The 66,255-nt window shown below is 46.2% G+C and overlaps 1 protein-coding gene across 1 annotated transcript; it reads right to left on the reverse strand.

Annotated features, from left to right (window-relative positions):
• Positions 1-3,099: 3,099 nt before the first annotated feature.
• On the reverse strand, positions 3,100-49,360 carry LOC141088121 (uncharacterized). Its single transcript, XM_073574065.1, has 16 exons — positions 49,304-49,360; positions 49,044-49,119; positions 48,758-48,907; positions 47,456-47,595; positions 46,941-47,017; positions 45,389-45,503; positions 12,282-12,313; positions 10,829-10,882; positions 10,604-10,642; positions 9,681-9,731; positions 6,650-6,848; positions 5,250-5,485; positions 4,349-4,414; positions 4,014-4,055; positions 3,792-3,850; positions 3,100-3,240 (listed from the first exon to the last, which is right to left on the reverse strand). Exons 1-15 carry the CDS (start codon positions 49,358-49,360, stop codon positions 3,799-3,801), a joined length of 1,386 nt encoding a protein of 461 aa, XP_073430166.1. The 3' UTR covers positions 3,100-3,240; positions 3,792-3,798.
• Positions 49,361-66,255: the final 16,895 nt, after the last annotated feature.

Below are 66,255 nucleotides of genomic sequence, written 5' to 3' on the forward strand. Positions count from 1 at the left end.
TACATACATACTACATGCATGCTACATACATACTACATGCTACATGCATGCTACATACATACTACATACATACTACATGCTACATACATACCACATATATACTACATACATACAATACATTCATACAATACATACATAGACATACAGTACATATAACATAGAGTAACATACTTACCAATACTTGTCACATTGTTCCCCGAAGCCATTGTCTTTTCCGGAATAAATATTAACATAACAAACCACAAAAATACTCACCCACGATCCGAAGCAGTCCACGAGTGTGTCCCACGACGATCTTGGGTAGAGAACTGCAGCATCAGATGATACTGCCGTTCTCTACGGGCTGCAGGAATCCAATGACGGAAGGTAGGTATCCTTCCGCACTGTATTCCTCCGCCACTTAAAAAAAAAAAAGTCCCTAGTCTCACTTTATGCCATTGCTGTGTGGGAATTTCCCACACAGCAATGGCATAAAGTGAGACTAGGGACTTTTTTTTTTTTTAAGTGGTGGAGGAATACAGTGCGGAAGGATACCTACCTTCCGTCATTGGATTCCTGCAGCCCGTAGAGAACGGCAGCAACAGCTGATGCTGCAGTTCTCTACCCAAGATCGTCGTGGGACACACTCGTGGACTGCTTCGGATCGTGGGTGAGTATTTTTGTGGTTTGTTATGTTAATATTTATTCCGGAAAAGACAATGGCTTCGGGGAACAATGTGACAAGTATTGGTAAGTATGTTACTCTATGTTATATGTACTGTATGTCTATGTATGTATTGTATGAATGTATTGTATGTATGTAGTATATATGTGGTATGTATGTAGCATGTAGTATGTATGTAGCATGCATGTAGCATGTAGTATGTATGTAGCATGCATGTAGTATATATGTAGTATGTATGTAGCATGCATGTAGTATATATGTAGCATGTATGTAGTATGTATGTGGTATGTATGTAGCATGTAGTATGTATGTAGCATGTATGTAGTATATATGTAGTATGTATGTAGCATGTAGTATGTATGTAGTATGTATGTAGTATGTATGTGGTATGTATGTAGCATGTAGTATGTATGTAGCATGCATGTAGTATATATGTAGTATGTATGTAGCATGTAGTATGTATGTAGTATGTATGTGGTATGTATGTGGTATGTATGTAGCATGTAGTATGTATGTAGCATGCATGTAGTATATATGTAGCATGTAGTATGTATGTAGTATGTATGTGGTATGTATGTAGCATGTAGTATGTATGTAGCATGCATGTAGCATGCATGTAGTATGTATGTAGCATGCATGTAGTATGTATGTAGCATGCATGTAGTATGTATGTAGTATGTATGTAGTATGCAGTATGTATGTAGCATGTATGTAGTATGTATGTAGTATATATGTAGTATGTATGTAGCATGTAGTATGTATGTAGCATGCATGTAGTATATATGTAGTATGTATGTAGCATGCATGTAGTATGTATGTAGTATGTATGTAGTATGTATGTAGCATGCAGTATGTATGTAGCATGTATGTAGTATATATGTAGTATGTATGTAGCATGTAGTATGTATGTAGCATGCATGTAGTATGTATGTAGTATTTTTTTTTTTTTTTTTTAACATTTAACACATTAGCCGGATGATGGGACTACTACTGTCCCATCATTGGCTAATGTGTCAATCACTGTCATGGTAGCAGGCATCGCCCGATGGGACTTGTAGTCCCATCGGACGATGCCTGCACAGACCCCCGGAGCCTGCACAGCCCCCCGGCAGGCCGGCACAGCCCCCCGGCAGGCCGGCACAGCCCCCCGGAGCCTGCACAGCCCCCCGGCAGGCCGGAACAGCCCCCCGGCAGGCCGGCACAGCCCCCCGGAGCCTGCACAGACCACCGGCAGGCCGGCACAGACCACCGGAGCCTGCACAGACCCCCTGGCAGGCCGGCACAGCCCCCCGAAAGGCCCGTACAGACCCCAGAGAGGCTGTACAAGGGCAGGAAAGGGTTTTTCTTATTCCGATACCGGAAGTCCCATAGACTTGAATGGGACTTCCGGTATCGGAATCGGCGATACCGATACTTTTTTTAAAGATCGGCCGATACCATCCGATACGATACTTTGAAGTATCGGACGGTATCGCTCAACTCTAGTCCTGGCTTTCTTCTTCGGCGTTCAAATGGATATATTCCCTCTGACGCCTATTTTTTGAACTGACAATCTCCTCATCCCCTTTAAAAGGTCATTTTTACCCCAAAAAACTGATCCTTTCTATAATAATCTACAATATCCTCTTTTAAAATATTCCCCTCTATTACAAATGGCTGAATGGTATAATTTATGTTTTCATATTCCCTTTCTATATATCAAAATTATCTCTGCCGAAATTCTCAGTTATAATATTGAATTATCCTTCTCTTCTCTAAAATTTGCTTTTTGAATGTAACCTTAGATATAGATTCCTTTCCATACGGATATTTTTTTTGTCTTCTAATTACTAATAGTCCTTTACTATGACACAATATATATTTTTTTTATTGTTTTTAAAGAATAAGTTTTCTCTTTAGAAATGCTTTCACAATTATAAATATCTGCATGTCAGTATGTCGACAGCGATGTCTTTTCTCTCTGACAAATCCATCTTTGTATACTCACACGCATATTATTTATACTTTTTAATTATGACGTTTTTTTCAACAATAAGTGATGATGGGTTTCTCCTTGGATATGATCTCGGCATAATATCGGCCCCAGTCTGGGAGTTTGCGATGTCTTGCGACTTTCCCTCACTCTAGAGCAGGGTTCCCCAACTCCAGTCCTCAAGGCCCACCGACAGATCATGTTTTCAGGATTTCCTTAGTATTGCCCAGGTCATAATTGCTTCACCTGTGCAATACAAAGGAAATCCTGAAAACATGATCTGTCGGTGGGCCTTGAGGACTGGAGTTGGGGAACCCTGCTCTAGAGCTTCGAACAGAAAAAATCCCCCTCCCCTTTTATATTGTCTTCCTCTTTTTTATATTGTTTGTACTGGGAAATTGATTTATTTTACATGGTAAAAACGATCACTTTATATTCATAATTATTAATGAACACAGTTCACTTAGATTTTTTAAATATTTATTAATTTTTTAATGTGTTTCTGCTCCGCAGGTTCTCGTCCATATCTTCTCTTTTGGAGAAAGCTGGGATCCACTCATTCATTTTTTTTCTTTAAATAATTTTTCAGTTGTTACCCGTTAATCTGTGAATAGAAATGAATTGATGATTAAGAATGGGATCCTTAATGTATATGTTTAATTCTATACCGATAAAGACGTGTTAACCTTTTGTCAACCATGAACTCTGACATCATGCGTCATTTGATCGTTAGGCGCCATTTTTTGAATTTAGCATGTGCTTAAACCTTGCAAGCACCTTGTCTCTTCATATTGTATGTGGTTTTTCCTGACGAAGGGGTCATTGGAACACCGAAATGCGTTGAATAAGCAACTGGAATATTTCAATAATTTCTGTAATTAATCTATTGCGGCAGCGCGGAGATAATCCACACTTCCTACTAAGCATATCTCTTCATAAGGTCGTGGATCGACCTGTGGATCTGCGGCAGCCGCCATCTTTACATGCCTGTAGTCACCTGCACCAGGTGAGCAGTTTTCTTGGTGTCTCATCTTTGTGATACGTGGGATAAGACCCTATTGCGCTTTGTGTCTCCCCTCTTTCTTTTTCTATATATAGCAAACTGATGATACCGCTTAGAGTTTGTAAATCTTTCAATAAAAAAATTATACTTACGTTTTATTTATTGTGTTCCCGCTCTGCTGAAGCAGCAGGTAAAAGCTCTGAGGAGCCAGCTGTATAGAATGGAGAAGAAAGGAAGGGAAGGTGTTGGTATCTTCCATTAAAAATATACTGAACAATATAGTATAAAGGGAAGAAACAAAGTATATCTACCCATATTATGGGCCTTAGTGTAACAACATGTCACATGCTACAATGGGGGAAGCTTTTCCTTACTTTGTTGGACGTCTCTCTGTTTCTTTTTTATCAGTTTTGCTGCTGGAGAAAAAGAAAAAGTGATCACAAATAAATATATAAATATAATAATCAGGAACAAATCCTAGTATCATAGGGATACAGACAATAAATATAATGTATGCCCTGTCTCATATACTTCACCACATCATATAGATTGCTAATTATTAGCTCATTGAATACATTTCACATGCACTTGCAAGCGGACTGATCTGCCTGTGTAACTACCAGGACAAATCATTGTATAATTTTGCATCTAGAAGACAGCGTTTAGGACATAAGGGCACATCCATTTGTGGGAAGGGTTAAATACTTACATGTTTTTGATAGTAGTCTGGTTCTTTCTTCTAAAGCATTTTGGCATCCACCATTTATGTTTGTGTCTTAAAAAATCCAAACAAACAAATTGAGACTCAGACAATTCACATCATCATTCTGATCAGTCTATGAGAATTTATACAGTGATATTGTCCTATGTAATGTCCTATGATAATGTCACAATTAGTGATGGGTGAACCTCTGGATGTTTGGGTCCTGCGTGTTATGCCAAACGGTTAAGAAAAAAGCTCGGTTTGGGTACCAGAACAGTACCCGAAACCGAACCTAGACCCCATTCAGATGCATGGTATGCCCGAACACCCATTGTTTGCCATGCTGTCATTTGCAGCACAGCACAGCAAACACTGTCTGTGATCAGTCACAGAGCTGCGGTTTCCAACACCAGCTATGAAAGTTTACCTCTGTTCATAGAGGCGTCGGCTGATTAGAGAGTACTATTCCCAGCAGCCTACGCCTGCTGCCGCTAATAACAGCGAGATCAGGTGTCGTTGATGGGAGTATTCATCAGTCAGTGCCTGCACAATAAATAAATACAATTTTTTTAAAAAAATTACGTGAAGTCTTTCTATTTTTGATTACCAGTATGGTAAAACTGACAGCTGCGAGCTGCAACATTTAGCTGTCAGCTTTAGCAAAGCTGGTTATCAACAATAGAGCGGTCCCAACGGCATTTAAAAAAATAATTAAAAAATATGGAATGGGATCCCCCCATTTTTAACAACCTGCCAAGAATTAATGCTTAGGAAGCCTATGGATAAAGTTATCTGACTGGATATAACTGCTATCCATGTCTTCTTGAGTACATTTTTTTCCAGGAGACTCGGAGATGTTCTAGGAGTCTTGGCGAATACATTATAATCTCACTATCTGTCTACTTACAAGCTGATATCCTCATTGCTGCCTTCTGATGTGGCATTAAACTTATCCACCTCTTCTTCCTCCTTTTCCTCCTCCTTCTCCTCCTCCTCGTCATCCTCCTTCTCCTCCTCGTCATTCTCCTTCTCCTCCTCGTCATCCTCCTTCTCCTCCTCCTCCTCGTCATCCTCCTTCTCCTCCTCCTCCTCTTCCTCGTCATCCTCCTTCTCCTCCTCCTCGTCATCCTCCTTCTCCTCCTCCTTCTCTTCCTCCTCCTCCTCCTCCTCGTCATCCTCCTCCTCGTCATCCTCCTCCTCCTCGTCGTCATCCTCCTTCTCCTCCTCCTCCTTCTCCTCCTCCTCATCATCCTCCTTCTCCTCCTCCTCATCCTCCTCCTCGTCATCCTCCTTCTTCTCTTCATCCTCCTCCTCGTCATCCTCCTTCTCCTCCTCCTTCTCCTCCTCCTCGTCATCCTCCTTCTCCTTCTCCTCATCATCCTCCTCCTTCTCCTCATCATCCTCCTTCTCCTCCTCCTCGTCATCCTCCTTCTCCTCGTCATCCTCCTTCTCCTCGTCATCCTTATCCTCCTTCTCCTCCTCCTCCTCATCCTCCTTCTCCTCCTCCTCCTTCTCGTCATCCTCCTTCTCCTCCTCCTCCTCGTCCTCCTCCTCGTCATCCTCCTCCTCCTCGTCATCCTCCTTCTCCTCCTCGTCATCCTCCTCCTCCTCGTCATCCTCCTTCTCCTCCTCCTCCTTCTCCTCGTCATCCTCCTTGTCCTCCTCCTCCTTCTCCTCTTCATCCTCCTTCTCCTCCTCATCATCCTCCTCCTCCTCCTCCTCGTCACCCTCCTTCTCCTCCTCGTCATCCTCCTTCTCCTCGTCATCCTCCTTCTCCTCGTCATCCTCCTTCTCCTCCTCCTCCTCGTCATCCTCCTTCTCCTCGTCATCCTCCATCTCCTCGTCCTCGTCATCCTCCTTCTCCTCTTCATCCTCCTTCTCCTCCTCCTCGTCATCCTCCTTCTCCTCCACCTCCTCATCATCCTCGTCATCCTCCTCCTCCTCCTCGTCATCCTCCTTCTTCTCCTCATCATCCTCCTTCTCCTCCTCCTGGTCATCCTCCTTCTCCTCGTCATCCTCCTTCTCCTCCTCCTCCTCCTCCTCCTCGTCATCTTCCTTCTCCTCCTCCTCCTCATCCTCCTCCTCGTCATCCTCCTTCTCCTCCTCCTTCTCCTCCTCCTTCTCCTCCTCCTCCTTTTCCTCCTCATCATCCTCGTCATCCTCCTCCTCCTTCTCCTCCTCGCCATCCTCCTTCTCCTCGTCATCCTCCTCCTCCTCATCTTCCTTCTGCTCCTCCTCCTCGTCATCCTCCTTCTCCTCCTCCTCGTCATCCTCCTTCTCCTCCTCCTCCTCGTCATCCTCCTTCTCCTCCTCCTTCTCCTCCTCATCATCCTCCTTCTCCTCCTCGTCATCCTCCTTCTCCTCCTCGTCATCCTCCTTCTTCTGCTCGTCATCCTCCTTCTTCTCCTCCTCCTCCTTCTCCTCGTCATCCTCCTTCTCCTCCTCCTCCTTCTCCTCCTCCTCCTCCTCGTCATCCTCCTTCTCTTCTTCCTCCTCCTCTTCCTCACTATTGGATATATAACATAGACATTATTTAGCAATTCTCGTAAACTGCCATTGTTTTTACAATTACTCATTTTATATGAGAAATTTCTCTAAAAACTTCTGAATTTCTATCCATCGTCACTGTTATCCTCCAGTTGCCAACTATTAGCAGAATGAAGGCTGCAATTTATAGTAGACTGTGTATGGAGGACATAAATGGTTTCATAAAACTCCCAGGCATGATCCGTAAAAATCTCTCTAAGAAAAAGTGTCCGTGTTACTGTCCGCCATGTCTGTCATGCCGCAAGATGCCTGGAGCAATGTGCACGCGCGCCTTACCTCATGGCTGTTGCTGGGTAACCATCCATCTCTGTCTGGTTCTGCAATCCGCTGTATTCCTGGAACACCTAATCATGTGACTTCTATGTTCCAGCCCTGCTCTGACTCTGCAATCCGCTGTATTCCTGGAAACCCCTGATCATGTGACCTTTCCTATGTTCCAGCCCTGCTCTGATTCTGCAATCCGCTGTATTCCTGGAAACCTCTGATCATGTGACCTCCTCTATGGTTCTACCCAGGCTGTTCTAGCGATGCTCTCTATGATCCTGGAGGATCTGAACACAAAGTTCCTCCAGGTCCTGACCCGGAAGTACTGGTGCTATGGTGCTATATCAGACCGCCCCTCCCTATGGTCAGGGCCTGAGTATCGTGTTGCTTCCCTGCATGGCTGCTTGGCCTGCTGGGTCGCTCCTGTATTCTGTGCCCCTACACTTTGCTCTGTTGTGCGTCTCTGCACACGCTCTGTGCTTGTACTCTGACTCCTGTCTCGTGCCATGTCTTGTGTTGTCTCTCGTGCCATGTTTGTCCTTGCCTTGCCTTGTGGTACCTCCGCTGTTCTCTGCTTTAGCCTGTTTTGCCATGTCTGGTCTTTGCTATTCTGAGCCTTGTAGTACTTCTCATGTTTCTTGTCTCTGCCTGGTTTTCCGTACTCTGCCCTTTGGTGCTCTCTTGCACATTTCCACGCTAATCCCAAGGCTCTGCCTTGGCCCGGCTCTGGGCTTCGGCCTACGCTCCGCTGCTAGCTCTGTTCTTGCTCTGACCTGGCTCTGTTTCTGCCTATGTTCCGCACCCTGTCTTGCCTTGTTTCTCGCCTAGCCTTGTCTTGTTTCTTGCTTTGTTGCTTCATGTGCCCTTTGCATGCACCTGGCCTTCCTAGCCTCCTGCTTGTGCCTCAGCCGTGCCCGCCCTAGTCGTGCCCGCCTGCTTGTGCCTCAGCCGTGCTCGTCGGTCAGTGACAGCTGTGTCGCCTGCTATGCCTCAGCCGGGTTCGCTGGAGTCTGGCCCGCCTGTTAGTGCTGCAGACCAATCAGCTAGCCAGTGCCCCAGCTGTGCTCTCTGTGCTTCCTTGCACTTCACGCTGTTTCTGCACTGTGCTCTACGTGCTCTCTATAGCACGCGCAGGTCCTCGCCTGCCCTTGGCATACCTCCCCGTGCTTCTCTAAAACTACGCGCAGGTTTTGCCATGTACCCTGTCGTGCCCTCTAGCACGCACAGGTCCTAGTCTGTATCATGTCTTGAATCCTGACCCTGGCGTGCCTCTCTGCATGCGCAGGACTCTGCTTTTAAACTCTGTCCCTGGCATGCCCCTCGGCATGCGCAGGCCTCCGTCCGTGAACCTGACCCTGGCGTGTTCCTTCGCAAGCGCAGGACTCTGCTCTGTACCTTTCTCTGGCGTGTCCCTCTACACGCGCAGACCTCCGTCCTTAAATCTGTCCCTGGCGTGCCCTTTGCATGCGCAGGCCTCCGTCCTTGAATGAACCCTGGTGTGTCTCCAAGCACGCACCCTGCCTTGATCCCTGGATTGCCTGCCGGATTCCCGAAACCTGCCGACCGCTGCCAGAGGTCCAGAACCAGATGACTGCGGCCTGATGTCCGGACCTGATTTCCGTAGCCTGATGCCTGGATCCTGTCGGTCGTTGCCAGTAGTCCGGAGTCCGATGCCATCGCACCCTGTCTTGGATCCTGGCGTGTCTCCTTGCACGCACCCTGCCTTGGACTCTGGCGTGTCTCTCGGCGTGCACCTTGTCTTGGACTCTGGCGTGTCCTAGCATGCATCCCTCCTAGGAACACGTGTGATCCCTAACACGTACCCTGCCCTGGACTCCAGTATGTTTTCTGCACGTGTTATGTCTGAACTTTAGGCGTGCCCTTGCACGCACCTTGCCGTGTTTCACCGTTGGTGCCCTGCATCTGATTCTCTGTTTTTGCCTTGTATCTGATTAAAATGTGTAACCACGTTTGCTGATGAAATCCTGTGACTTCGCTTTATGTTTCGTTTCCTGTTCGCCCTGTTGCTAGACACTCAATAGTGTTTCCCTGAGCCGGCCGTCTGGTCCAGCTGCCGTGGTGGCTCACCCCTTGGTCTTGCCCCTGACACTCCCTGTACAGGGGGTGGGTTCTCACTAGGTTCACTTGCCATAGGTGGGTGGGTGCCACGGCCCAGAGGGTCCACTCTAAAAGGAAAAATGACTCAGCGTAAGCTGACGCTCGTCACACTCACAGCAACCAACCAGATCACTGCTCTTCATTTTAAAGGAAATTGAGATGTTGAAATCTGGATTCTGATTGGCTGTGAAGGGTCACACTGATACTTTGTCTTAGAAGAGTATTTATACATGAGCGTGCCTGTGTCTGCTGATGGTGGCACAGTGACAATGAGGGGATGTGAAATCTTCATGAATTTCCAACTCTTTCTTACATCATTTCCCCTTGTAGATACAGTACATTGATTATGGCAATAGTATATCTGTGGGAACAGCTCAGAAATATGACTCTGTTTATAATGCCAACTTACAAGATGGTCTCCAGGGTAGGCGCGCGGGATGCTCCTCCAAATTTGTTTTTCCTATAATAGAACATACAGCTCTGGTTAGAATCATAACACACTGGCTCATCATCTGCGGCTTTTTATAAGTCACTTTCCTTATATGTCTAGTGGTATTTGTTGCTGTTTTAGCACAGAATTCATCAAAATAATGTGCGTGATTCATGAATTTGTCGCAAAGTAAAAAATAGGCTTTTTTCGTCTTTTGAACTGCGTTTGTGATGTTTGGTCTCATATTTTGGAGTACTGAAAAACACACCAGAGGGAGGAAGAAGGAGACTAGAGACAATATGTGCCAAATCAGGAGAAAATATCTGGAATTGTTAAAAAACAGCCACAAAGCAGCAAAAATTAGAAAAAAGGCAAGCACATGTAAAATTGACTTAAAAAAGGTGCAAATAATGAAAAGGGTAAAAAACAACAAAAAAAGGTGCCAACACACAAAAGTAGACATAAAGTGGACACAAAGGTGGTGATGAATCTGGGCCACGATCTATATAACCTGTCCGTCAGATAACAGCATGGACATAACCTCCAGAATCTCTCCAGCTCTGCCATCACATAGATTGTGCTACACAGAAGGATGATCCTTTAATCTCAGGCTCCAAGACAACATTTGGTTGGTCAAGAGTCCGGATAAATTTGGGGCATTACTGTAATTGGCTCCTGACCGTATTGTTATTCTACGAATAAAAGGGATGAGGAACAGTATGAAGAATTAATTTGGGTCTAAGTTCTTTATTATTGAAAGCAATGTCATCCTTCTTATGGAAACAGTGTAAATGCCCCTGAGTGGGAACAGTAACGCCATGATATCACCACCATGGCGTCCTCCCCTTATTGGGACACATACTACTCCTATATGAATGTGGAAGATATAATAAGATACATACTCGAATTCTACCTCCCATAGCTCTATGCTGACTCTCCATCTATTAAAGAAAAAGAAAACAGAATGAATAATATTACACATACACAGTCACCATGATGGTAGGAAGAGGAATGATACTATTGAGCCTTAATATAACCAATGCAGACTCATAGCGAACATCTCTGTGGTGGATCATTACAGGGAGAGTCCAGGAGGATCAATAATCCCAGTTATATGATATACATACAGCTCAAGCAGGAACTCCTTGTACTCCTTGTACTCCTCTTCTAACGTCATCCTACTGAAGAGAAGGAAGACAATTAGGAATTATTGTATCTGCTCCATAGCTGATAACAGATCATCGATAGTCACTAAAATGTACAACTGTTGTATGTCACAAACTTGGCGTAGTGTAAGGCCCTGTTCACATGTACGTGTCTCCAGGGCGTCTGGCAGCCGTTTTCACCCGTACTGGAGACATATATCCACGCGTACCCATTACAACCTATAGGGCTGCTCATATGTCCGCGTTTTACCAGCAGCACAGATGACAGAGGCCAATAGCAGTCTATGGGTCCATGTACAACACATATAGCACACGAATGGCATCCATGTGTCATCCATGTGCCGTCCGTGTATATTTAACACTGCAAAGTATAGAAGCTTTGGAATTGATTTTTATAAAGCCATACTGGAAAAAAACGGATGTCACATGGATGGCACACGGGTGACCCACTGACGAATCATTGATGATACACTGATAGCACTTGGGTGACACTGGGGACACACTAATGACACCAAGTCATCGCCAACTGTGGTACTTTACAAATCATTAAAATGTAATCTTTAATGCAATACTAGAAAAAATATTTATACAAAAAAACACTAATTAGAGTAATATGGGAGTAATTACTCCTTTTTTATACTATTTAATTAAAGTTTATATTTTAACAATTTGTAAAATATCACAATTGGTGGAGAATTGGTTTCTAAATAGTGTGTACTCTAATAACACAATAACGCTTTGAGCTTTCTCAAGGATGACACACTGATGGCTCACTGATACTACACTGACAGTACACTGATGGCACACTGATACTACACTGACAGTACACTGATGGCACACTGATACTACACTGACAGTACACTGATGGCACACTGATACTACACTGATAGTACACTGATGGCTCACTGATACTACACTGACAGTACACTGATGGCACACTGATACTACACTGACAGTACACTGATACTACACTGATAGTACACTGATGGCTCACTGATTCCACACTGACAGTACACTGATGACACACTGACAGTACACTGATGACACACTGACAGTACACTGATGGCACACTGATGACACACTGATGGCACACTGATGCAAAACACTGATGACACCGATACTATTTTTTCCGGTATTGGTATTATATGGACGTGTGAAGGGGCCCACAATTTCCTCCCACCATGAATGAATTTCCCAAAATTTGGACACTGTAAATCTGCCACATCTGAACTTGCCCTTCGGCTAATGCTCGGCAGTAATAGAGTCACCCGGTCATTCTGACATGGAGCTGCAATGTTTCCCTGTGGGAAGCAGAATTGCAGGAGATTACGGGTGACATGGAAGGTGACTCTCCGCCATCCAGTGGCCCCAGTCTATCAGAGAAATTGCAGATTTAGGGTAAGTAAGCATTTACCTCATTCTCCTCACTAGATTCTCGCTCATAAACTATAAAATAATAGAAAAAGAAGAATTATAGCAGACATTGTATTTCATTCCTGTTTTGATATTTGTAAAGAATTGCAGGGATTAACTACATAACGATTCCATTATTAAAGGGAAGTGATGTCCTGACATTACAGGGTTAACACCTATAGATAAAGGAGAACCTATCAGAACATAATAAAGGACACAAAAAAGAGGCTAATACGTTTCCTTCCACTTTACTCCCGACTGCAGCCCTCTAGTGAGTGTCCCCTCGGCAGGCACCATGATGTCACTGTGTGATGTCATCCCATTTCATGGATTACTAATCCCCAGTAACAGCAGTAACTGTCAGGAGTGACAAAAACCTACAACCAATCCCATATTCATGAAATAGGGTTTTAAGGGATTGTGCAGGACTGGAAAAACATAACTGCTTCCTTCTAAAAACAGCGCCGCACCTGTCCACGGCTTGTGTTTGGCATTGTAACTCGGCTTCATAGAGATGAATAGAGCTGAACTGTAATACCGGATACAACCAACAGACAGGTGTGGCGCTGTTTTTTGAAGAAAAGAGACAGAATTTTTCAAATCTTGTACAACCCTCTTAGATTCTTTACCTTAAATCAAAACTTTATCAATGTAATCACCTAAATATAAAGCACATAGCCTCTTCACAGAGGAAGAGGACAGGAGTTCTAGAGCCACCCATTAGAGGAGGCAATCCTAAAAGTCAATATCGGCCCTTTCATGAGCCTTGGCACATGACTTTGGATAGGAAACCAAACCAGAAGCTGCATTTACAATCAAGTACTTTGGATTTTTTACTCCTTATTAGCACAAAGCTATCGCCAATAGGTGGCGCTAGAGCTCTTGTCCTCCTCCTCTGAACAGGCACCCTGCATATTAAAATTCCCAGAGGAGCATTACTTGGCCTATAAGTCTCCCCACACCAACTTGGCACCTCCACAAGGGACAACGTTACCCCTTAGACCCTCTAAATGTTATGTAACTGTTACAAAATGGTAAAAATTAAATATTTATGGCAGTTATTTCTATATTCCTAATTATACCTAATCTATACATTGCACTGTATTGTTCACATGGATGGTGGAGGATACAAAGAGAGAAGGCCGGTTAGATAGATGACACAGTTTAAACATTAGCAAAAAATAAAGTTGAGATATTAGAGAATGAGGGAAATGAGGAGCAAGAGTCACAGACACATGAGATATAATAGGACATAAATCAGGAGCGAGAGTCACAGACACATGGGATATAATAGGACATAAATCAGGAGCGAGAGTCACAGACACATGGGATATAATAGGACATAAATCAGGAGCGAGAGTCACAGACACATGGGATATAATAGGACATAAATCAGGAGCGAGAGTCACAGACACATGGGATATAATAGGACATAAATCAGGAGCGAGAGTCACAGACACATGGGATATAATAGGACATAAATCAGGAGCGAGAGTCACAGACACATGGGATATAATAGGACATATATCAGGAGCTAATATAAATGATGTTACTCACACTCCACTAACTGAAACCCTCAGAGAAGTTCCGTTCGGCAGTTGATTCTATGTCATCGTGATGTCACAACATTCCGTGACCTCATAACCGGCAGCCACCTCCAGCCGATGCTATATACATGAAATAGGCTTCTCACGACTTATGGGCACAACTGGTTTTGGCCTTAAAGGGGTTCTCCGAGAAATTTAATAAAATAAATAAATAAATACACAAATAATAAACAGTTCTCTAAATACTTTTATTTAGCAAAAAGCTATGCTTTATGGACTGCGCCCTGTCAGGATTTTTGCATGAAAGAGTGGTCCAAAATTCAAGTTGAGAGGTGTAAGAAGCTCTTGATGGTTATGGGAAGCCACGGATTGCAGTTATTGTTTCCAAAGGGTGTGCAACCAAGTATTAAGATGAGGGTGCCAACAATTTTGTCAAAACTTCAGTTTCTGGAACAATTTCAAGGGTTCCAACACTTTAGGCCATTATTGTGTGTGTAATATGTATACACATCAGTCTCGGCATCTCCTATGTGATGTAGCCGTATATACACCATTCTAGGTGTATCCTGTCCTGTGTCATGTATATAGCTATAGTGCGGTGTTAATATAGTGGGTAATATTTATATATTGAGCTTTTTTTCTCATACCGAGTCAGTATGGGAAAAAAATATTGTACTTCCTCATTCAATAGTATCTGATAAAAGAAAAAATCTGATAAAAATAAAATATCGGATAGCACACGCCCAATTTATACGTTTGTGTGCATGAGCCCTTATTCCATGTATATATACACTGCACAGTACGGGTTCTCCTGTCCTGTATACTGGGTATAAGGGCTCATTCACACTCGTGTATAAAATATTGATCTGATGTTGCTTCAGAAAATTTGGACAAGTGGAATCCGTATGGCTGAACTTATGCCATGCGAGTGTGCAATTTGTTTTCTCCCCCAGTCTCCATATGACATCTGTGCGACATGCATATGCAATGTGTTCTTAACATCATCTTTTACATACTATAATTCACTATGTAATTTAAGACAAGTTTACAAACTAATGAAGCAATCTTATATACAGATATAGATGGAATAGATATAATAAACTCTAAAGTTGGCTCTGAAGGATCTTTAGCCTTGTTTAACCCCTTTCTGACATCGGATGTAATATTCCGTCCACGTGCCCTGGGCCAATTTGACCATGGACAGATCATTACTTCATCGAGATCGGCCGCGCTAACGGGAAGTACGCGGCCGATCGCAGCCGGGTGTCAGCTGATTCTAACAGCAGAAACCCGGCATTAGCTGGAAAGGTCCATGGTTATTTGGCCCTTCCCAGCCTAAAAATACCAACCCGCAGCTGCCCCAAAATTGGCTCATCACATTAGATACGCCAATTCTGGAGCTTTCCTGATTGCCCTAGTGTGGGGGTATAACTGGTATTTCCTGCTAGGCCACAAGTCCAACTAACAAAGTCAAGTAATGCTCTATGGGCTTCCCTCACACTAGCTGTCCCTCGTTCCATTTACTGCACAGACCCGGACTGAACCCTAACAGGTAATCTCTGCATGTGTTGTGGCTGTCGAACAGTCGCAAGACCTGCAGGCGTGAAAACTAGAACATAGTATTTGAGCACGCAGAAGTCACTAGGTTAGTACCCAAGCATGCTCGGATAACACCTTATCTGACCACGTTTGCTCATCACTAGTAGTAATGTTACTTACTGCTATTCACATTCACAGTCACCGGATTGGGGGGAATGCTGGACAACCTCAGGGCTGCATGGGGAACAATTTTTAAAATAAATTGGTGAACAAGTGACATTGTGTTGTTTTTTTTTTCTGTTTGTGTTTTTCCATTAGTGGACTACGGCGGATTTGGTGGACTGTGGCAGATTCCCTTGATGACAGCGGACCTGTGTGGCTTTTTTTTTTTTTTTCAAAAAGAAATTGGTGAACCAGGAAAAGTGTCGGAGTGTTTTTTAAATAAAATTTATTTTTCTGTCTGTGTATTTTTTTCCATAACTTTGTTAGTAATGGGGGTGTCTGATATACACCTCTCCATTACTAACCTCAGGGCTTGATGCCAGCTGTGATTTTTGACATGCGCAGCTCATTGTCTCTGCTGAATATCCGGTTGGACGCTCGCATCATGCCTACATTCAGCATTACACCATGGTGCAGGGCCGCCATCAGGGCATTACTGCTTGACTGACGTATGGGGCCCCCAGTATCGGGCCCCCTCTCTTCTGCTCACCGGATCCCAGCGGCAGGATTCTGCTGATGCAGTAACTCAACCTGCCCTCCGAGACTCAGGTTCAGTTAATAGAATGTTCATTTCATACAGTTCCTAGTTAACAATTAATTTCTGGTTATTGATTACTCATATCTTCTTTATCATTTCTTGCAAAGCTGTATAAGAACATTTCGAGTGAGATTGTAAAATGCAGAACCCAGCCTTCCTCCTCAAAACCAACTTCTCCACCATTATAGAAGATTGACTCTCCACTTCACTCTCAAGATCACGTCTCACCACCTGTGCACTTGACCCGATCCCATCCCTCTTCATCCCAAACCTCACCACAGTCTTCATCCCATCCCTAACCCATCTCTACAACCTATCACTAACAACTGGTGTTTTCCCCTCAAGCTTTACACATGCCTCAATCACATCTATCCTCAAAAAGCCCTCTCTTGACCCATCCTCTGTATATAGCTATCACCCTATATCACTTCTCCTGTTGTGAACTCATTTTCTGGTTTACCTCTGGCTTCTGGTGAGGGTGGTGGAGCTGGCTGTGTTGACAGAGGAGTCGTGACTTCTCCATCCGGGCTCCCTCTGTTGGTGACAGCAGGTAATGAAGCTGATCTAAATGGCAGAGACCTGCCACCTGAGGAAGAGGACTGTGATTGGACATCAGGAGTCTCTGACTGGATTTAAGACAGCCGACTCCCTAATTTTTTGCTGGTAATTTTTTCCTGCCCTGAGGTTCTGGTTTCCAGTTCTGTTCCTGCCTCAAGCTAAGTGTGCTCTGCTATTTTTTCACATGAGATTTGGTCTGGTTTACTCAGTTTTTGTGGTCAGCCAGCCCCTGCTGGGGCTGTGCTGAATTTCCATTCTTATGTCTCTGTTTATGCCAGTTTGCTTTTTGTCCCTGATCAGATTGGTCTCTTTTTGCTCTGTCTTCAGAATATACCAGAGTGCTGATATAGGGAATTGAAGTCTAGCGACTTCAGGGCTTTTGTTATCAGAACGTGTTGGACATTTTTTGGCAGGGTTTTGTGCTTGATTGCAGACAGCATCTTTCCTTTCCTGTCCTTTCTAGTTAGTGTGGGCCCCATCGTTTGCTCAGCCTATTTTTCTATCTGTGTTTTCATCTTGTCTCACCGACAATACATGTTTGGGGGCTGTCTATTGCTTTGGGGTCTGCTCTTGGGCAGTTTAGATTTCCCCTTTTCTTGCTTTAGGCTTATTTAGTTCTCCGGCTTTGACGAGGCATCTAGGATCATCGTAGGTACGCTCCACGGCTACTACTAGTTGTGTGGATAGGATTAGGGGTCTGCAATCCACTTAGATACCAACCTCTCCAGTTTTCTGGGGCTTAGCTTGTTTTTGTTTTTCCTCCTCGGTGACTCAATCATAACATCTCCCCTATGCCTCAAAACTACTGCTACAACACGTCCATCTTGAACTGTCCTCCCACCGCTCTTCTTGCATCCTCTTTGACCGCTTACAATCTGGCTTCTGGCCACACCACTCCACTGAAACTGCCCTGAGGTCACCAATGACTTATTAACCACCAAGGCCAAGCGACACTACTCTGTCCTCCTCCTCCTGGACCTGTCCTCTGCCTTTGACACAGTGGACTGTTATGATGAGTCACCGAAGAAGGAACAAACAAAATACCAGCTAAGTCCAGAAAAACCAGAGAGGTTGGCAGCTATCGAATTGCAGACCCCTGAACCTAGCCACAACAACTAGCAGTAGCCGTGGGGGGTTCCTACGGTGCCCTAGACCCCTCGATCACAGACGGAGAACTATATAGCCTAAAGACAGAAAGGGGAAAAACTAAACTGCCCCAGAGCAGACCCCAAAGCAATAGGCAGCCCCAACATATAATGACGGTGAAGCAAGATGAAAACACTAACACAGATAGAAAGATAGGTTGAGCAAATGATGGGGCCCAAGCTAACTACATAGGACAGGATAGGAAAGCTGCTGTCTACCATTTGCAAAAACCCTATCAAAATGAGCCAACCGACTGATAGGAAAAACAGGCCCTGAAGTCGCTAGGCTTCAAAAGACTATATCAGCACTCAGGTATATTCTGAAGACAGAGCAAAATATCAACAGATCAGAGACAAAAATGGAGTTCAGCTCACCCCCGGCCGGGGATGGCAGAACTCCCAAAAAACAAGGCAAAACAAAAACAAAACTGAAGAGTACAAAGAAGAGCAGAAAAACTTAGCTTTGAGATGCAGGAATCAGACTGGTCTCCAAGAATCCAGCAGGAAAATCACTAGCCAGGAAGAAGGGCGTCAGCAGCCTTATATCCAGTCCTCAGTTCCAGCCACCCAGTCATCATCTAGCTGCCCAGGTGTTTGGTAATCAGCCTCACTACCTTCCTTCACCAGAGGAGGGAGTTCTTCAGACCTCAATGGTGAAGGGAAAAATGAACTCACGACAGTACCTCCCCCTTGAGGAGGGGTGACCGACCCCTCATCCATGCCACCAGGGCGATCCGGGTGAGCCCGATGAAAGGCACGCACCAATCTTTCGGCATGAATATCAGAGGCAGAGACCCAGGAATTGTCCTCCTGACCATAACCCTTCCACTTAACCAAATACTGGAGTCTCCGTCTAGCCAGACGGGAATCCAGTATCTTCTCTACCTCATATTCCATGTTACCTTCAACCAATATAGGGTCAGGAGGTGCCACCACAGGAACTACTGGTTCAACAAACCTCTTCAACAAGGACTTATGAAACACATTATGAATTTTAAATGTGACAGGAAGAGCCAACCGAAGAGAGACCGGATTAATAATCTCCAAAATCTTGTAAGGTCCAATAAATCTAGCCACCTTCATAGCGATATTTTTTGATGACAACCAAACCATATCACCCACCTTAAACTGGGGACCAACGGTCCTACGCCGGTTGGAAAATCGCTGGGCCTTTTCCTGGGAGAGAGACAACTTATACACTACTTGGTCCCAGATCTGGTGCATTCCCTCCACCACAGTGTCAACACCTGGGCAGGCAGAAGGCTCCACCTGCCCTGAAGAAAATCGAGGGTGAAAACCAAAGTTACAAAAAAAAGGTGACATCAAAGTGGCAGAACTAGCTCTATTATTTAAAGCAAATTCGGCCAAGGGCAAAAATGAAACCCAATCATCCTGATCGGCAGAAATAAAACATCTCAAATACGACTCCAAAGTCTGGTTTGTTCTCTCCGTCTGCCCATTGGTCTGAGGGTGAAACGCAGAGGAGAAGGACAACTGAATTCCCAGCTTGGAACAGAAAGTCCTCCAAAATCTAGACACAAACTGAACTCCTCTGTCAGATACAATGTTCTCAGGAATCCCGTGCAAGCGAACCACCTGTTGCAAAAACAAGGGCACCAACTCAGAGGAAGATGGCAACTTAGGGAGTGGTACAAGATGGACCATCTTAGAGAATCTATCACAAATCACCCAAATAACAGTCATTCTCTGAGAGACAGGCATATCAGAGATAAAATCCATTGAAATATGGGTCCATGGCCTCTTGGGCACCGGCAAAGGCATCAACAAGCCACTAGAGCGAGAACAAGGTTTAGAACGGGAGCAAGTCCCACAGGACTGCACAAAATTCCTGACATCATGAGACAAGGCGGGCCACCAAAAAGACCGACTCACCAGATCTCTAGTACCAAAAATACCTGGATGACCAGCCAATGCAGAGCAATGAACTTCAGACATCACTCTCTTCCTCCACTGGTCAGGAACATACAACTTTCCACTGGGACAACGCTCAGGTTTGTCCTCCTGAAACTCTTCCAGAGCACGTCTCAAATCGGGCGAGATGGCAGAAAGAACTACCCCCTTGCCTAAGATGGTAGCAGGCTTAGTCACAACAGGAGAATCAGCAAGGAAACTCCTAGAGAGGGCGTCTGCCTTGACATTCTTAGTGCCCGGAAGAAAAGAGACCACAAAATCAAAACATGTGAAAAACAAGGCCCACCTAGCCTGTCTAGGATTCAAGCGCTTGGCCGACTCCAGGTAAATCAAATTCTTGTGGTCAGTAAGGACCACGACTTGGTGTTTGGCTCCCTCCAACCAATGTCTCCACTCCTCAAATGCCCATTTCATGGCCAACAGTTCCCGATTCCCCACATCATAGTTACGTTTGGATGGGGATAACTTTCGGGAAAAGAAAGCACAAGGATTAATTTTAGATGTCACAGGATCTTTTTGGGACAACACCGCTCCTGCACCAATCTCAGAAGCGTCCACCTCCACCTGAAACGGGAGTGAGAAATCAGGTTGCCGCAAAACCGGAGCAGAAGTGAATCTTCGCTTCAGCTCCTGAAAGGAAGAAACAGCCTCCGGAGACCAATTCAGCACATCAGCACCCTTCCTAGTCAAATCCGTCAATGGCTTGGCAATACCAGAAAAATTAGCTATAAATTTCCGATAAAAATTAGCAAAACCCAAAAACTTCTGGAGGGCCTTCAAAGAAGTGGGCTGAACCCAATCGTAAATGGCCTGTACCTTGGCCGGGTCCATTTCAATAGTTGACGGAGACAAAATAAATCCCAAAAATGAAATCCTCTGTACCCCAAAAAGGCATTTCAATCCCTTGACATACAGGGAATTCTCCCTCAAAATCCGGAACACAGTCCGAACATGTTCCACATGAGAGTCCCAATTCTTGGAGAAGATCAAAATATCATCCAGATAGATAATCAAAAATTTATCCACAAAGTCTCGGAATATATCGTTCATGAAGCACTGGAAGACAGAAGGGGCATTAGTGAGCCCAAAAGGCATCACCAGGTACTCAAAATGTCCCTCCGGAGTATTAAACGCAGTCTTCCATTCATCCCCATGCTTAATGCGAATAAGATTATACGCCCCCCTGAGGTCAAGCTTGGTAAACCAGCAAGCACCTTTAACTCTGGAGAATAGGTCAGAAATCAGGGGTAACGGATACTGATATTTAATAGTAATTTTGTTGAGGGCACGATAGTCAATACAAGGCCTTAATGAACCATCCTTTTTAGCCACGAAAAAAAACCCAGCACCTAAGGGTGAAGAGGATGGTCTAATATGACCCTTCTCCAATGCCTCCTTAATATAGGATCGCATAGCCTCGTGCTCGGGTACAGATAAATTGAAAAGCCGACCCTTGGGGAATTTACACCCCGGGTTCAGCTCAATTGCACAGTCATAACTCCTATGAGGAGGCAAAGACGCAGACTCATTCTCACTAAATATATCATAGAAGTCAGCCAAATAGTCAGGAACATCATGCGACTGGGGAGAGGTGAAGAAAACAGGAGCATCACTAAGGGCACACCGACAACCCCAACTCACCACAGACAAAGATTTCCAATCCAGAACTGGATTATGGATTTGCAACCAGGGAAACCCCAGAATGATATCATGCAAATTATGCAACACCAAAAATCTGCAATTTTCTTGATGGTCTGGGGCGACCCGCATTACCACCTGGGTCCAAAACTGAGGTTTATTCTTCGCCAAAGGAGTAGCATCAATAGGCGTCCTCAGAGGCGTCATAGGAAATCCACAACGTTTAGCAAAATCCAAGTCCATCAGGTTCAGAGCTGCTCCTGAATCCACAAAAGCCTTGGCAGAAAATGTTGACAGGGAGCAGATCAGAGTAATTGCCAGAAGAAACTTAGGTTGAACACCACCCACAGAAAACGTGTGTGCACAACGTTTCTCTCGTTTAGGGCAGACAGAAATAATATGCGAGGCATCTCCACAAAAAAAACACAGCTTATTACGCCTTCTGAACTCCTGACGTTGCACCCTAGACAAAACTCTATCACTTTGCATAGGTTCAGACATTTGTTCAACAGGTGGTAACATCTCTCGTGTAGTTTTGCGTTCACGTAAACGCCGATCCACCTGAATGGCTAATGACATAGAATCGTCAAGATCAGAGGGAATAGGAAAAACCACCATAGTATCTTTTACAGTTTCTGACAAACCCTTCCGAAAGAGGGCTGCCAAGGCACCATCATTCCAGGTAGTAAGGACCGCCCACTTTCGGAATTTTTGACAGTACAACTCTGCCGAGTCCCGACCCTGGCTTAATGCCAACAGGGTCTTTTCAGCCTGATCAATAGCATTAGGTTCATTATACAACAACCCCAAGGCTTGAAAAAATGCGTTCACATTATTCAGAATAGGATCATCAGGTTTCAAAGAAAACGCCCAATCCTGGGGATCGCCGCGCAGCAAAGAGATGACAATTTTAACCTGCTGCGCGGGGTTCCCCGACGAGTTAGGCTTCAAGGCAAAAAATAATTTACAATTATTCTTGAAATTCAAGAATTTAGACCGATCCACCAAAAATACATCAGGAGTAGGAATCTTTGGTTCAGCAGCATGTGAATGAGCAAGATAGGCGGAAATTCCCCGCACTTCAGCAGCGAGCTGCTCCACATGATCAGACAATTGCTTCATCTCCATTGAGAGAAAAATTCCCCCTACGGCCTCAGAGATATAGAGGAAAAAATATGCACACAAAAAAAAAAAAAAAAATTCTGACACTTTTTTTTTTTTCCTTTTACAATTCTCTCCTGCTATTGAGTACCCTAGGATTTGCGGTATGGCTGGTGATTCTGTTATGATGAGTCATCGAAGGAGGAAAAAACAAAATACCAGCTAAGTCCAGAAAAACCAGAGAGGTTGGCAGCTATCGGATTGCAGACCCCTGAACCTATCCACAACAACTAGCAGTAGCCGTGGGGGGTTCCTACGGTGCCCTAGACCCCTCGATCACAGACGGAGAACTATATAGCCTAAAGACAGAAAGGGGAAAAACTAAACTGCCCCAGAGCAGACCCCAAAGCAATAGGCAGCCCCCAACATATAATGACGGTGAAGCAAGATGAAAGCACTAACACAGATAGAAAGATAGGTTGAGCAAATGATGGGGCCCAAGCCAACTACATAGGACAGGATAGGAAAGCTGCTGTCTGCCATCCGCAAAAACCCTATCAAAATGAGCCAACCGACTGATAAGAAAAACAGGCCCTGAAGTCGCTAGGCTTCAAAAGACTATATCAGCACTCAGGTATATTCTGAAGACAGAGCAAAATATCAACAGATCAGAGACAAAAATGGAGTTCAGCTCACCCCCGGCCGGGGATGGCAGAACTCCCAAAAAACAAGGCAAAACAAAAACAAAACTGAAGAGTACAAAGAAGAGCAGAAAAACTTAGCTTTGAGATGCAGGAAGCAGACTGGTCTCCAAGCAGGAAAATCACCAGCCAGGAAGAAGGGTGTCGGCAGCCTTATATCCAGTCCTCAATTCCAGCCACCCAGTCATCATCTAGCTGCCCAGGTGTTTGGTAATCAGCCTCGCTACCTTCCTGGGAAAAATGAACTCACGACAGTGAACCATTCCCTATCACTACAAACCCTCTCATATCTTGGTTTCACAGACTTGGCCCTATCTTAGATCACATCATACCTAACCCACAGAACATTCAGCGTCTCCCACTCGTACACCACCTCCTCACCTCGCCCCCTGAGTCCAGCAAGGTTCAGTCCTAGGGCCCCTGCTCTTCTCCATTTACACCTTAGGCCTTGGACAGCTCATAGAATTTCACGGCTTTCAGTATCACCTCTATGCTGGTGACACACATCTAGATCTCTGGACCAGATATCACCTCCCTACTAGCCAGAATCCCTCAGTGTCTGTCCGCTATTTCATCCTCCTTCTCCACTAGATTTCTAAAACTTAATATGGACAAAAGAGAATTCATCATCTTTCCCCGATCTCATTCGACCCCCCCACGGCCCTATCCATTAAACGGCTGCCCACTCTCCCCAGTCCCACAAGCTCGCTGCCTTGGGGTTATCCTTGACACTAATCACGCTTTCAAGCCACATATCCAAGCCCTTTCCACTTCCTCCTCACTTCAACTCATAAATATTTCATGGATCCGTACATTCCTCAACCAAGAATCTGCAAAAACCCTAGTGCATGCCCTCATCATCTCCCGCCTTGACTACTGCAACCTCCTGCTCTGTGGCCTCCCCTCTAACACTCTCGCACCCCTCCAATCTATTCTAAACTCTGCTGCCTGACTAATCCACCAGTCCACCCGCTATTCCCTGGTCCTCTCTCCCCCAGTACTAGTCGTGACTTGTATTGTTTAAGATTACTGTACTTGTATTTATTATGTATACCCCTCCTCACATGTAAAGCGCCATGGAATAAATGGCGATTTAATAATAAATAATTATTATATTATAATAATCAATCAATCAGGAAGTTTGGATTGCCATCTAGAGGTGGTAAAGCTTACCTGCACCAAGGAAAGGAACTTTTTTTTTTCTTTTACAAATTTTATAAAAAAGAGACATGTAACAATACATAAGTCTGTATTGCATGTTTGACCATCACACTGGAGAGTGTATGGATCAATATAGTCATTGTTTAATGAAAACCAATGGTAAAGAATGTTAATAATAATCATGTCGGTTTTCAAATCGATCAGCTGCGATCAGGTTCGGCAGGATATAAACTTTGAACAGAGCTGGAAATCACAGCTCTGCTTGATGTGTAATGGCCGATGCCACGTACTGCACATCATATTTATGACAATAAGGATAGGTCATTGATATTATATGCCTGGACAGCCCCTCTGCATTGGATCTATCACTGCTACCTTCTTGGATAGTTAGCTGTATAGCCTAACTACTGCAACTGTAAAGAAGCCTTTCCTTTACTGATGTCTGAATTATTTTCCTCCACTTGTAATGACTGTCCCCTGTTCCATTGTTTTAAATACATCTGTATAGACGTGTGTACTATCAAGAAAGACCACCGAGGAAAGGGATCACCCCTCTAAGGTTAAGTTCACACTAGGCATTTTTGCAGCTTTTTTAATGCAAATTTTCAGTTCCATTTTACACTATCAGCAAATTCTATGAGATTTCAGAAATCTCATGCACACACATTGTTTTTTTCTGTCATCAGGATTTTGCGTGTTGCATGATTTTTTGCACAATGGAGCAAGTCACTTTCAGCGTTTTTCACCCATTGAAATGAATGTATCAGATTTTGCTGATTTTTTTGTGCCAAAACCTGATTCTATAGAACAGAACTTTTTTTTCAACACTAAACTTTATCAGCATGCATAAGAAACAAGTCTAGCATGCCAGAAACACAGCAAAAATGAGGGAGATCAGGTTTTGCTGCAGGAATTGGAAAACTTGCAAAGTCAGCAGTCTATCAAATACTTAATTTTCCCCACTGTGTATACTGGCCCAAAGTACGCTCTGGTTGGCCTCCATTACATGAAGAGGGTCCTATGGATAAGTCATAAGAATGTAGGCAGACATATTTTCAGGTATGTGCCAACTATAAGAATAATTTATATTGAACTCTGTGATATTTTAGGAAGAACTCCCGGTGTGGACCCGCTGGACCGTGGCAACGAACCTCCCGCGGGCGAGATGACCAGGTGGACCACCCACTATACAGGGAGTGTTAGGGGCAGGCCCACGGGTAGCTATCACCACGGCAGCTGGTACCCTGCGAAGGACACAGGAGTCACGACTGGAGGTCGGAGAGGCTGGCGGGGGATCTCCCCAGGACAGGAGCACAGATGGCGGTCAGGACTGGAATGACGGCAAAGCGGCAGGGACCGGACACGGACTGGAGGACACAGGGACCGGACACGGACTGGAAGACAGCACAGGGCGGAGTGGAGCCCCGGAGTATCAGGACATAGAAGAGAGAACAGCGGAGAGCATAGGTAAGATATAGGCAGGAGAGCGGGAGCTGCAGGCAGAGGAACGAATGGAGGGACGAGGGGCCAGAATCACTAGCTAGGCACAAGTGATCATCAGGCACCGCCAGGAGGAAGAAGCGGCCTGATATAGGGAGTGTCCCTGGAACTTCCGGGTCATTACCTCCTCCCAGAGCAGAGAGGAGGGCGCACGCCTGCAGGGGGAATGGAGCGCGTGAACGCTCCTGAGCACAGTGTGGGTGTGCGTCCGAGGAGCAGGAAGCCAGGCAGGGGCGCGCGCCCGACAGAGAGCAGGGGACTGAGCGGGAGCGCGTGCTGGGTGAGTGTGCCGGGGAGCTGAGAGCTGCGGTGAGGACCGAGGCGGGCGCGGCAGCAGTGTGGGAGCCGGGAGTGAGTGGGACGGCTGGAGCGGCGGTGAGGGAGCTGGCGAGGACCGCGGCAGCAGCCGCAGCAGGCGCATGACAGTAGCCCCCTCCCTACGCGCCCCCATCCGCAGACTGGAAAGAAACTTAGTCAAAATTCTGGGAGCCTGGATATTCTCCCGAGGCTCCCAGGATCTCTCCTCGGGACCAAAACCCTTCCAATCAACTAGAAAAAAGGTTCTCCCTCTTTGCTTTTTCATGGCTAAAATGTCTTTAACCTCAAACACATCGTCAGCGGAGACAGGTAGAGGAGAATGGGTAGCAGAGGCATGGAACTGATTGAGGATGACAGGTTTTAGAAGGGATACGTGAAAGGAATTAGGGATGCAGAGCGAGGCGGGAAGTCGCAGTTTGTAGGAGACATCGTTGATACGAGCCAAGACCTCAAAGGGTCCAATGTACCGGGGTCCCAGTTTGCGCGAAGGGATCTTTAGGCGAATGTACTTGGAGGATAACCAAACCTTATCACCCGGATGATATAGTGGGGAGTCCAAGCGCCTTTTGTCTGCGTGTCTTTTCGCCCTGTCACGAGCTAACTCGAGAGTGGTCTTGGTCTCCTGCCAGATCCTAGAGAAATCCCCAGACAGAAGATCTGCCGCCGGTACACCCGAGATAGGAGGAACCGGTAAAGGTACAACCGGATGTTGCCCGTAGACGACAAAAAAAGGTGACTTGGCAGAAGATTTGCTGACGTGATTGTTATAAGCGAATTCAGCCCACGGGAGTAAGTCAGACGAGTCATTCTGGTGGGCATTAGAAAAATGCCGGAGATAGTTCACCAAATTCTGGTTAGTCTGCTCTGCTTGACCGTTGGACTGTGGGTGGTACGATTAGGAGAAGTCGAGCGTGATGTCCAGAGACCGACATAGGGCTCTCCAAAATCGAGAGGTGAATTGGACTCCTCTGTCCGAAACAATATGCTGGGGCAGTCCATGGAGACGGAAGATGTGATGGATGAAAACTCTCGCCAAGTCAGGCGCTGAGGGTAATCCAGGGAGAGAGATGAAGTGGGCCATCTTGGAGAATCTGTCTACCACCACAAGGATGACGGTGCAGCCTGCAGACTTGGGTAGATCGGTAATAAAATCCATGGCAACATGTTGCCATGGAGTCGAAGGAACGGGAAGCGGATGTAGAAGACCGGAGGGCAGCTGCCTAGGAACCTTGTTTTTGGCACAGGACGGACAGGAGGCGACAAAACTCCGTACATCTTGGAGAAGAGTAGACCACCAGCAGTAGTGGGACACAAGGACAAGCGTCTTCTTAAGGCCGACATGACCTGCAAGTTTGGAGGCATGCCCCCAGCGTAATACCCGTTTCCGGTCCTTCTCGGGCACAAAAGTCTTACCAGGAGGTGGCGAAACTAACGCGACAGGTGCCACCGTGATGAGCCTGGAAGGATCCAAGATGTGCGTGGGTTCTTCCTCAACATTTGCAGACAGGAAAGACCTGGACAAAGCATCAGCCTTGAGGTTCTTGTTACCGGGACGGAAGTGCAGGTCAAAATCGAATCGGCCGAAGAACAGGGACCACCTGGCCTGCCGTGGGTTGAGTCTCTGTGCCGATCGAAGGTAAGCTAGGTTCTTATGGTCCGTGTAGATTGTAAACGGATGTACAGCTCCCTCTAATAGGTACTTCCATTCCTCCAGGGCTAACTTGATGGCAAGCAGTTCCCTGTCTCCAATGGAATAGTTCCGTTCCGAAGTGGAGAATGTCTTGGAAAAGAAACCGCACGAAACAAGCCGACCGGAGGGGGATTTCTGAGAAAGCACTGCTCCGGCCCCAGTAGCCGAAGCATCAACCTCGAGGACAAAGGGTTTGTTAGCCTCTGGGCGATGGAGCACGGGTGCCGTGGCGAAGGCTTGTTTCAGAGACAAAAAGGCGTTCTCGGCCTCGGATGGCCAAACATGAGGATTAGCTCCCTTGCGGATCAAGGAGGAGATGGGACCAGTCAAGGAGGAAAAATGAGGGATGAACTGCCGGTAATAATTTGCGAAGCCAAGAAACCGCTGAATTGCCTTAATGCCATGGGGACGCGGCCAGTTGAGCACGGCTGACACTTTCTCTGGATCCATGCGTAAGCCTGAGTCGGAGATGATGTAGACTAAGAATGGAAGAGAGGACTGTTCAAAGGCGCACTTCTCCGGCTTAGCATACAGGCGGTTCTCCCTGAGGCGCAACAGTACTTGATGGACATTTCTCCTGTGGGCGGACAGGTCAGGAGAGAAGACGAGGATATCGTCCAGATACACAACCACACAGGAGTACAGAAGGTCTCGAAAAATGTCATTTACAAATTCCTGGAATACTGCGGGAGCGTTGCACAAACCGAAGGGCATGACCAGGTATTCGTAGTGCCCATCCCTGGTGTTGAAAGCGGTCTTCCATTCATCTCCGGAGCGAATACGGATGAGATTGTAGGCTCCACGGAGATCTAGCTTGGTAAAGATTCGCGCCCCTCGCAGCCGATCGAATAACTCGGGAATAAGAGGAAGTGGGTACTTGTTCTTGATTGTGATCTCATTAAGACCCCGATAGTCAACACAAGGACGAAGAGATTCATCTTTCTTCTTGACAAAGAAGAAACCTACTCCAGCGGGTGAAGACGACTTCCGGATAAAGCCTCTGGCCAAATTTTCCTGAACGTATTCGGTCATGGCTTGGGACTCAAGGGGATTCAGAAGATAAATTCGCCCCTGGGGTGGAGTAGAACCTGGAACAAGATCGATCGGGCAGTCATATGGCCGGTGCGGGGGAAGACTCTCTGCCTCCTTCTTGTTGAAGATGTCGGCGAAGGCCCAATAGGCTGAGGGCAGACCGGATGGTCCCGAGGCTGATGGTGAAGTCTTGGGAGGCTGCACAGGAAGGAGGCACTTAGTATGGCAGGACTGACCCCAACGAAGAATGTCCCCAGAGCGCCAATCCAGAACAGGTTCATGTGTCCTTAACCAAGGAAGACCTAAAAGCAAGGTATGGGATAATGAAGGCAGTACGAAGAAGGCTATCTTCTCTCGGTGCAAGGCTCCAATTTGTAACTCCACCTCTTCGGTGACCAAGGTAACGGTCTCGCGCAGGGGAGCACCATCGACAGAAGCTAACTGCTGGGGAAACTCCAAGGACCTGACAGGTATCCGCAATCTTTCTACCGCCTCGAGTTGGATGAAGTTCCCTGCTGCCCCCGAATCAATATAGGCCACCTCAGAAAAACGTTTGGAACCCAGGATCAACAAAACAGAGAGGGTCAAGGGTAGAGAGGTGTCACTGACACCTAGGGAGGCCTCTCTTACCTGTCCTAGGCGGAGGCGTTTCCCGGCCTTACCGGACAGGAACGCAGGAGATGGGCGGCGCTGCCACAATAGAGGCAAAGGCCGTGCGTGAGTCTCTCCTGGCGACGCTGTTCCGCTGGTTTGAGTCGGTCCACCTGCATGGGCTCCGGTGCAGAAGTCGCTGCGGAAAATCGCGGGCGAGGAGGGCTGCGTGTAGAGGGAACTGAACGAGGAGGTCTTCTCTCCCTGGCGGCTTCGCGGGAGCGCTCCTGGAAACGAAGGTCGATACGAGTTGCCATGGAAATGAGGTCATCCAAAGACGTAGGTGTGTCTCTCCCAGCCAACTCGTCTTTAATTCGAGCAGACAGGCCGCGCCAAAAAGCCCCTACCAGCACCTCGTTGTTCCATCCTAGCTCGGATGACAACGTACGGAACTGGATAGCGTACTGCCCCACAGAGAGAGCACCTTGGCGGAGATTGAATAAGGACTCGGTGGTTGAGACCAGGCGACCGAGCTCGTCGAAGTCTTTACGGAAAGTCTCCAGGAAGGTTGCAAGCTGAGAGACTGAAGGATCGTCTTGCTCCCACAAAGGATTTACCCTGGCCAGTGCCTCACCCTCTAAGTGGGATACCACAAAGGCTACTTTGGCTCGGTCGGTGGGATATTGCAGGGGCGACAATTCAAAACGGAGCTGGCATTGATTAATGAACCCCCGACACAGCTTGGGATCTCGGCTGTAGCCCGGGGGTTTGGCCAAACGAGGTAACGGATGCGGTACCGCCGCCTGAACTGGAGCAGCAGCAGCGGTCTGGAGAGCTAGCAGGCGGTTATCCACCGAGGCCATGTAAGTCAAAATGAGGGCCTGGGTGTCGTGTTGCTGGGCGAGCTCCTGCTGGAGACCGGTGATCAGAGAGGCACTCCCCGGATCAGAAGCCTGTAACGACGAGAGACGGGACTCCATGGATTTAAGGAATGACATTATCCTCACCTGATTTTCCCAGAGGAACAAAAGTTCCTTTTGGGTTGGGGTCGGGGTACCAGCGGGATCCATGGCCTGATGATACTGTGATATTTTAGGAAGAACTCCCAGAGTGGACCCGCTGGACCGTGGCAACGAACCTCCCACAGGCGAGCTGACCAGGTGGACCACCCCCTATACAGGGAGTGTTAGGGGCAGGCCCGCGGGTAACTATCACCACGGCAGCTGGTACCCTGGGAAGGACACAGGAGTCACGACTGGAGGTCGGAGAGGCTGGTGGGGGATCTCCCCAGGACAGGAGCACAGATGGCGGTCAGGACTGGAATGACGGCAAAGCGGCAGGGACCGCACACGGATTGGAAGACAGCACAGGGTGGAGTGGAGCCCCGGAGTACCAGAACCTAGAAGAGAGAACAGCGGAGAGCATGGGTAAGATATAGGCAGGAGAGCGGGAGCTGCAGGCAGAGAAACGAATGGAGGGACGAGGGGCCAGAACCACTAGCTAGTCACAAGTGATCATCAGGCACCGCCAGGAGGAAGAGGCGGCCTGATATAGGGAGTGTGCCTGGAACTTCCGGGTCATGACCTCCTGCCAGAGCAGAGAGAAGAGGAGGGCGCGCACCTGCAGGGGGAATGGAGCGCGTGAACGCTCCTGAGCACAGTGTGGGCGCACGTCCGAGGAGCAGGAAGCCAGGCAGGGGCGCGCACCCGACAGAGAGCAGGGGACTGAGCGGGAGCGCGTGCTGGGTGAGTGCGCCGGGGAGCTGAGAGCTGCGGTGAGGACCGAGGCGGGCGCGGCAGCGGTGTGGGAGCCGGGAGTAAGTGGGACGGCTGGAGCGGCGGTGAGGGAGCCGGCGGGGACCGCGGCAGCAGTCGCAGCAGGGGAGTGACAAACACCATGTAAATCTAACATCAAAGGGAATCTGTCACCAATCTGTCACCAGGTTTTTGCTAACTCATCTGACAGCAGCACAAAAGTAGGAAAAGACAGATTCCAGCGATGTGTCACTTAGTTTACTGTGGGAGATGTGACACAGAGTTCTTAGATACAGCATATACAATAGAAGAGCTGAAAAGCTGCCACGGGCCACACCACAGCTATGTACATTATCTATAGACAGTGAGCTGCTTATCACAGGAGGGGCGGAGTCGAACTTGGTGTCACCTGCTGCTGCAGTCTGAGCAGTGATAAAGTCCTCGTGATAAAACCTTCATTATAAGTAAACAACAGCACACTGCCTCATAAGGGACACATCGATGAGTTACCCATTTTAACCCTACCTCATACTTTCTTCAGATTACATAGCGAAAGCCTGCTAATGGATTTCTTTAAATATATAGATGTATTTCCATCCTTTGGCAAGTAAAAGAAAACATCTGATAATCCCTGATGAGTTGGTAATAATGGCCTGGTATCAATAGTCATAGCCGCACAAAGTGAACACTCAGCGGGCAGCAAGATTTCTCTCCCTTCAAGAGTCCGGAAGGGAATGATCAAAGCCTTCTTGGTCCGGCTCACGGACCGACCCACTGAATAATGACAAATGTAACGTTTTTTTCTATGCTTTATTCCCCCCATATTTTTTTTAAGTACTTTACAAAAGTCCTCATTTAGGGGGATTTTTCCTTGTTAAAGGTCACCTTTACAGATTCCTGAGCAAAGAAAAATAGAACTTGGTTCCATGTGATTATGGGCCTTGTAACATGCAGCTATGACTTGTTACCCTTGTCTTCCGTCTCGTACAGTAACAGTCTCACAAGACTCCAGTTCATTCTTCTTCTGTTCATAAAGTTCTAACAGATACCGGTCCGGCTTTATGTTGGCCTCACGCAATTCTAGCATGATCTTCTCCACTTTCTGGAGGCTTCTTGCATTCTTCATGCTCCGTCCTGCAATGTATAGTTTGAACTCTTCTAGTTCAATAAGCTTACAGGTGTCCTCCTCACAAACGTTCTTCACTTCTTTTGATTTGTCCACTTGAGGGAAGAAAACAAGACCAGATGACTTCTCAAGTGTCTCAAGAGGGACCTGAAATTGTGGCAACTGATGCTGAAAGCTGATGGGGACGTTGGGAACAATAAAAGCTCCTTCAGCTAGAGTCTCCTCAGAGGGCTTCCTCCTGGCGAGGATCACCTTGTACAGATGTGTGGGCACGACTACATCATCACTGCCAATAACCTGAAATAAAAAATGAGCAAGAACATCTTCATTACACCAAAAAGATCACAGTGCACCACCACAAATTGCAGTAGGCCTCTGTGCACCTACATGGAGACTTCCACATCGCCCCTCACACACCCCACCCATCTTCACTATTAAAGTTTAAACTTTAAGGACTTGTAAGATTTAGAAAACGAATATTAAAATGCCATCAAATAGCAAAAGAAGCTGCGGTGGGCATCTCTATTCCTGGGGACCCAACTGGCCCCCAATAATATAAACTTTCAGCCCACTTATTTCACTGTTATCTGACAATTGGGTCCCGGGAAGCGGGGACTGCATTAATGGATAAATAGAAAATCAGCATATATCTTTATTACAAATTAGATTGTTTAAAAGTGCCACCAACAAGGTGCATTCATTCTCACTAACCTGTCCGTCCAACGCCTAATGTCAGGTCTGTGGTAACAGAAAGGGAACCTGTCACCAGAAGTATCATAACAGCTAAAACTATGACTTTACTTAGCGTCTGTGCTGCATTCCATAAATGCTTATATACCCTCTGTATACTCCCAAAAAAACCTTTAAAGTTCTCCCGCGTTGTATGGAAATCGGGTCGGTCCTGTCCGATGACCATGGTTTAGGGCCTCTTGATCTCTCCCTCCCGGCTGCTGCTCGCCGCCCTCTTCCCCGGCTGCTGCTCGCCGCCCTCTTCCCCGGCTGCTGCTCGCCGCCCTCTTCCCCGGCTGCTGCTTGCCGCCCTCTTCCCCGGCTGCTGCTCGCCTTCCTCCTCCCTGGCTGCTGCTCGCCGCCCTCATCCCCGGCTGCTGCTCGCCGCCCTCATCCCCGGCTGCTGCTCGCCACCCTCCGTCCCGGCGGCTGCTCGCCGTCCTCCGCCCCGGCGGCTATTCGCCGCCCTCCGCCCCGGCGGCTGCTCGCTACCCTCTTCCTCGGCAGCTTCTCACCGCCCTCCTCCTTCAACTGACATGGATGATGCCTCACGTCAAGATTTCACCAGGCAATGTGGATGCATCAAGGAGTCACCTACGTCAATTAAAGAAGGAGAGCAGCGAGCAGGAGCCAGGGGGAGGGATGGGGAGACCTGAAACCACGGTTCCAACCTCTATAGTGCCCACAGAATGATAATGAAATGGGGCAGCCCACTAGAAAAAAAAGTTTCATGCAGAATTTTATAGTGCTCACAGAATTATAATAATGACATTGAGCAGCCTACTGAAAAAAAAAGTGGAAGCCAAGTTACAGAGTATCAAAATTGTGTATTCTAATAAAGGAAGCTCCAGACTCTATAGTGCTGACAGACTGATCATGAACTGGAGTATCCCACTGGAAAAAAAAGAAGCCAAGTAAGAGAGTGTCAGAAGGGTGTACTCTAGTAAGGGAAAAAAGGAAGTTCCAGACTCTATAGTGCTGGCAAAATAATAATGACCTGAAACTGACCATTGAAAACAGAGTGGTAGCCAAACTACAAAGCATTCGCTTTGGAACAGTTCCAGCTTGACTGGTACAGTTAGGTCCATATATATTTGGACAGAGACAACATTTTTCTAATTTTGGTTCTAGACATTACCACAATGAATTTTAAACAAAACAATTCAGATGCAGTTGAAGTTCAGACTTTCAGCTTTCATTTGAGGGTATCCATATTAAATTGGATGAAGGGTTTAGGAGTTTCAGCTCCTTAACATGTGCCACCCTGTTTTTAAAGGGACCAAAAATAATTGGACAATTGACTCCAAGGCTATTTCATGGACAGGTGTGGGCAATCCCTTCGTTATATCATGCTCAATTAAGCAGATAAAAGGCCTGGAGTTGATTTGAGGTGTGGTGCTTGCATTTGGAAGGTTTTGCTGTGAAGGAAACATGCGGTCAAAGGAGCTCTCCATGCAGGTGAAACAAGCCATCCTTAAGCTGCAAAAACAGAAAAAAAAACATCTGAGAAATTGCTACAACATTAGGAGTGGCAAAATCTACAGTTTGGTACATCCTGAGAAAGAAAGAAAGCACTGGTGAACTCATCAATGCAAAAAGACCTGGGCGCCCACGGAAGACAACAGTGGTGGATGATCACAGAATAATCTACATGGTGAAGAGAAACCCCTTCACAACAGCCAACCAAGTGAACAACACTCTCCAGGAGGTAGGCGTATCAATATCCAAATCTACCATAAAGAGAAGACTGCATGAAAGTAAATACAGAGGGTTCACTGCACGTCGCAAGCCACTCATAAGCATCAAGAATCAAAAGGCTAGACTGGACTTTGCTAAAAAACATCTAAAAAATCCAGCACAGTTCTGGAAGAATATTCTTTGGACAGATGAAACCAAGATCAACCTCTACCAGAATGATGGAAAGAAAAAAGTATGGCGAAGGCGAGGTACAGCTCATGATCCAAAGCATACCACATCATCTGTAAAACATGGCGGGGGCAGTGTGATGGCTTGGGCATGCATGGCTGCCAGTGGCACTGGATCACTAATGTTTATTGATGATGTGACACAGAACAGAAGCAGCCGAATGAATTCTGAGGTATTCAGAGCCATACTGTGTGCTCAGATCCAGCCAAATGCAGCCAAACTGATTGGTCGTCGTTTCATACTACAGATGGACAATGACCCAAAACATAAAGCCAAAGCAACCCAGGAGTTTATTAAAGCAAAGAAATATTCTTGAATGGCCAAGTCAGTCACCTGATCTCAACCCAATTGAGCATGCATTTCACTTGTTAAAGACTAAACTTCGGGGGGTGTGGCCTAGCACCTGATGTGAGCGGTCGGCTTCTGGAGCTCCTCCGCTGAGACCGGCAATTATCCTGACGATAGGACCCCTCTGGAGGCTGGTGAATCTCTGGGTGGCTGAGAAGAGACTCAGGAGGTCGGCCCCGACGGGTGAAGTGGTGCGGAGCTGCAGCGATGGTCCGGAGAAGGCAGCAGGACGCCAAGGCTGGAGCGGGGATCCGCACCCAAGATGGCGCCGACAGCGTGGAGGCGGCTGAGAGAGCGGACGCTGCAAATGCCTCTTATGCAAAGAGGCTAGAAGTGGCGGCCAAGCTGGAGAAATATGCCTGGGTGGAGGGAGCACGGCAGGAGATGGCTGAAGAGAAGGAGGAACAGGCTGGAGAACGGAGGAATGAGCAAGGAGAAGGCTCTGAGGATGATGCGGTACAGGGGGGGCCGGAGGGGGAAGAAGGTGGAAGGGGGAATGATGATGTGGAACAAGAGAATGTGGAGGAGCTGGTTATAGGGGAGCCCACTTTGCGGGACATTTATGAACTGATCAGATCATGCAAAATTGCGATAACAACGTTAACTCACAGAGTGGATGGAACTATAGCAGAAGTTACTACAATAAAGGCAGACATGGGCAAAATGGATAAGAGAGTGGGAGAGGTGGAGGAGAGAGTGAGTGTGTTGGAAGACCATATCTCTAAAATGCAAAAGGCCCACACTCAGTGTTTGCAAAAATGTGCTGCTCTGATTAATAAGACTGATGATCTGGAGAATCGTTCACGGAGGAACAATGTAAGATTAGTGGGTATCCCTGAGAAGACTGAAGGAAATGACCCTACAAAATTTATTGAAAAATGGCTCCAGGACAAGATAGGTGGTGATAACCTGTCTAAGATGTTTGTGGTGGAAAGGGCTCATCGAGTTCCTATGAAACCCCTCCCGATGGGATCCCCCCCTCGTACGGTCCTTGCCAAGATCCTGAACTATAGAGATAGAGATGCCATATTGAGGTGTGCTCGTACGGCTGAAGACATGTGTATTAATGGCCAGAAGATCTCTATTTATCCAGACTATTCGGCTGAGGTACAAAAACAGAGGATGAGCTATGGAGGGGTTAAAAGGAGACTGAGAGATTTGAATTTGGTGTATTCTACTCTCTACCCAGCAAAATTGAGAGTTGTAGCACTGGGGACGGTTCATTTTTTCCAACACCAGAAGACGCCACCAAGTGGCTGGACTTAAATCAGCAGAAGCTCTCGGCTAATAAAGAAAGAGGGAAGTGAAGGGATGAGGCCGGAAGTGAAGAAGTTACTGCCATATTGCTGCCTTTGGACTTTGAGTTCACAATTTATTGTGGTTTCCGGAGGACTTATTGTCAAAATGTTGTTTTATATGCGGAGGGGCTGGGGAGGTGTTTTAGTAACAGCGGATTAAGGGTACTATGGAAGAGGTAGCTAGACACTGGACTACCTACTCTCTGATAAGAGAGGTGAACGACAACAGCGGATTAGTTATGGGTTACTGTGTTAAAGAATATGGGGGGGAGATGGGAGGGTAGGGTTGGGGATTGTTGCGGGGAAGTGAGACTTACAATTTGCTGGGAACAGTGTCCTATCTTAAGGGGTCAGGAATTGGTACTTGGGAGGTATCATGGTGAGAGACACAATTAAAGTCGTTAGCTGGAATATAAGAGGACTGTCGGAGGGGAACCGGAGAACGGCAATAATGGAGTATGTGAGAAAACGGGGCCCGGATGTCATTTGTCTCCAAGAGACACATTTGCTTGCAGAAAAAGTAGATGTGCTAAAAAGAAGGTGGATAGGGAGGTCTTACCATTCTACGTATTCCTCGTATGCTAGGGGGGTATCGGTGTTGATTGGGGCGTCCACGCCCTTTGAAGAAATTGAGTGCCATGTAGATAGGGATGGGCAATATGTTCTATTATTCTGTAAACTCTATGGGCAATCACTATGTCTTGCTGCTGTTTACTTCCCACCCCAATACTCGGGGAAAAAGGTACAAGAAATATTTGAATTGTATAAACGGGGTATGGGGTTTCCCATGTTAATCATTGGAGATGTCAATAATGTGATGGATGAAGGGTGGGATGGACATAAGAAAGATTCAAGCAAAGGTATTAAAAAACTGTCGAAGTTTGGGAATTATATGACGGAGATGGGGATGGTGGACCTCTGGAGGGTGAGGAATGAGAGCGTAGTTTGCTACTCCTGCTATTCGGCAACTTATGGCTCCCTCTCCAGGATTGACCTGGCACTGGGAAATGATTTAATGACGCGTATGGTCTGTGGAATTGAATATCTGCCGAGGGTGATTTCAGACCACAGGCCTATAGAGCTTTTGATTAGACGGGCAGGTGGGAGCAGCGTCGGACTGGCCCACCGGAGAACCGGTGGATTCTCCGGTGGGCCCTGGCATCTGGTGGGCCCTGGCACCTGCTGGCATACAGGGCCAGCAGTTGCCTAGGGCCCCCGCTGCTCCAGGGGCCCCCAGCCAGTGGTGTGTCGCACACCATGCAGCTGCTATGGGGGCCCCTGCCAGCGGAGCAGCAGCGGGTGTCAGGAGGCAGGAGCCCCTGTCCCCGCTGCTAAAGAGAAATGAATATTCACTGCGAAGCAGTGAATATCATTTCAGGTCTCCACCCCCAGAGGCCCCGCCCCCAGCCCAGTAAGCTGCTCTGCAGACTACAGCTGTAAATCAGGGCCGGTGCCCTCAGTCCTCTCTGCTCCTGGCTCACAGCCAGTGCGCGATGACGTCACTACATCGCGCACCCGCTGTGTGTCTGGCAGAGGGGGCAGCTCCTGACACTGAAGCCGGGATCAGCGTGGGAGCGAGGAGGAGAGGTGAGTATTGTGTTTTTTTTTGTTTTTGTTTTTTTTTTATATATCTCTCTCGCTCTCTCTATCTGTCTCTCTCTCTATCTCTCTTATATCTATCTATCTATCTATCTATCTATCTATCTATCTATCTATCTATCTATCTTTCTATCTCTATCTATTATCTATATCTATCTATCTCTATATCTATATCTATCTATTTCTATATCTATCTCTTTCTATCGCTCTATCTTTCTATCTCTACATCTATCTATCTATCTCTATATCTATCTCTATATCTTTCTATATATATCTCTATATCTATCTATTATGTCTATCTATCTCTATATCTATCTATCTTACTCTATCTATCTCTATATCTATTATCTCTATATTTATTATCTATCTAGCTACCATCTATATCTATCTATCTATCTTTATCTATATATATATATATATCTCTATCTAATATCTATATCTATCTATCTCTATACCTATCTATCTATTTATCTATCCATTATCTGTCTCTATATCTTATCTCTGTATCTATCTATCTCTATATCTATCTCTATATCTATCTTTATATCTATATATCTATCTCTATCTATCTCTATATCTATATCTATTTCTCTCTATATCTATCTCTATATCTCTCTCTATAGCTATCTATCTATATATCTCTATCTATCTCTATCTCTCTGTATATCTATCTATCGCTCTATCTCTATATCTATCTTTCTATCTCTATATCTATATATCTATCTATATTTCTCTATCTATTTATCTCTATATCTTTTCTCTGTATCTATCTCTCTCTATATCTATCTCTATATATATCTATTATCTCTATATCTATATCTATTTCTCTCTATATCTCTCTCTATATCTATCTATCTATTTATCTCTATCTCTATATCTATCTCTTTGTATATCTATCTATCTTTCTATCTCTATATCTATCTATCTTTCTCTATCTATCTATCTATTTATCTCTATCTATTATCTATATCTATCTCTATCTATCTATCGCTCTATCTCTATATCTATCTTTCTATCTCTACATCTATCTCTATATCTATCTTTCTATCTATCTCTATATCTATCTATATCTATATCTATCTATTATGTCTATCTATCTAGCTATCTCTATTATCTATATCTACCTATCTCTATATCTTTCTATCTTACTCTATCTTTATATCTATCTGTTATCTCTATATTTATTATCTATCTTTATCTATCTATCTCTATCTATTATCTATATCTATATCTATCTCTCTATCTATTTATCGATCTCTGTATCTATCTCTCTCTATATCTATCTCTCTCTCTGTCTCTATCTATCTTTATATCTATATCTATCTATCTCTATATCTATCTATTATCTCTATATCTATCTATCTCTATATCTATCTCTATATCTATATCTGTTTCTCTCTATATCTATCTCTATCTCTCTCTCTATAGCTATCTATATATTATCTCTATATCTATCTATCTATCTATATCTATCTATCTCTATATCTATCTATCTCTATATCTATCTATCTATCTATCTCTATATCTATCTATCTCTATATCTATCTTTCTATCTAACACTATATCTCTATATCTATCTCTATATCTCATTATCTATCTATCTATCTCTATCTCTCTCTTTATCTATCTATCTATTGATCTATCCATCTATCTCTATATCTATCTCTATATCTATCTATTACATCTATCTATTATCTCTATTATCTATATCTATCTATCCATCTATCTATCTAGCTATCTCTATCTATCTCTATATCTCTCTCTATATCTATCTATCTTTCTAACTCTATATCTGTCTATCTCTATACATATCTGTATATCTAGCTATTATCTCTATATCTATCTCTATATCTATCTTTCTATATCTATTATCTCTATATCTATCTATCTTTATATATATCTCTATATCTATTTTTATTTATAGCCATCTATCTATATATATTTATCTCTATAGCTATCTATATATGTCTATATTATTATTATTATTTCTGTATATCTCTATTATCTATCTCTATCTATATATCTATCTCTCTATATCTTTCTATCTATAGCTATGTATCTCTATATCTATCTATCTATCTATCCATTATCTATTTTCTATCTATCTCTATATCTATCTACCTATCGATCTATCTATCTATATTTCTTTCTATATCTATCTTTATATCTATCTCTATCTATCTCTATCTATCTCTATGAATCTTTCTATCTATATCTATCCATTATCTACTTTCTATCCATTATCTACTATCTATCTCTATATCTATCTATTTCTATATCTATCTTTCTATCTATATCTATCTAACTCTATATCTATATAGCATTATACCCTATGAGGGGGTGCATTATTCCCTATGAGGGGGGCAGTATTATACCCTATGAGGGGGCAGCATTATTCCCTATGAGGGGGCAGCATTATACCCTATGAGGAGGCAGCATTATACCCTATGAGGAGGCAGCATTATACCCTATGAGGGGGGCAGTATTATACCCTATGAGGGAGTGCATTATACCCCTATGGGGGGCAGCATTATACCCTATGAGGGGGGCAGCATTATACCCTATGAGGGGGGGCAGCATTATACCCTATGAGGGGGGCAGCATTATACCCTATGAGGGGGGAGCATTATACCCTATGAGGGGGGCAGCATTATACCCTATGAGGAGGGCAGCATTATATTCTATGAGGGGTCTACATTATATTCTATGAGGGGGCTGCTTTATATTCTATGAGGGGGCTACCCCAACTCCTGCTACATAATTAAGACATGTACAACCTTATATTATACCCTGATATTAGCGTGTTTTACCGCACAATTGGTGGTCTGGTATTTAACTCTATGCAGCTACATAGTGGGCCCCAAGAATGATTTTCTCTGGTGGGCCCAAGGTGTTCCAGTCCGACGCTGGGTGGGAGGCATGGACGGGGAGTGGGATGGAAATTGCACCCCTTGTGGCTTGAACATATTGATATGGATATCATTAAGAAGGAAATCACAGAGTACTGGCAGTTTAATGAGGAAAGTGTGGAGGGGTGGGTGGTGTGGGATGCAATGAAAGCTTTTCTGAGGGGTCTTCTTTTTAGGGAAATTTCTAGATGTAAATCCAGGACTAGGTTGGAAGATAAGGAGATCATAGAGGATTTGGAAAGAGCAGAAAGGGATATGGTGTCGGACCCATCAGAGATAACTAAATGTAGTTTAAAAGAAGCTCAGGAAGCGGTTAATAAGCTATATATAAAAAAGGCGGAGAGAAGAAGAGCTTTTCAGAAAGTACAGTTTTTTGAGGATGGGGAAAGAGTGGGACACTTACTTTCGGTGGTAGCTGCTGCACAGAGGGAATCGGGGTACGTATACAAACTAAGAACGGGAGAGGGGACTGTATTGATGGAAGTAGAGGATATTTTAGGGGAGTTTAAAAGTTTTTATGAGCAGCTGTATACGTCAGGGGTGGGAGATATAATGGGGAATATTGAAAGTTTCCTGGGTGAGGCGAAACTGCCTAGGATTGGGGAGGATGATAGGGGAAGGTTGGAGGAACCTATAACGGAGGAGGAGATTAGATCTGCTATTATGTCAATGGCTAATAACAAGGCTCCTGGGGCTGATGGACTCCCGGTTGAGATATATAAGAATTTAATGGACATCTCAGTGGCCAAATTAAAAAAAGTCTTTGAGGAGGCGTTAAGGGTGGGAGAGCTGCCGGTGTCCATGAGAGAGGCGATAATAGTAGTCATTTTAAAGGAAGGAAAGGACCCGGAATTGGCGGAATCGTATAGGCCAGTTTCATTGTTGTCGGCAGACGTTAAGATTTTGGCTAAAGTTTTGGCCGGCCGGCTGGCAAGTGTGGTCCAGGGTCTGGTCCATCCTGATCAGTCTGGCTTTATGCCAAATAAGTCTACAGCGATAAATCTACGTAGATTATTCTTGAACTTGCAGGTGCCGTCGGATAATGAAGGGAATAGAATTGTAGTCTCCTTGGATGCGCGTAAGGCATTTGATAGTGTTGAATGGTGCTATCTTTGGGAAGTGTTGAGATCTTTTGGTTTTGGACCAATTTTTGTCTCGTGGGTGAGGTTATTGTATTTTTCTCCGACTGCTAGGGTGAGAGTTAATGGGGAGGTTTCTGGAAGTTTTGGTTTACATAGGGGGACTAGGCAGGGGTGTCCGCTGTCGCCGCTGCTTTTTGCGTTGGCAGTGGAGCCCCTGGCGCAGACAATTAGGAATTCGACTTTGGTTAAGGGGTTCCGGTATGGTATGATAGAGGAGAAAATAGCCTTATACGCAGATGACATACTATTATTTTTAGAAAATTCTGGAGGGGCCTTGGAGGGGGCGATGAACATTCTTGGGGCATTTGGGGAGGTTTTGGGTCTGGAGATCAATTGGGCAAAGTCAAATATTTTGCTGGTAGATGAGGGGGGTGGGGAGATTCCGACGGCGCTGGAGGGTAGTAGGTTGCCGGTGGTTCAGCGGTTCAAAATCTGGGAGTTCAGGTGTCCCTTCCTCTTTCGAGTTATATTGATTTAAATCTGTCCCCATTACTGGACAAATTTAGGAAGAAAGTAGGGGTGTGGTGTAGGTTGTGACTCTCTGTGGTGGGTAGGATAAACCTGGCTAAAATGATTCTTATGCCCCAATTGTTATATATATTGCATAACTCCCCTGTCTGGCTGCCCCGAAGGTGGTTTCGTACCATTAACTCTATATTTCGAGACCTGGTATGGGGGAAAAAACAGCCAAGAATCAGGCTGGAACTCATGCAGAGGCCTAAAGATGGGGGGGGATTGGCTCTTCCGAATCCCTGGATTTATTTTTTGGTGGCACAGGGTCAGCAGTTAAGAGGATGGAGTGAGGAGAAAGGACTGGGTTCGGTTCAAAGGATTATGGTTTGGTTGGTGGGAAGGGACCCATTGGTTCAAGGTCTGGAGGCAGGGAATTTTGGGAAGCTGGGTGGGACCTATCCTACTTTGATGCTAATCCACAGAGTTTGGGAGGCAATTAAAAGGACAAGAAAAGTGGGAGCATTAACAAATCTCTCCCCAATTTGGAACAATGAAGTACTGCCTGAATTTGTTAAAATGGGGGAATGTAAAAATTGGATATCACTAGGTATACTATATGTGGATCAGATACAGGACGAACGGGGGTTATTGTCACTGCGGGGGAGGTATGGGTTGCGGGAGACCAGTAGGTTTCAATATGGACAGCTGAGACATGCCTATCAGGCGCAGAGTAAAATGGTTGATATGAAAATTTGTAGAGATATTCTGGTGGACTATGTATGTGCGGTGGGTGGAACGAAGGGGGTAGTTTCAAATATTTATAGGGATTTGTTACATACCTTTCTTAATAGATTTCCCATTAAAGCAAAAGAGAAATGGGAGGAAGAGGTGGGAAGGATAGAGGAGGATATATGGGAAGATATCATGGCATATATTCCTCAGTTATCATTAAGTGAGCCGGGTAGACTTTCACAATATTATGTACTTCACAGAGTATATAGAACTCCAGATAGGCTTTATAGGGCAGGGGTGAGACAGACTTCTGAATGTCCTAGGTGTCGGTCTAAGGGAGCGGGGATTTTGCATATGTTATGGCAATGTACGAGACTGAATGCATACAGGTTGGAGGTGGGAGAAGCAATTGGGAAATCGTATGGATGTACAATCACATGGGATCCTGTGGTATGCATTTTGGGTTATGTAGAGGAGATCCAAGTTCAAAATCATCATAAACTGGCTATAGCTAGATTATTGTATGTTGCACGTAAATTGATTGCCAGACATTGGTTGAGTGGAGAGCCGCCGACTCTGCGGGAATTTTATAGACAGTCTGATGCAGTTGTTAAAATGGAAAAGGATATTTATAAGAAAAGGAAAAGTGTAAAATCTTTTGAATCACTTTGGAAACCATGGGTGGAGAGAAACTAATTCCGGAGGGATGCTGTTTACACGTGTAAGCAATGGATGCTAATGTCTCATTATGAGCTATTGAGGATTTAAGGGAGGGGGGGTGGAGGGAGGGAAATGGGGGATTGGTTTATAATGTTTGTAAATATGTCTATGCTCCTTTTTTGGGCACAATTGTGTGCAATGTCATTTTGAATCTTGTTAATAAAAATTATCTGATTTAAAAAAAAAAGACTAAACTTCAGACAGAAAGGCCCACAAACAAACAGCAACTGAAAACCACCGCAGTGAAGGCCTGAAAGAGCATCAAAAAGGAGGAAACACAGCGTCTGGTGATGTCCATGAGTTCAAGACTTCAGGCAGTCATTACCAACAAAGGGTTTTCAACCAAGTACCAGAAATGAACATTTTATTTACAATTATTTAATCTGTCCAATTACTTTTGGTCCCTTTAAAAACAGGGTGGCACATGTTAAGGAGCTGAAACTCCTAAACCCTTCATTCAATTTGAATGTGGATACCCTCAAATGAAAGCTGAAAGTCTGAACTTCAACTGCATCTGAATTGTTTTGGTTAAAATTTATTGTGGTAATGTCTAGAACCAAAATTAGAAAAATGTTGTCTCTGTCCAAATATATATGGACCTAATTGTATGTGCATTAACAGCAGTGATGAGGGCAACAGGTCCAAACATTTACCCTGGTTTTGGATATTATACCAAGTACGCCCCCCAGATTACGATTACGGCTGATTGCTGGCACAAATCACACATAGGTGCAAAAACGACAAAGAATATTTGCCCAGAATCACCCATGATGCCGATGATCATACCATGGAGGTGTTGCAAACCTGCCATTCGCTGCCCCACGAAGCCTTTTATTGCATATTATGCCCATAGCTCCTCATTTAAATTCTGAATTTATAATTTATCAAATTAGAATCTCACCCTGGTTACTGAGCAAACAGGTAGCTCTTAGTGAGAATGTGCGGTGTCTTTCACCCTGAACTAAGAAATTTAGTGGATCGGAGGCTGCCGATAAGAGGAACTTCATTTCACGACTGAACACTTCTCAACACAATCAGGCAGGAGCAGAAAGCAATGATCAGCCAGACTGAAGGAGGCTCATTGTTTTCTAGAACACGGCGGCCGACCGGTCATCTCTGAAGTCACTACATGAACATGTGGTGGTAAACAGCGGCTCACCTGATAAGTGACACTTTTCTTGCCGTCCTCATTCTGCACGGGTAACAGCAGGGGGCCGCTCACAATCCAGACATCATCGAATCGCTGTGTCAGGTCTCGACAATACATTTCAAACCTGGATAAAGATTTCAAGCAATGAGAAAAATGAGCCACCATTACTCCATTGTAGGACTGATCTCATTACACTACACATGCAATGGCCTGGCTGATGACTGTCCCCGGAGAACATGTCCGCCTCAAGCCGCCTTCGGTTATGTCATTCTTTGCAGATATTTCTACATATCTGTATCTGAAGCTCCAGATACGGTTCTCCTAGACCCGTGAATAGGAAATTTACCTAGTTACATAGTAATCCATAAGCAGAGGGGTGTCACCATACAAATAGATGCCATCCAGGACAGAGTATGAAATCACCGTGAATAATGACATTTATGATATGGGGTATTCCCATCCCATAAAGTGATGGCATGTTACTTTATGATCGGTGGAGGTCTGACCTATGGGCCCCTCACCGATCATGAAAATGTTGTACTCTCTACACAGTGACGCCAGAGGGGAACTACAGCTCAGCGGTATACCACCACCTTCCTCAGCGCCTGTGCTGCATTACAGAAAGTTGTATACTATGTCCTGACTCCCCCTTATATCTCCAAAAAAAAACTACTGAAGTGCTCCAGCAAGGTATACAAATTAGGACGGTCCGGTCCGAGGGGTGTCATTACAGCGGGGCCTGTCCCTCCTCTCCCCTGCTAAAAGCCGTCTTCCAGCTTTGATTGATGTGGATGACGTGTCCTGTGTCATCCACATAGCTGAATGAAATCTCGTGCCTGAGCAGGGACATTGCCGGATCGCACAAACGCACTTTCCTCTTCTCTACTGCAGGCCGAGCCTAAAATCTAACTGCGCATGCGCCGGTACATGTCTTTCCAGCTCCTGCTTACCAAAACCATTTTAGCTATATTGTTTTCTGGGCAAAATGGTTCCGGTAAGAAGGAGCCAGAAAGAAAGGAAGGCTGTAGAAGGCAGCCATGTCTCGTCATATCTTTGTGTCTGTGACATTGAAGGCTCAATGTGGGTTCAAGCTGCAGTGGTCCAGGAAAGACCACGATATGTTAAAAGGATTGTCCATTACTGAACAGCCCCTCATTAAATGCTAAAGGACCCCAGATTTTATAAAAATAAAAAATATATTTCTATATATTTACACACACTTGTCGGATGGAGGTTATTCCAGCAATCTTTAATCGCTGGTATAACCCGAGTCTTTTGATAGAGGACACTGGTGTCACAGGAGCGTTGCAGACTGCCACACCGATCAGCTGCAGCCTTCAGTCAGGTGGAGCCATTTAGTCTGATGCCACGATGAAGGCTGGAGCCGACTGTCATGTCACATAACCTCTGGAAGACAGCTCCAAAAATCACTGAGATGTTGAGTCCGGGTGGCAAGGAGGTGATTTTTGCTATTGACAACCCCTTTAATCTTTGAACATGAGGCAGGACTGCATCTGCATTTCAGATTGTAAAGTAAATCCCTGTTGACCATGGACCTTACCGATTCCAGAAGCCGGCGTTGTTTTTATAGTTTTGGGGCACAATGTTTGACAGATAAAATGTTTCAGCCATGGCCTCCTGTGGACGTAAAAGGGAACTGATGTAAATAGTCAAAATAGTAAGGGTCTGTGCACACGCTGCAGAGTTGTCACTTTTTTTCTGCACAGATTTGTCATAAAGTGAATTAGAATCCTGAAGTCTCATGCACTTATTGCTTATTTGTGACTTGCAGATTTCACTCATATTAATGAGTGGGAAAAATCTGCACCAAAAAAACATTTAAAAAATGGGGCAAAAATGCATGTATTACACGCTGTTTTTCGTGCCAATAGATGCCGAAATGGTACAGAAATTTCTGCACCAAACATTTAATGTCTGCACACACCATAAAGCTTTATGACAAGTCAAAGTAATGAACTTTATATTCCATATTCTTATGTAAATACAAAAAGAAAAGAAAAAAAGACTAATTTTTATAGATTTTCTTCTTCAGATAAGCAGAAAACAGATTCTTACTGTAGAATATTTACTGTCCCCCGCTGGCGCCATGTGACCCCGGGACCACCCGCTACGTAAATAGTCTTCATTGCTGGCACTAAATAATTGCGGAATGTTTGGATCCGGTTTAAATCGGCAGTGTTTCCGGTCAGCAACGCCTAAGGAAAAGATAAAAAAAGAAGAACATGTTCTAAAACCTAGACAAACAAAATAAAGCACAACACCCCCTGAATTGGGGGGCAACTATATTTATACTGAGCCGTCCTGCTGTTTACAGTCCCAAGAGGGGCCTTTCCATTGGCAGCTGTATACGACCATTAGGGCTCGCTCCCACTGGCGATTAAAGAATAATAATAATCAGATTGCATTCGTACCAATTTAATCCTATATTTCATTATTTATCAGTGGCGGGTTTTTGCCAGCGCTGATCGGATTGCAATCGGACAGGAAAAAAAAATGGCAGCATGCTGTGATTGCACGCCAAATTCGGTTCTCACGCACCCATACAAGTCTAGAGGAGAGTGTGTAACATCGCACTGCACTCGGATATCAGATGATCATTTCCACTGTGGATTTGGTCACTAATCCACAACAAAACGTGTAATGAATCCACAGAAGGAACCAGCATTTGTTGATCGTGGATTCCACCCTGCTCCGTTACTAAGCATTATTGAATAGGGTGAAATCCACAATCAAAATCTGTACATGAATGAGCACGCTGCAGATCTGACGTCGGCACCATGCTTTCATTGTTTTGCAATGTGTGACTGAGACTTTCAAGTCTTCTAGACTGCTGCAGTCTAAACCACAATTCCGCAAAGTGTGAACTTGGCCTCAGGACATGCCGCAGCCTCACTTAAAGAGGACCTGTCACCTGTGTGTGGCTGCACGTACGATGTAAGAAAAGAGAGAGCAGCCACAGACCGACGGTTTTACAAATCATAACTGATTAAGAAAGACGTCCAGCAGTGTCCCTAATGACAGGCTAAAGGTCCGGACTGTCTAGAAAAAAAATCAGGTCCGAACTTCCGGGTTGTGGGATCCCGACATACAGAGCGAGATCCAACAACCCTCCGTGAAACCGGAGGAAACCAATGTAAACACAGGGAGAACATACAAACTCCTTGCAGATGTTGTCCTCGGTGGGATTTGAGCCCAGGACCCCAGAGCTGCAAAGTAAAGGTGCTAACCACTGAGCCACCATACAGTGCTAACCACTGAGCCACCATACAATGCTAACCACTGAGCCACTTTGCTGCCCATTGTGCTCCTTACTAGGAGACCAGCCGAGGTAATGGAATTAATTCCCTTTTTGCTCACCAACTATTTTCTCTTTTGTAAGATGCTCAATGACCCAACGTGGGGTCTTCTTTGCTTGATCATAAGATAAAGCATGACCGATATATTGCCTGACCTCCTCTCCACTCTGCGGGAATCCAAACTCCTCCAATGGAGACTTCTGTATGGGTTCTTGGGGAAAAAAAAGGTTAATATTAACATTATATCTGGTTCAGTAGGATCAACCCTCCTAAGCCATCTAGACGGCCACGCAAGTAAAAAAAATGAATAAAATGATAACGTGACGTCTTCAATCTGATCTTATTACCTAGAAATCTACACTTGTCTTCATATGTAAATGAACGGTTAAGATCTACGGGCCGGACATAGATCTCCCTGAGAATCTGCCTCCAGAGACTTTTTTTAATGAAAGGAGGTGTTACCAGTGTAGATCAGGAGAGCTGACTGTCAGTCATTACATGTCTCACACCAGCAATGCCACATTTCATTTAAAGTTGACCACTGCTAGGACAACCCCTTGTCATACCCCACGCTTTGCCCCAATAAGATAAAAAAGCCTATACTCACATCCCGTGCCTGCGCTGCTCCCACGGTGTCAGCACGCACTCTCTGCAGGGCTCTCATGCGGTTGGACACTGGCACACAATCTGCGCTGGCATCACTGTCCCCACCCTTCATATGAATTGAACATGAAGAGGAAGTCGGAGATCAGCCGCAGTCCGGACTTACTCTTCATGTACAATTCGTATGAAGGCGCGGACAGTGACGCCAGCGGATTGGGCAGCGGAGTCACGTGTCACATCGTACAAGAGCCCCAGGACCGCGCGTACCGGCCCCGCGGGAACAACGATGGCACAAGGGGCGAGGATAAGCTTTATGTAATCTCTGTAATCATTCTGCACCAAAATACTATCTGTGCCAACTGTTGGCGGCATAAACTTAAAATGAAACAAACAATGGTGTAAATTGCTGTTGTTTCACAATACAACTCAGCCTGCAGAAAAAACACCAAATATCAGAGCTACAGACAAAAAAAGAAAAAAAGTGTATAAAAAAACAGAACAGAAGAGATGCTGAGCAGTGATGAGCGTGCTGAGGTGTTATCTGGGCATGCTGGAGCGCTAACAGTGACTTCGGTGTGCTGAATAATATGTTCTAGTCCTTGCGGCTGCATGTCTCGTGACAGCGGTGACACATGTAAGGGTATGTTCCCACGGTCAGTGGACGCTGTGTACATCCGCAGCGTCCAGATGTTACAGCACAGTGGAGGGGGTGTCATCATATCCCACGCCCACTATGCGGGCAGACGCCTCCGGCTTCCATGTGGAGCGTCTCTCCTGCCCGCAGCATGTCTATATATGTAGCGGAGACGCTCTGTCTCCACAGGATAAATCTCACCCGTACAATGTAATGGGAGCCGTGATCCCGCATGGTTCAGTGATCACATGTGGAATCAGCGGCGTTCAGAAGCCGGCAGCGCTGTGGATAGAGTGGACATGTGCTGCCAATACTGACCGTGGGAACATCCCCTGAGGAGTGACTGACAATCCCTGCATGTGCCGCTGCTGTCAATAAGCCACGAGACATGCAGCCGCGGGGACCAGAGCATAGTATTCGAGCACGTCGGGCACTACGAGCACTCGAGCATGCCCAGATAACACTTCATCCGACCCCGCTCACTCATCACTGATTCCATGGTGTGGACGTTGCGCTTTTTTACTTCTCTCCTATAAACCGACACAGAACAGACCCCAGACAGACCCCATAACGATCCATGGCCCCGGTGCTCCGTCCTGACAGGAGGGGGCGCTGCAGTAAGGCAGAGGGTGAGAGGGGAGCTTGTACTGACGTCACAGGGAACTAGGGGGATGAGGATGAATAACTCATGGAGATCAACATCCAACACTGCGGAGACACCATCACGTGTTTCTCAACGCAGTGATTCTAGAGCAATTCCCCCATCCCTTATGGGAAATATGCAAAACATGCAAAACAGAAGCCGCGGAGACACCATCACATGTTTCTCAACGCAAGCAATGACCAGCCAGGTCTTTCCCCGGGAAGGAACAACCACGGGAAGGGCAGTCTCCAATGAAGGAAACCACCTATGCCAAAACATGGTATCCATCCACAGACAGCTGTTTCGGGGTATTGCCCCTCATCAGTGTGGAGTAGGAAACTGGCTAGTAGGAGCAATGCCTAGTGTTTTGCATATTTTACATAAGGGATGGGGGCAGTGCTCTAGAATCACTGCGTTGAGAAACATGTGATGGTGTCTCCGCGGCTTCTGTTTTGCATGGGAACTAGGTGAGCACGGACACGAGGCCACGTGACTCCGCCCTGATTCACTGTGGCCGCAGTTTCGGCATTAACCCCTCCGTGCCAGAGCAGGGACCCGGATGCAGGCCGCAGCCAACGCGTCTATGACAGGGCCTCCCTCCACAGGGGTAACGGCGCACACTCTCCGCCAGGGGGCGGCTTTCTCACCTGGCTCGGCTCTTTTTCGCTCGTATAAATACAGCGCGGCTAGCAGGACGATGTGCTCAGTGTAGCCCCCAGCACGAAACCCCCCAGAAAGCGGCGGCTTATAATCCTGTAGGAAATATGTCCTGACTAGAGTTGAGCGACTTTTGGTTTTTTAGGGTCGCGTTTCATTTCGTGAAACCCGACTTTTCCAAAAGTCGGGTCGAGCAAGATCGTCCGATTATAGGGAAAAGTCGGGGTCGTCCCGAAACACGAAACCCAATGTAAGTCAATGGGGAATAAAAGTCGGCAGTGAGAGGAGGACAGGAAACACACCTACAGTGCCCATTTGAATGCCAAAAGCATCAATTCTTCTTACTTAAGCTTGTCAACCTTAATTAACTTCATAATACAAGTTACGCACTGAAAAATGGAGGTTATTTGGCTAAAGTTGTGGGGAGGTAGGGCTGGCTCCAGGTTTTCATGTGCCCTGGGCGAAAGAGCGCCCCTTTAACACATACCACAAATCATCATGCTCCGATACGGCAGAGAAATAGCGGTATAGTACAATGAAAAATACTTCACTTTTTACATCTCATGACGAGGCCCATCTATTTCTCCATACAGAATCATTGGTCCCATATAATGTTTGAAACAGTATATGATGAGCTCCACATAATGCTACAGTATATGTTGGTCCCCATGGATGAAGCTCCACTGTCTTATGGGCCCAAATAATGCTCCAAACATAATGGGCCCCATTTCTAATGCTCTAGTGTATAATGGGCCCTGTAAATGCTGCTCCAGTGTCTGATGTCCACCTTTGGAATGTTCCAGTGTATGGTGGGCACCATCTATCATTCTCCAGAGTATAGTGCTCCCTAAAAATTGCTGTCCCAACATTGAAAACAATCAAATAAGTCTCCTCGCTAGGGAATCCCTGTACTTGTCTGGACTCCTCGTCGTCCCCATCTTCCATCTCACTGCACAGTATTTCAACTTTGCAAGTGCTGTGATCCTGAGCAAGCAGGGGGGGGCCCACTCGTTGGTGACGGCACTGGCACAGGGCCCCTGATAGTACGGTGGTGTGTCTGATGGCGGGTGGGCCGAACCTGCACTTTCATCTGCAGCTTCCTCTTTGTCACCGTGTAAGATGGAACTGTATATGGGAAGGGTAACCTGAGTTTCATCAGGGTCAGATTCAGGCCGTGTAGCGTGCGAGGGGAATGTAGTGGTCTGGGTCAATGTACCAGCAGATTCATCGAGCAGTGGCTGGGCATCAGTGCACTTGTGTCGCCCCCAGGAGTACGGTCGCCACAGTGGCATTACCTTCTTCCTAGGGAGTGTGATGTCATGCTTGGGAGCAACGAACGATCTCTCTAGCAGGTTAACTGATTGGGCGGCGTTATTCCCACGAGTCATGACCCTCCAAACAGCGTTCATGAAGGCAAAGTGTTTGTTTTACGTGGGCAGTATGGTTGCAAAGCTGAACCTTAAAGGAATGTCCAGAAGGGCACCACCAGGAGTGGAGCCTACGGTTAAATTCGACTCCACCTGGGAAACCTCAACCATGCCAGCTACAGAACAGATGCACACATTGCAAGCTTAATTACGTTAACGAACGAGACTCCGTCATGCCCCGCGGTCCGAGTCCGGCTTACTAGAGGGACACGTGAGGCTCTGGCACATGAGATTGGCCAATAACTGGTGTGTCATGCCTTTACATGTCCGTGGCTGCATGTGCGCTACACTGAAAAGGCCAGCGTTTGTCGCTTACAGGTGCAGATAACCCACTGAACAACGTTAGTGATGGGGATCACTGATTACAATTATTACCCGCGTACAATGATTTCCCAGTAAATGCAGGTCAACCGCAGTTCCGGAATTAGGCCTAACCGTCATTCCTGAAAAAATGAAAAACTTACGTGTGCAAACCACAGGTGCTGTAGCTTTCTTAACAGCTCGCCAGCCGTTCTCACGCCCAGTATGGATTGCACGTGATTGCACAAAGGTTAGAAAGGGTACCGTATCCCCGGATAACATGTATGGATAGCGTACACATTCAAAATATATGTCTGTACATCAGGAGGCAGGCTCAGACGGTGTTAGGCCCAGTATGGATTGCACGTGATTGCACAAAGGTTAGAAAGGGTACCGTATCCCCGGATAACATGTATGGATAGCGTACACATTCAAAATATATGTCTATACATCAGGAGGCAGGCTCAGACGGTGTAAGGCCCAGTATGGATTGCACGTGATTGCACAAAGGTTAGAAAGGGTACCGTATCCCCGGATAACATGTATGGATAGCGTACACATTCAAAATATATGTCTGTACATCAGGAGGCAGGCTCAGACGGTGTCAGGCCCAGTATGGATTGCACGTGATTGCACAAAGGTTAGAAAGGGTACCGTATCCCCGGATAACATGTATGGATAGCGTACACATTCAAAATATATGTCTATACATCAGGAGGCAGGCTCAGACGGTGTTAGGCCCAGTATGGATTGCACGTGATTGCACAAAGGTTAGAAAGGGTACCGTATCCCCGGATAACATGTATGGATAGGGTACACATTCAAAATATATGTCTGTACATCAGGAGGCAGGCTCAGACGGTGTCAGGCCCAGTATGGATTGCACGTGATTGCACAAAGGTTAGAAAGGGTACTGTATCCCCGGATAACATGTATGGATAGCGTACACATTCAAAATATATGTCTATACATCAGGAGGCAGGCTCAGACGGTGTTAGGCCCAGTATGGATTGCACGTGATTGCACAAAGGTTAGAAAGGGTACCGTATCCCCGGATAACATGTATGGATAGCGTACACATTCAAAATATATGTCTGTACATCAGGAGGCAGGCTCAGACGGTGTCAGGCACAGTATGGATTTGACGGCCCAGATTACACAGCGGAGGAGCAGGGAGAGGTAAAGATTGCAAATGCTGGGGCCCTGCCCAAGCAAGGGGGGCCCACTCGTGGGCGTCGGTACTGGCACTGGGCCCCTCATAGTACGGCAGTGTGTCTGACAGCGGGTGTGCACCACCACCGTCAGAGACACTTGATTGCACTATGAGGGACCCTGTGCCAGTGCCCGCACCCAAGAGTCGGCCTACCCACCTGTCCAGGGCAACGGCACTCGCACGGTGTCGGGCGCTAGGTGGTGACCCCGGCCATGGGGGGGGGGGGGCAGCACAGTTAGGGAGTTTTAGAAAGTGGCATATGTTGATGTTGGACATTCAGCTGATGCAAAAGGCGAAATAGGTGAAGTCCCAGGAAGAGGTGGACCAAAGCAAGACATTTTTCTGTCACCCTATGTGTCATCAGGGGAAGGTGGGACAAAATCCTTGGAAACCCATGCGTGGTTCATTTTAATGAAGGTTAGATCATCCACATTTTGGGTTGACAGACGGGTCCTTTTTTCTGTCAGGATTGATCCAGCTGCACTGAAGACTCTTTCCGATAGCACACTTGCAGCTGGTCAAGCGAGCTCCTGTAAGGCATATTGGGCCAATTCAGGCCAGGTGTCCAGTTTAGCGGCCCAATAGTCAAAGGGGAATGACCTGTGTGGGAGAACATCGATATGGGAGGAAAAGTAGTTTGTAACCATAGTTGACAACTGCTGTCTCCTGTCACTTTCCATCGATGCAGTATTACCAGTTGTGTGAGCGGTATTTGAAAAATCAGTCCACAACATTGTCATGAAACCCCTGTCTCCAACGCCACTTCTGCTGTGTGCACCACGAACACCTCTGCCAAGCTGCCCCCGGCCCGTACGGCTCGTGTGAGAACCATCACCGCTGCTGTGTGCTGGGAATGCCTCAAGCAACCGATTTACCAGAGTTACTTGTTTATTAGCCAATATTAGGTCAAGGTTCTCCTGTGGCATGATGTTTTGTAATTTGCCTTTATAGTGTGGATCCAGGATGCTGGCCAACCAGTAGTCGTCATCGTTCCTCATTTTGGCAATGCGTGGGTCCCTTTTTAGGATCTGCAAGGCATAATCTGACATGTGGGCCAATGTTCCCGGTGTCAATGATGCACTGCGAGTGCTGGTTGGAGGAGCACTTTCTGGCAAATCCACATCCCTCCAGTCACGCACAAACCCTGTACCAGACCTTGCCACGCCAACATTTTCACTTGCCCCACGAGATGCATCCTCCTCCCCTAAGTAATCATCCCCATCATCCTCCTCCTCCTCTTCTTCCTCCACCTCGTCCAGGAGAGGTCCCTGAGCAGACAATGGCTGAATGTCATCAAGGATTCCCTCCTCCTCTTCCTCCTCATCAACATTGGCTGCAGACGCCTGCTCCTTAAGGTGCGTCAAAGTTTGCATGAGCAGACGCATAAGTGGGATGCTTATGCTTAGGATGGCGTCGTCTGCGCTTACCAGCCGTGTGCATTCCTCAAAACACTGAAGGACTTTACAGAGGTCTTTCAGCTTCGACCACTGCACACCTGTCAACTCCATGTCTGCTCTCAAAGTGCCTGGCCGTGTATCCTCCCACAAATGCATTATGGCCTGCCTCTGCTCGCACAGCCGCTCCACCATGTGCAGGGTGGAGTTCCACCTTGTTGCAATGTCGATAATGAGGCGGTGGTTGGGAAGGTGGAGCAATCGCTGCAGCTTCTGCATACGAACGGAGTGTACAGGCGACCGGCGGATGTGCGCGCACAGTCTTCGCACCTTCTGGAGCAGGGCTGTTAACTCCGGATAATTTTTGAGGAAGCACTGCACCACCAGGTTCAAGGTGTGAGCCAAGCAAGGTATATGGCTGAGTTTTGAAAGGGCTATGGCTGCCACAAAATTACGGCCGTTATCACTAACTACCTTGCCTGCCTCAAGATGTACACTGCCCAGCCATGACTCAGTTTGTCGCTTCAAGTACTCGGCCAGCACCTCGGCGGTGTGTCTGTTGCCCAAACACATCATCTGCAACACAGCCTGCTGACGCTTTCCACTAGCTGCTCGATAGGGGGACACATCGTGTGCAACATTGGCAGCTGCAGATGGAGTGCTCATACGACTGCGCTCTGTGGACGAGCTTTCGCTTCTAGAGGAGGAGGAGGAGGAGGGTCGAACGCCTACAGCCAACTGTTTCCTATACCGTGGGCTAGGCAGCACTGTCCCACCACCGCTGTCCCCTGTGGACCCTGCATCCACCACATTAACCCAGTGCGCAGTGATGGACACGTAACGGCGCTGGCCATGCCGACTGGACCATGCATCAGTTGTGAGGTGCACCTTTCCGCTCACTGACTGCTTGAGTGCATGGACAATGCGGTCTTTCACATGATGGTGGAGGGCTGGGATGGCTTTGCGAGAGAAGAAGTGGCGACTGGGTAGGTCATAGCGTAGTACTGCATAGGCCATGAGTTCGTGGAAAGCTGCGCTTTCCACCAACCGAAAGGGCATCATCTCAAACGAGATTAGTTTGGCAATGTGGGCGTTCAAACCCAGTGTACGCGGATGAGAGACTGAGTACTTTCTTGACCTACTCATAGTGTCTGGGAGGGTGAGCTGGACTTGAGAGCTGCATATGGTGGAAGTAGCGGTGGACAGGGCGGACTGAGAGAGGGTTGATGATGGTGATGGAGTTGGTGTTCTTTCTGATGGCCTAGAATCAGTCTTTCGTTGATATAACAGTGGGATTCCCTGACTGCTGTGGCCTTGCAACGACACCTCAACATTTGCTGCTGTGCTAACCGGTGGGCTTACAGTGGGGGAAACAATGTAGCGTTGCTGACTACCTTCGTTGTGATCAGTTGCACATGTGGCACTTGAGGTTTGGTGTTGTGTCCACGCTTGCAAGTGCATGCTGGTTAAATGTCTAAGCATGCAACTGGTATTCAAATTTTTCAGATTTTTCCCTCGGCTAAAGGTCTTTGCGCACTTCTTACAGATAACCTTGGCCTGATCATGAGGATTTTGGTCAAAAAAGTGCCACACTGCACTCTTCCTACTTTGGCAGACATTTTGCGGCCTAGCACGCTGTGATCTTTTGACCCTCTGGACAAGCTGTCCAGCAACTCTTTTGATGTTTGGGACCTGTCTTTGGAGTGCTCCGGGCCTGCCAGATAACAGCTGTTGCGATGTCGATGTCTGCTGTGGATGCTCCTCATCTGAGCTATTGGAAGCAGCACCCTCTTCCCCCAATGGATGCCAATCTGGGTCAACAACTGGGTCATCCATCACCTCCTCTTCTATGTCATGTGCACCTTCCTCTGTGTCACCGTGTATGGTGGTATAGTGTGCGGGAAGGGGCACCTGAGTCTCATCAGGGTCAGAATCTGGCTCTGTACACTGCGAGGACAATGTAGTGCTCTGAGTGAATGTACCAGCAGAATCATCCATCAGCGGCTGTGCATCAGTGCACTCCATGTCAGATTCATCTTGGCCTGGGTAATTCACCATTTGACTTGATAATCCAGGCATGGTATGTGAAAACAGCTCCATGGAGTATTCAGTAGTATGGCCTGCGTCATCCTTCAATCTTGGTTGGGGTGAAAGACACAAGGAAAGGTGTGGTTCATGAACATGAGCCTCCAATGACGACTCAGTGCTTTTACTTTTTACAACTGAAGAAGAGGAGGCGATAGAGCTGGAGGCTGAGTCAGCAATGTAAGACAAAACTTTTTCCTGATGCTCTGGCTTTAAAAGCGGTTTGCCAACTCCTAGAAAACTAAGCGTTCGAGGCCTTATGTAGCCAGACGATGACGCAGGCTCAACACCTCCTGCATTCGGTCCTATTTTGCTCTTGCCACTACCATCAGATCCACCACCAACACCATCATTACCAGCTGCCAACCCCCGCCCAATTCCACGGCCTCTTCCAACAGCCTTCCTCATTTTTTGTAGAAATGTAGACAAAATCCAACAAACTATATAGTAATGTAAAACAAGGTACAAGGTGTCTATAGGACAGGGGATATTTTGAATTTCTGCACACACTTGTGGACACTGGACACTTTTGGATTGTGTGAGGCCCACTGATATCTGAGCGCTATGTCAAAGGCTCGATGGCACAGCTGTGACAAAAGTGACGAGAGGATAAGGGAGATTTTGAAATTCTGCAGACACTTGTGGACACTGGACACTTTTGGATTGTGTGAGGCCCAATGAATATCTGAGCGCTATGTGACAGGCTCGATGGCAGAGCTGTGACCAAAGTGACTAGAGGATAAAGGAGATTTTGAATTTCTGCACACACTTGTGGACACTGGACACTTTTGGATTGTGTGAGGCCCAATGAATATCTGAGCGCTATGTGACAGGCTCGATGGCACAGCTGTGACCAAAGTGACTAGAGGATAAAGGAGATTTTGAATTTCTGCACACACTTGTGGACACTGGACACTTTTGGATTGTGTGAGGCCCAATGAATATCTGAGCGTTATGTGACAGGCTCGATGGCACAGCTGTGACAAAAGTGACGAGAGGATAAGGGAGATTTTGAATTTCTGCACACACTTGTGGACACTGGACACTTTTGGATTGTGTGAGGCCCACTGATATCTGAGCGCTATGTCACAGGCTCGATGGCACAGCTGTGACAAAAGTGACGAGAGGATAAGGGAGATTTTGAATTTCTGCACACACTTGTGGACACTGGACACTTTTGGATTGTGTGAGGCCCACTGATATCTGAGCGCTATGTCACAGGCTCGATGGCACAGCTGTGACAAAAGTGACGAGAGGATAAGGGAGATTTTGAATTTCTGCACACACTTGTGGACACTGGACACTTTTGGATTGTGTGAGGCCCACTGATATCTGAGCGCTATGTCACAGGCTCGATGGCACAGCTGTGACAAAAGTGACGAGAGGATAAGGGAGATTTTGAATTTCTGCACAAACTTGTGGACACTGGACACTTTTGGATTGTGTGAGGCCCAATGAATATCTGAGCGCTATGTGACAGGCTCGATGGCACAGCTGTAACAAAAGTGACGAGAGGAAAAGGGAGATTTTGAATTTCTGCACACACTTTTGGACACTGGACACTTTTGGATTGTGTGAGGCCCACTGATATCTGAGCGCTATGTCACAGGCTCGATGGCACAGCTGTGACAAAAGTGACGAGAGGATAAGGGAGATTTTGAATTTCTGCACACACTTGTGGACACTGGACACTTTTGGATTGTGTGAGGCCCAATGAATATCTGAGCGCTATGTGACAGGCTCGATGGCACAGCTGTGACAAAAGTGACGAGAGGATAAGGGAGATTTTTAATTTCTGCACACACTTGTGGACACTGGACACTTTTGGATTGTGTGAGGCCCAATGAATATCTGAGCGCTATGTGACAGGCTCGATGGCACAGCTGTGACAAAAGTGACGAGAGGATAAGGGAGATTTTGAATTTCTGCAGACACTTGTGGACACTGGACACTTTTGGATTGTGTGAGGCCCACTGATATCTGAGCGCTATGTCACAGGCTCAATGGCACAGCTGTGACAAAAGTGACGAGAGGATAAGGGAGATTTTGAATTTCTGCACACACTTGTGGACACTGGACACTTTTGGATTGTGTGAGGCCCACTGATATCTGAGCGCTATGTCACAGGCTCGATGGCACAGCTGTGACAAAAGTGACGAGAGGATAAGGGAGATTTTGAATTTCTGCACACACTTGTGGACACTGGACACTTTTGGATTGTGTGAGGCCCACTGATATCTGAGCGCTATGTCACAGGCTCGATGGCACAGCTGTGACAAAAGTGACGAGAGGATAAGGGAGATTTTGAAATTCTGCACACACTTGTGGACACTGGACACTTTTGGATTGTGTGAGGCCCAATGAATATCTGAGCGCTATGTGACAGGCTCGATGGCACAGCTGTGACCAAAGTGACTAGAGGATAAAGGAGATTTTGAATTTCTGCACACACTTGTGGACACTGGACACTTTTGGATTGTGTGAGGCCCAATGAATATCTGAGCGCTATGTGACAGGCTCGATGGCACAGCTGTGACAAAAGTGACGAGAGGATAAGGGAGATTTTGAATTTCTGCAGACACTTGTGGACACTGGACACTTTTGGATTGTGTGAGGCCCAATGAATATCTGAGCGCTATGTGACAGGCTCGATGGCACAGCTGTGACAAAAGTGACGAGAGGATAAGGGAGATTTTGATTTTCTGCAGACACTTGTGGACACTGGACACTTTTGGATTGTGTGAGGCCCAATGAATATCTGAGCGCTATGTGACAGGCTCGATGGCACAGCTGTGACCAAAGTGACTAGAGGATAAAGGAGATTTTGAATTTCTGCACACACTTGTGGACACTGGACACTTTTGGATTGTGTGAGGCCCAATGAATATCTGAGCGCTATGTGACAGGCTCAATGGCACAGCTGTGACAAAAGTGACGAGAGGACAAGGGAGATTTTGAATTTCTGCAGACACTTGTGGACACTGGACACTTTTGGATTGTGTGAGGCCCACTGATAAATGAGCGCTATGTCACAGGCTCGATGGCACAGCTGTGACAAAAGTGACGAGAGGATAAGGGAGATTTTGAATTTCTGCACACACTTGTGGACACTGGACACTTTTGGATTGTGTGAGGCCCAATGAATATCTGAGCGCTATGTGACAGGCTCGATGGCACAGCTGTGACAAAAGTGACGAGAGGATAAGGGAGATTTTGAATTTCTGCACACACTTGTGGACACTGGACACTTTTGGATTGTGTTAGGCCCACTGATATCTGAGTGCTATGTCACAGGCTCGATGGCACAGCTGTGACAAAAGTGACGAGAGGATAAGGGAGATTTTGAATTTCTGCACACACTTGTGGACACTGGACACTTTTGGATTGTGTGAGGCCCAATGAATATCTGAGCGCTATGTGACTGGCTCGATGGCACAGCTGTGACCAAAGTGACTAGAGGATAAAGGAGATTTTGAATTTCTGCACACACTTGTGGACACTGGACACTTTTGGATTGTGTGAGGCCCAATGAACATCTGAGCGATATGTGACAGGCTCGATGGCACAGCTGTGACAAAAGTGACGAGAGGATAAGGGAGATTTTGAATTTCTGCACACACTTGTGGACACTGGACATTTTTGGATTGTGTGAGGCCCACTGATATCTGAGTGCTATGTCACAGGCTCGATGGCACAGCTGTGACAAAAGTGACGAGAGGATAAGGGAGATTTTGAATTTCTGCACACACTTGTGGACACTGGACACTTTTGGATTGTGTGAGGCCCAATGAATATCTGAGCGCTATGTGACAGGCTAGATGGCACAGCTGTGACAAAAGTGACGAGAGGATAAGGGAGATTTTGAATTTCTGCACACACTTGTGGACACTGGACACTTTTGGATTGTGTGAGGCCCACTGATATCTGAGCGCTATGTCACAGGCTCGATGGCACAGCTGTGACAAAAGTGACGAGAGGATAAGGGAGATTTTGAATTTCTGCACACACTTGTGGACACTGGACACTTTTGGATTGTGTGAGGCCCACTGATATCTGAGCGCTATGTCACAGGCTCGATGGCACAGCTGTGACAAAAGTGACGAGAGGATAAGGGAGATTTTGAATTTCTGCACACACTTGTGGACACTGGACACTTTTGGATTGTGTGAGGCCCACTGATATCTGAGCGCTATGTCACAGGCTCGATGGCACAGCTGTGACAAAAGTGACGAGAGGATAAGGGAGATTTTGAATTTCTGCACACACTTGTGGACACTGGACACTTTTGGATTGTGTGAGGCCCAATGAATATCTGAGCGCTATGTGACAGGCTCGATGGCACAGCTGTGACAAAAGTGACGAGAGGATAAGGGAGATTTTGAATTTCTGCACACACTTGTGGACACTGGACACTTTTGGATTGTGTGAGGCCCACTGATATCTGAGCGCTATGTCATATGCTCGATGGCACAGCTGTGACAAAAGTGACGAGAGGATAAGGGAGATTTTGAATTTCTGCACACACTTGTGGACACTGGACACTTTTGGATTGTGTGAGGCCCAATGAATATCTTAGCGCTATGTGACAGGCTCGATGGCACAGCTGTGACCAAAGTGACTAGAGGATAAAGGAGATTTTGAATTTCTGCACACACTTGTGGACACTGGACACTTTTGGATTGTGTGAGGCCCAATGAATATCTGAGCGTTATGTGACAGGCTCGATGGCACAGCTGTGACAAAAGTGACGAGAGGATAAGGGAGATTTTGAATTTCTGCAGACACTTGTGGACACTGGACACTTTTGGATTGTGTGAGGCCCACTGATATCTGAGTGCTATGTCACAGGCTCGATGGCACAGCTGTGACAAAAGTGACGAGAGGATAAGGGAGATTTTGAATTTCTGCACACACTTGTGGACACTGGACACTTTTGGATTGTGTGAGGCCCACTGATATCTGAGCGCTATGTCACAGGCTCGATGGCACAGCTGTGACAAAAGTGACGAGAGGATAAGGGAGATTTTGAATTTCTGCACACACTTGTGGACACTGGACACTTTTGGATTGTGTGAAGCCCACTGATATCTGAGCGCTATGTCACAGGCTCGATGGCACAGCTGTGACAAAAGTGACGAGAGGATAAGGGAGATTTTGAATTTCTGCACAAACTTGTGGACACTGGACACTTTTGGATTGTGTGAGGCCCAATGAATATCTGAGCGCTATGTGACAGGCTCGATGGCACAGCTGTAACAAAAGTGACGAGAGGAAAAGGGAGATTTTGAATTTCTGCACACACTTGTGGACACTGGACACTTTTGGATTGTGTGAGGCCCACTGATATCTGAGCGCTATGTCACAGGCTCGATGGCACAGCTGTGACAAAAGTGACGAGAGGATAAGGGAGATTTTGAATTTCTGCACACACTTGTGGACACTGGCCACTTTTGGATTGTGTGAGGCCCAATGAATATCTGAGCGCTATGTGACAGGCTCGATGGCACAGCTGTGACAAAAGTGACGAGAGGATAAGGGAGATTTTGAATTTCTGCAGACACTTGTGGACACTGGACACTTTTGGATTGTGTGAGGCCCAATGAATATCTGAGCGCTATGTGACAGGCTCGATGGCACAGCTGTGACAAAAGTGATGAGAGGATAAGGGAGATTTTGAATTTCTGCAGACACTTGTGGACACTGGACACTTTTGGATTGTGTGAGGCCCACTGATATCTGAGCGCTATGTCACAGGCTCGATGGCACAGCTGTGACAAAAGTGACGAGAGGATAAGGGAGATGTTGAATTTCTGCACACACTTGTGGACACTGGACACTTTTGGATTGTGTGAGGCCCACTGATATCTGAGCGCTATGTCACAGGCTCGATGGCACAGCTGTGACAAAAGTGACTAGAGGATAAGGGAGATTTTGAATTTCTGCAGACACTTGTGGACACTGGACACTTTTGGATTGTGTGAGGCCCAATGAATATCTGAGCGCTATGTGACAGGCTCGATGGCACAGCTGTGACCAAAGTGACTAGAGGATAAAGGAGATTTTGAATTTCTGCACACACTTGTGGACACTGGACACTTTTGGATTGTGTGAGGCCCAATGAATATCTGAGCGCTATGTGACAGGCTCGATGGCACAGCTGTGACAAAAGTGACGAGAGGATAAGGGAGATTTTGAATTTCTGCACACACTTGTGGACACTGGACACTTTTGGATTGTGTGAGGCCCACTGATATCTGAGCGCTATGTCACAGGCTCAATGGCACAGCTGTGACAAAAGTGACGAGAGGATAAGGGAGATTTTGAATTTCTGCACACACTTGTGGACACTGGACACTTTTGGATTGTGTGAGGCCCACTGATATCTGAGCGCTATGTCACAGGCTCGATGGCACAGCTGTGACAAAAGTGACGAGAGGATAAGGGAGATTTTGAATTTCTGCACACACTTGTGGACACTGGACACTTTTGGATTGTGTGAGGCCCACTGATATCTGAGCGCTATGTCACAGGCTCGATGGCACAGCTGTGACAAAAGTGACGAGAGGATAAGGGAGATTTTGAATTTCTGCACACACTTGTGGACACTGGACACTTTTGGATTGTGTGAAGCCCACTGATATCTGAGCGCTATGTCACAGGCTCGATGGCACAGCTGTGACAAAAGTGACGAGAGGATAAGGGAGATTTTGAATTTCTGCACAAACTTGTGGACACTGGACACTTTTGGATTGTGTGAGGCCCAATGAATATCTGAGCGCTATGTGACAGGCTCGATGGCACAGCTGTAACAAAAGTGACGAGAGGAAAAGGGAGATTTTGAATTTCTGCACACACTTGTGGACACTGGACACTTTTGGATTGTGTGAGGCCCACTGATATCTGAGCGCTATGTCACAGGCTCGATGGCACAGCTGTGACAAAAGTGACGAGAGGATAAGGGAGATTTTGAATTTCTGCACACACTTGTGGACACTGGCCACTTTTGGATTGTGTGAGGCCCAATGAATATCTGAGCGCTATGTGACAGGCTCGATGGCACAGCTGTGACAAAAGTGACGAGAGGATAAGGGAGATTTTGAATTTCTGCAGACACTTGTGGACACTGGACACTTTTGGATTGTGTGAGGCCCAATGAATATCTGAGCGCTATGTGACAGGCTCGATGGCACAGCTGTGACAAAAGTGATGAGAGGATAAGGGAGATTTTGAATTTCTGCAGACACTTGTGGACACTGGACACTTTTGGATTGTGTGAGGCCCACTGATATCTGAGCGCTATGTCACAGGCTCGATGGCACAGCTGTGACAAAAGTGACGAGAGGATAAGGGAGATGTTGAATTTCTGCACACACTTGTGGACACTGGACACTTTTGGATTGTGTGAGGCCCACTGATATCTGAGCGCTATGTCACAGGCTCGATGGCACAGCTGTGACAAAAGTGACTAGAGGATAAGGGAGATTTTGAATTTCTGCAGACACTTGTGGACACTGGACACTTTTGGATTGTGTGAGGCCCAATGAATATCTGAGCGCTATGTGACAGGCTCGATGGCACAGCTGTGACCAAAGTGACTAGAGGATAAAGGAGATTTTGAATTTCTGCACACACTTGTGGACACTGGACACTTTTGGATTGTGTGAGGCCCAATGAATATCTGAGCGCTATGTGACAGGCTCGATGGCACAGCTGTGACAAAAGTGACGAGAGGATAAGGGAGATTTTGAATTTCTGCACACACTTGTGGACACTGGACACTTTTGGATTGTGTGAGGCCCACTGATATCTGAGCGCTATGTCACAGGCTCAATGGCACAGCTGTGACAAAAGTGACGAGAGGATAAGGGAGATTTTGAATTTCTGCACACACTTGTGGACACTGGACACTTTTGGATTGTGTGAGGCCCACTGATATCTGAGCGCTATGTCACAGGCTCGATGGCACAGCTGTGACAAAAGTGACGAGAGGATAAGGGAGATTTTGAATTTCTGCACACACTTGTGGACACTGGACACTTTTGGATTGTGTGAGGCCCACTGATATCTGAGCGCTATGTCACAGGCTCGATGGCACAGCTGTGACAAAAGTGACGAGAGGATAAGGGAGATTTTGAATTTCTGCACACACTTGTGGACACTGGACACTTTTGGATTGTGTGAGGCCCAATGAATATCTGTGCGCTATGTGACAGGCTCGATGGCACAGCTGTGACAAAAGTGACGAGAGGATAAGGGAGATTTTGAATTTCTGCACACACTTGTGGACACTGGACACTTTTGGATTGTGTGAGGCCCACTGATATCTGAGCGCTATGTCACAGGCTCGATGGCACAGCTGTGACAAAAGTGACGAGAGGATAAGGGAGATTTTGAATTTCTGCACACACTTGTGGACACTGGACACTTTTGGATTGTGTGAGGCCCAATGAATATCTGAGCGCTATGTGACAGGCTCGATGGCACAGCTGTGACAAAAGTGACGAGAGGATAAGGGAGATTTTGAATTTCTGCAGACACTTGTGGACACTGGACACTTTTGGATTGTGTGAGGCCCACTGATATCTGAGCGCTATGTCACAGGC

Source organism: Dendrobates tinctorius, unplaced genomic scaffold (assembly GCF_039654945.1).
Source record: "Dendrobates tinctorius isolate UK_male_01 unplaced genomic scaffold, ASM3965494v1 ptg000037l, whole genome shotgun sequence".
Taxonomy (NCBI): Eukaryota; Metazoa; Chordata; class Amphibia; order Anura; family Dendrobatidae; genus Dendrobates; species Dendrobates tinctorius.

Bases quoted from the DNA above. Each gene is read 5' to 3' on its own strand.
- LOC141088121 (XM_073574065.1), bottom strand. From the start codon at position 49,360: ATGAGAGCCCTGCAGAGAGTGCGTGCTGACACCGTGGGAGCAGCGCAG. The intron at 10,643-10,828 runs GTATGTATATCA...TTTCTTTAATAG, and splicing joins AAGGAGTTCCTGCTTGAGCT to ATGGAGAGTCAGCATAGAGC. The intron at 5,486-6,649 runs GAGAAGGAGGAT...GAGGAAGAGAAG, and splicing joins ATGAGGAGGAGAAGGAGGAG to GAGGAGGAGAAGGAGGATGA.